At 55.9% G+C, this 68,642-nt stretch overlaps 3 protein-coding genes across 3 annotated transcripts; 1 reads left to right on the plus strand and 2 right to left on the minus strand.

Annotated features, from left to right (window-relative positions):
* Positions 1-1,882: 1,882 nt before the first annotated feature.
* On the minus strand, positions 1,883-2,714 carry LOC102106188 (C-C motif chemokine 13-like). The gene is made up of 3 exons (XM_005525828.3): positions 2,606-2,714; positions 2,263-2,371; positions 1,883-2,133 (listed from the first exon to the last, which is right to left on the minus strand). Exons 1-3 carry the CDS (start codon positions 2,676-2,678, stop codon positions 2,040-2,042), a joined length of 276 nt encoding a protein of 91 aa, XP_005525885.1. The 5' UTR covers positions 2,679-2,714; the 3' UTR covers positions 1,883-2,039.
* Positions 2,715-7,507: 4,793 nt separating this feature from the next.
* LOC106628329 (C-C motif chemokine 4-like) lies at positions 7,508-8,714 on the minus strand. The gene is made up of 3 exons (XM_014254929.2): positions 8,621-8,714; positions 7,988-8,102; positions 7,508-7,857 (listed from the first exon to the last, which is right to left on the minus strand). The coding sequence occupies exons 1-3, from the start codon at positions 8,691-8,693 to the stop codon at positions 7,752-7,754; spliced, it is 294 nt and encodes a 97-aa protein (XP_014110404.1). The 5' UTR covers positions 8,694-8,714; the 3' UTR covers positions 7,508-7,751.
* A 17,068-nt stretch (positions 8,715-25,782) lies between these two features.
* On the plus strand, positions 25,783-48,662 carry TMEM132E (transmembrane protein 132E). The gene is made up of 9 exons (XM_088066368.1): positions 25,783-25,855; positions 36,457-37,354; positions 38,165-38,305; positions 41,284-41,476; positions 42,249-42,392; positions 45,393-45,598; positions 46,610-46,889; positions 46,968-47,159; positions 47,634-48,662. The coding sequence occupies exons 1-9, from the start codon at positions 25,783-25,785 to the stop codon at positions 48,660-48,662; spliced, it is 3,156 nt and encodes a 1,051-aa protein (XP_087922494.1).
* Positions 48,663-68,642: the final 19,980 nt, after the last annotated feature.

Here is a 68,642-nt window from a genome sequence, read left to right on the forward strand (position 1 = left end):
AGCTGAAACAACAAGGGGTCAGCTTAGGGAATGGGGGTGCCTGCACCACCAGAGGTTGCCTCAGCTGTGCTCCTTCAGGGCACAGAAAGAGGGGTGTTAGAGGTGGGAGTGTCCAAAAAGGATATTCTGGAGGAAATTTGGAAGAAGTGCTGTTATTCTGTGGTTCCAGACTGAAGGGTTGAGCTGAGCCAGTTTTAGGGTGAAGCAAAAAACCCAAAACTCCTACCAAAACCCCAAAACCACTGAAACCACCTCCAGGCCTGGAGGGGAGCGGGTGGATCTGGTGCTTTTCCTGGGAAGGAGAGCAGTTTGCTGGTGGTGGGACAGCCTTGGAGAGCGCTGGATTCCACAGCAGCCCCTTTCCAAAGGGACACTTTGGATAACAGGGCTCTGGGAACAGGCTCTTGTCAAGACAATCCAGTTCACCCTGGGAAGGAGCCTCAGCTCCAGTCTGGATGGTTTGTGGGAGGTGCTGGTGGGGCTGGTGTCCATGGGAGCAGTGCTTGGTTTTCATCTTGGGTCAGAAACCTGCATGAGATCCTTACAACGTCCCTGTGCAAAGCTGATTTCCCCTCTGGGCAGCTTCCAGCCTGTCTGGTGCCTTCACATGGATCAGTCCCTCATTTTCCAACCCAACCCTTTTGCATTTAACCCTTTTCATGTTGTTTAACCTCAGATGTGTGCCGTGGGATTTTCCCTGCCCCAGACATTCCCAGCTCCCAAACTGGGCGAGTGGCTGTTCCTGTTATCCCTGTCCCCACCAGCAGGATCCTGCTCTGCGCTGTCTTGGAGCCCTCCTCCATCCCTCAAGGTCGTTCAGATCCTTTTGTGTGATGTCCTGGCCTGCTCTAGATTGATGATCCCATCTGGTTTTGCCTCGTCAGCACATTTCCCCTGCCTTCCCCTGCTTTGTGTGCCAAGGTCATTAATGCAAATGTCAAGCAGGATATTTTTTGAGGCAGGAACTCAAGGAACTGTGTGGGTAAGCCCCTCTGAGTGTGACACAGCCCCTTTCAGCTGAAGCAATTACCATGCCCCTTTCAGGCAGCTCTTGACCAAATTTACTTTTCGTATGCCAGTCACATCTTCTCTGCCTTTGCTCATAATTTACTATCTGGCCTTAATTCAAATGTCTTCCTGAAGCCCGGATGAGTGAAATCTGCTGCATTTCCTTCCCCACAAATACCTCTGAACTTACAGAAGGCAGCTATCAGGTGTGATATTTAAAACATGTCAGGATGATAAGTCCAAACAAAACCAGTTTCAATTATATCAGTGTGCCGGTTAATGAAGAGTTGGGTGGCACAGAAATTTGGGTGCTGTGTCCTGGATGGGTGTCCTGTTTGGGTGACAAACTAGCTGCTGGTGTCACCAGTGGTTTGGGACAGCAGAGCTGGGGGAGCATCTGCAGCTCAATTTTATTTTTATTTTATTTTTTTTTAGATATTTGCTGATGGATTCAACATGAGAATAATGCTGATTTATGGCACACTGGTGTTTTAGTTGTTCCTGAGTGGTGTTTTCCTTCATCAAGGAGCTGCTGTGAGGCAGCAGAGCCAGGACAGGTGATCCAAGCTGACCAAAGGATTTTCCATCCCAGAGAACATCACAGCCCAACTCTCCTGTGGCACCACAGGTACTTCCTGGACATTCCCCAAACAAGAGCCAGCACTGGCAGCCCCAGGTGAGACACTGGTGTCACCTGTGGGGACAAACTGAGTGGCACCAGAGCTGGACCCCAGGAACAGCAAACCCAGGGGTCCCTGCGGTCCCTTCTCCCACCTTGGCACAAGGAGGCATCCCAGCTGACCCTTCATTAACAGACACACAGATATGATTGAAATAATCTTTATTTTAGCATATTATTCTGACATCGTTTAAATAACTTCTGTGCTTAGAAAAAGAATATTTAGTTTAACTTAAATAAGTTAAATAAAATAATTTTCCCCGTTGAGGAAGGCTGGGGGTTAGATCCTCTCAGTTGTGCCCGAGGCTGGAAGCTGTGCAGGGGTGGGATCGTGGCTGTCAGCAGGGAAGGCTCAGTTTTCCAGGCTCTGGAAGTGCTTCAGGAGCTCCTGCACCCATGGTGCCCGTGGATCTGCACACACCTGCTTGTGCTTCTTGGTGACCACACTGCCGGGACAAAGCCTGCCTTCAGCTGCTGGGCTGAGGCACTGGGAGCTGAGTCCCCTGTGTGTCCCCTGTGTGTCCCCTGTGTGTCCCCACGTCCCCCCACACCCCTGGCCAGTGCTGGGTACTCACATCACGCCCTGCTGTGTGCAGGAGCTGCTGGTGATGAAGACGGAGCTGACGCGGCGCCGAGGGATGGGCTGCCTCTGGTAGCTGAAGCAGCAGGTGCTGGGGACACCATCTGTGAGGGCAGGGGACAGACACACGGCCCTGGTGAGACCCCAGCTGCAGCACAGCCTCTGCCCCCTCCAGGGATTTGCCATCTTGTGCCACATCCCCTGGCAGAGCCCCCTCCAGGAACCACCCCCAGCTCCAAACCTGCATCCCCCAGTGTGGCACAGAGCCCCCCAAACATCCCCACAGCCACCAGCGTCCCCCTGATGGGGCTGGGACCCTGCAGCGAGGCTGGACTCACCGAGGTGACCCTCAGATGGGGAGCAGGTGGCCAGGAGGAGCAGAGTGACCAGGGTGGCTGCCAGGACCTTCATGGTGCTGAGTGCTCTGTCAGAGGAGCTGTCAGGGGAGGCTGCAGGACTCTCTCTGCGGCCTCTGGGGCCGTGCTCTCCTTTTATCCCCATCCGAGGGGAGGGTGCAGGGTTTCAAAGAAAGAAAGTGAGGGCATCATACTGGGGAAATTATGTCAGGATCACCCAGTTTCGCTGAGCTGGAAAAGGCGAGGAAACCGCAGAAGGGGAAGCGCCGGCCACGAGGCTGCGGCTTTGGAGATGCTCTTTGGGTGCCTGGTGCTCCCAAACTGTGTCAGGGCTGTGGAGCAGCCCTGGGGATGAAATAACCCAGCTCAGGCGCCCTGGCATGGACACTGCCAGGAGACAGATGCCAGCTTCTCCCTGGGTTTGCCACAAATTCCCCTTCTCACCCTGCTCCACCACGAGGATCCAGAGTGAGGGCCACAACCACTGCACACACACTGATAACACCAGCTCCTGCTTGGACTGGGAAAATCACGAGGGAACGAGGTTGTGTTGAGCTAGAAGTCCCTGTGGGTCTCACATCTGTCCCTTTTTGCTGGTGATTGATCAAAAGAACAATTTCCTTACTGGAAAGGCTGTGGAGACACAGAGTCCCTGCAGGTGCAGGGCCTGGACTCTGGTGCCCTGATCCAGCAGCCTGCCCTGCCACTCTCCCTGTCCCTTGGCTGAATTTACACCTCTCTGAGGGATTCAGTTTTGGCTGCAGCCTGCCCTGCCACCCTCCCTGTCCCCTGGCTGAATTTACACCTCTCTGAGGGATTCAGTTTTGGCTGCAGCCTGCCCTGCCACCCTCCCTGTCCCCTGGCTGAATTTACACCTCTCTGAGGGATTCAGTTTTGGTTGCAGCCTCTCAACGCTCAAGTTGTTGCAATAACTGCTTGCCCACTCCTTCCCAAGCAGCATCATTTAATCTGATTTAATCTCTCCTGATTTAGCCCCAAAAACAAAACCCCCTCTGTCAGGGACAGCATTAAGAGCAGGAGCCAGAGGAAGGAGAGGATCCTGCTGGTACCCACTGGGATCAGCTCCTTGCAGATAGAATCTCCAGAAAACTGGAGAGTGACTGAGAAAGGGCAGCATTTGCAATGCCAGAGGGTAATTCCAAAACCCCCCCTCCTCTGCTGCATGCCCAGACAGAGTGAGCTGCCAAAATCACTCCTTCCTCCATTTATTTTGCTTTTCCCAGCCTTTTCCTGATGCTGCCACAGGCGTTTTGCAGTTACCATGCAAACCCCAGCTTCCCCTGGCCTTGCTGCTGACCCTGCCTCGCCTGTGACTAATTCCTGACTGATTCAAGGGAAAAGTCCAGCAGCCCAAAATGCTGAGCCACGGCAGTGCCTGTGCTCCCAGCCCCACTTCTTGTCCAGCAAAGCTTCCCCAGCCTCGGGGTCATGGGAGAATCTGTGGGACAGAGGTGGGGATGGCTGCAAATCATCTCCTGGGGTTCTTCAGGAGGAGCTGGCCAGTTCTGATCTGCCCTTGGGCTGGTGGAAGAACAGGTCCAGCTGTTCCAGCTCTTTCTCCCAATTTTCAATTATTTCTGTTTCAGCTACTCTGGGAATGGGGTTACAAACGAATAAATAAATAAATCCTTTGGATTTAACAATAACCGGTGTCTCTGGTGCCTTTTTTCCAACCTGGAAATGTAACTCAAGATCATTTTAGTAAGGAGGTAATGTAAAAGTGGATTTTTCTTTGAATGCCTTCAGGAGCTGTTATAAAAAGATGTCTACAAAAGCCCACACCCCAGGGGTGAGCATGTTTTTATTAGTTTTAGGAAATTAGCATAATTGATAAAAACCACTAATTAGGAGGACAAGTGGTGATGCAGTTTCTCTCCAGGTCAAGCCTTTTTTCTGGAGTTCCTCCCTCTGCTCTAGCTGTACTTTATCCATGGAAATGTATCTGGAAGAGTTGTTCTCAGCCTTGGTTCCCTGGAAGAACCGAGAGAGCGCTGGGGCCTTGGAGCTCTGGATCTTGTTTTGTCTTTCTGCCTAGGGAGAGGCCATGGAAAATTCCTGGGATAATCAGCCACTAATGCAGTGGGTGACACAGAGTTACAAGTGTATGTGTGTGAGGAATGCAGAGAACATGTAAAAGAGAAAAAGGCAGAGCCCAAAAGGCACCATCTCCCTCTGTGGCGCTTCAGGAAGGCTTGGAAAGTTCACCTGCTGTAAATGCTCCTGCTTGTCACATGTCCCTGGATGCACAAAGGCAGAAGGAAGGGACTCAAATCCCTAAACTAATGCAGGTCTGCATGAGTTCACTCTGGTTTTCTGCCCTGCTGGCTGCAGAGACACCGAGGGGTTTCTCTAGGGCTCAAAGCACCCTCTGTGAGCACAGGAATCCCAAACTCAGCCAGTGGAAGTTTTTTGTGTTTTCGTGAGCCTCTCTGCCTGTAAACCCCACATGTCCCACAGAGATTTCCCCACAACTCTGCCCTGGACTTGTGGCACCTCTCTGCCCTCATTCAACCACAGGAATGAGATCCTGAGCCACCCAAACCAATCCCTGGGCTGGGATTTTTTATGGAGAGAGCAGCCCTGAGCCAGGGATGGAGCTTGAGCTTCCAAGCCCTGAGCTTGGAAAGAGGGAAAAGGGGCAGGATGGGCCAGAGAGCAGCACTGGGGGACAAAAAGAACCAGGAGCGTGGTGAGGAATATCCCACAGCCAGAAAAAGCTGGAAGCTGAGATCAGGGCAGTGTGGGCACTGCAGTTTCCAGAGGGTGACTCGTCATCCGGCAGGAACCACGGAAAATCTCACCATTAATAGACTATTTCTGATGGAAAAGGCAAAAATATTTCCTCTTTGCTGCAGAAGTGACCGGCCAAACTTTCGGTTCTCCATTCAGCTGAGGGCCGGATGGGACTTCTTACTGGATGCTGATGAAATACTTTCCATTGTGACTGGAATTGAGGATATTACTGTGAATTGCACAAAAGTGCAGCTCAGCAAGAGCAGGGAGTTTGTCTTTAATTCTGTTTAAGGAATTAGATATAAGGAACTGATATAAAGGGAGAGTAAAGAAATGACTCGTGGTTTTATTTCTCCTGCCATGGAACACCTCTGAATGCACATTTCAATGCAGCAGAGGAACACAGATTTGAGGGGCAGGAAACACAGGGAAACTTCAGCTTTACAAATGCAAAATTGAGAAACTAAAGAGAGAAAAAGCCAGTTAGTTAGGGAGGGGAGTAAAGAGCCAAAGGTGCCCCTTCTTTTTGTCTTGTTTGGTTATGGTAGAGTACTCAATACCACCAAAATTTTGTGCACCCAGGAGAGAAAAGGGAAAAGAGAACAAATAAGGAAGGATGAGGCAGTTGAGGCAGGTGCAGCCAAAAACAAAAGGCTCCAAAGATTCCCATAAATTCCTCCTGAGCCAGGCTGTGGCCGCCTCACCCCCAGGACAAACTTACACAGGGTGGGTGAGGTTCAGTGGGGAGCAAACACGGCACTGCTCTGGCATAATCTGATGGTTTTGGCACTGCCTTTGCATGAGTATCCCTAAGAAAAGGAGGGAATTAAGTCTAAAACCCCCTCAGCCCTTGGGGCTGTGCAGAGGCACCGTCCCTGACTGAGGGGGAGCAGCAGGGACAGTGCGGGGCCAGAGCAGACCCCAAATTTGCTCAGTCCCAGGCTGAGGAACCTCTCCCTTAGGGAAAAATAAGGGATAAGAGGAGAATCACAGAATATTCTTGAGCTGGAAGGGATCCACAAGGATAATCAAGTCCAACTGCTGACCCTGAGGCAGAGGGATGCCCTGGGCACCCCTGTCAGGAGAGGGGCAGCACCAAAGGCATCAGAGCAAGCTCTGCCTTCCCCGAGGCAGGAACCCACAGCAGGAAGAAATGAAAGTCACTGCCAGCACCTCGATCCCGTGCCAGTGCAGAGGAAACCACTGGGGTTATGCAACATCCCTCTGGGAAGTGACACTCATTGATTAAAATTATGCAAAGAGCTCCTGTGGCTGGGGGTTGTGAGGAGAGCACAGGGCAGCCTCATGAGCTGTCCCTGACCCTCGTGTGTGTGTGTGTGTGTGTGGTTTTGTGGCACTAATTCTGTAATTCAAAGCAGAGTTCCTACACCAGGCCCTGCTGGTGGATTTGTAATTCAGATTTCCAAATGTTCCTTCCCTCTCCGAGGATCCCCCCAACCCAGGACAGGTTTTCTGTGGTTCTGTATCAGAGTCAGAGAGGCTTTTGCACCAGACTGAGAGGAAGAATGGTGAGGAAAAGAACAGCCTCTCCCAGGCAGGAGGCTGCAGCACACCTGGCATTCCAGAAAATCCCAAGGGGATTAGTGGGGGATTCTGTCCAGGGACAGGGAGGTGATTTGGGACTGCAGCCACCCTCCCCAGCACTACCAGAGCCACAGGGACACTGGGCTGGTGGCTCCCAGCCCCACCCTTGGTGATCTTTCATCCCTGAGTCATTCAGTGCTTCCATCCCCTGGTACTTCTGTGTGGGCTCCAAATCGGGGTCAGCATGCTCGGGGTGAATGTGGCATTTGGAGAGGGATCCCCAAAGATGTGTCACCTGGGGATGCCATTTGGTGCTGGGTTGGACTTGACCTTAAAAGTATTTTTCTTAATTCTTCTATGATTTAGAGAACCTATATATATATATACATATATTATATTATATGATATGTGTTGTCCCTCTGGTTCTTCTGCAAAGCCCTCCTGGATTTGGTTTGGCCCCATTCACCCCTGGACATCCTCACAGAGACCTGGCTGAGGCTCCAGCTCTTCCTGGCTCCTTGCTGATCCCAACACCTGGGCAGGAAAGCCGGCAGCAGGACCTGCCCAGTCCCAAGAGACTCTCACAGACAGATGTTTGCGTGTGGGACTCGCCTTTAATTCTGTTCTACACAAAACAAGCGTGGAGCTGCTCCCCCTTCACTCCCCGGCTGCTGCAGCCTCTCCACGGACCACAGAGGGTCTGGGCTCTCCATCCCACCAGCAAAGGGAGGTGGTGAGGGTCATCGTGATGGGGAGGGTGTCCCTTGTGAGCTGCTCCATCCAAAAGTGTCCCCTCTTGGCGCTGTCCCCGCTGTCCCCAGCCACCCTGCTAGCTGGGGATGGAGAAGGAGCTGACTTGGAAGCTCTGCTGGTACCTCTTGACCCACGCCCTGCTGGCTTGAGTGCAGATCTCCTTCCCATTCCTCACCCTGAAGCTGGGGCACAGGAAAGCTGGGGTCAGTGGGGACAGTTCCTCAGTTCCTGAGGGGCTCAGGGGGTCGGGATTGGACCCACCAAAGCCAGGCAAGGGGTGTGGCAGGATCCAGGGGGGTTTGGGGTACTCACATCACAGCCTGGTGCGGGCACTCGGGGCTGGTGGGGTAACAGGCCACCACGTTGTCCCTCTTGATCCTTCTCGTCTGGAAGTTGAAGCAGCACTTGTCCGGCATGGCTGGAGCTCCTGGGGGACAGCACAAGCCTGGCTTAGCCTGGAGACCCCCAGTCCCTCCTCAGCCCTCCTGCCACGGCAATGGCACCTCTTTGGGGACATCCCCCTGCACCCCGTGCATGAAACAAACCTGAGCCTACAGCCCTGGGATCTGTCCCTGTGACCCAATCCTGGGTCCTGTCCCTGTCCCCCAGCCCTGGGATCTGTCCCTGTGACCCAATCCTGGGTCCTGTCCCTGTCCCCCAGCCCTGGGATCTGTCCCTGTGACCCAATCCTGGGTCCTGTCCCTGTCCCCCAGCCCTGGGATCTGTCCCTGTGACCCAATCCTGGGTCCTGTCCCTGTCCCCCAGCCCTGGGATCTGTCCCTGTGACCCAATCCTGGGTCCTGTCCCTGTCCCCCAGCCCTGGGATCTGTCCCTGTGACCCAATCCTGGGTCCTGTCCCTGTCCCCCAGCCCTGGGATCTGTCCCTGTGACCCAATCCTGGGTCCTGTCCCTGTCCCCCAGCCCTGGGGTCGGGGCAGTGCTCACTCTGAGCCAGGCTGTGCCAGCACAGCGTGGAGAGGATGAGGAGGGCACAGACCACCCTGGTTGCTGTCCCCATGCTGGGCTGTGGCCGTGGCTGAGCCGCCTGTGCTGGGGCCAGGCTGTCCCGGCTGCTTTTATGGGGGAGCTTCCCCCAGGGCCAGGGGGAGGGCCTGGTCCCCTGCCACGTCCCAAAGCACAGAGGGTAAGTGATACTCATCCCCTCATCCCCTCCCCAGCCCTGGGAAAGAAAAAATGCGCTCCCAGGCTGTGCTTCTGGCACCGACGGGCTTGGGATTTTTTTCCTGAGCTCCGGCCTCCAGCGTTAGGGCTGATGGACAGGCTGTTCCCAAAGTTTGGCTCTGCACCCTGGTTCCCTGGGCAGGCTGTGTCCAGGCCTCGTGGAAGGAGCCCCAGGGGAGGTGAGAGGGTTTGGGGGTGTCCTTTGGATGGGTCAAGGGACAGTCACAGCATCCCACAGGGTCTCCCATGGTCGTGTCCTCCCCCTGCCCTGCAGTTTTGTATCCTGGCCAAAAACGCCTTTGCTGCCCCCAAAAACAGCCATAGAGAAAATAAAGCTATCGAGAACAACCCCAGACCACAGAGAAACAGCTTCTGCTTGGTGGCATCAGGCACATAACCTGCTCTGTGCGGGTTTTGGGGCTGTTTGGGGCCCCAGGGGTTGTGGGGAGGACGGGCAGGTGGTTCCACTTCCCTGCTCGGTGCCAAAGCAGCAGTTCGTGTTCCCGGCCCTGCCGGGCTGGGAAAGGCAGAGGCCAGCGAGGGGCTTCCCTCGTGGATTTTGCCTGGCTGCAGCTGTCAAAAAAGCCCCTTCCCCCCCCAAACCCCTGCAAATCCCAGGGCTGTTCCCAGCTGCCGGCAGCTGGCGGATGGTGGGAAGCAGCGGGGAGAGGCAGAGGCTGTGCTGGAGCCGGGTCCCACCGCGGGGCTGGGAATGCCGAGGGCATTTGGGACACAGCCCCGCCTTGGGATGCTGTTTCTGGAAGGGACCTGCCCCGATGGGAATGGAGAGCACCTCCATTTGCCCTTCCTCAAAGGCTTTTCCCAGGAATCAGCCTCAGTTTGTTTGGGCTGGTGACGCCCCAGGGGTGGTGGGTGAGGATGAGGGGGGTTTGTGTTCCTCTGGCAGAGCCGAGCACCTTTCGTCATCACCCAAATTCCCGATTAATCCCTCCTGGGGGAGCAGAGATGTCTCCGGCTCTGCTCTGGCTCAGCCCCTGGCTCGCCTTTCCCGGACTGGATCCATCTTTTTCCTCATCCCTCTTCCTGCCCCCACGCACCGCGGTGCTCCTGGTGCAGCTGGGGCAAACACGGCCCTCTAAGGGTAGAAAATATTCCCTGGGAAGGAAAGGAAAGGAAAACAAAAAAGGGTTTTTCCGTCTGGGAAAACCCCGTTTAAAGACTCCGAGGTAAAATCCTGGGATGCAGCAGGCAGAGAAGGCCAGGAATGACATTCCCAGCTCATCAATCCATCATGTTTGGTGCGGAGAAGGGCACGGAACACGGGCGGAGCCATCCCACAAATTATCTGGGCTGGAAAACACCTTTTTCATCCCTTTCTTCCACGAACCTGGGCACTGCCGGAACCGCTCCGGGGCTGGGAACATTGGCAGGAGCTCCAAACCTCCCGCTAGGATCGGGATATCCTGGCGGGCAGGCATTCCTGACACACCGCAGAGCATTCCTGGGGAAATCCCTGCCGGGAATGATGCGGCTGAACCCCGCTCCGAGATCCCAGCCAGCCCCAGACTGGCCTGGCAGGACAGCCCGGGATAGCCCGGGATACACCGGGATAGCCTGAGATACACCGGGATACACCGGGATACACCGGGATACACCGGGATACACCGGGATAGCCTGAGATACACCGGGATACACCGGGACACACCGGGATACACCGGGATACACCGGGACACACCGGGATACACCGGGATACACCGGGACACACAGCCCGGGACACACCGGGATACACCGGGATAGCCTGAGATACACCGGGATACACCGGGACACACCGGGATACACCGGGACACACCGGGATACACCGGGATACACCGGGACACGCCGGGATACACAGGGACACACCGGGATAGCCTGAGATACACCGGGACACACCGGGACACACCGGGATACACCGGGATACACCGGGATACACAGGGACACAGCGGGATACACAGCCCGGGACACACCGGGATACACCGGGACACACCGGGATACACCGGGATACACCGGGACACACCGGGACACACCGGGACACACCGGAACAGCCTGGGATACACCGAGACAGCCCCGGAATGCCGCTCGCCCCGGGGCAGAGCTGCTTTTCCAGCCGATGCTTTATCGATGCTGCGGCATTTCCCTCTCAGCCGATCAATACCCCCGGGAGCAGCCAAAGCCCGGGAGCGAAGCTGCTCTGCCAGGTCAGGGCTGTTTCTAACGAGGACTTGTTTTATTTCTTCTTCTCCCTTTGTTTGATTTCCTCTCCCTTTGTTTGATTTCTTCTTCTCCCTTTTCAAGCGTGCTCGGCTCAGCTCTTCCATCGCCTCTCCGGGGCTGAGGTAACCACTGAATTCACACCCCGTTTGTGCCGTTCCCTTTTTCCAAGTTTTTCCCGGCCCCAGCCAGCCAGGGCTTCCCCAGCTGCTGCAGAGCTGGTTTCTATCAGGATCACCAAAAAAAGGTCCCCCAAAAAGGTGGCTCACAGTGTCCCCTCTGCCACCCACATCCCTGCAGAGCCCGGCGGCATTCTGCTCCCAAAAAGCAGTGGGGATGTTTTGGGGTTTTTTTTTTTGTTGTCCAAGGCATTGCCTGGCACCCAGCTGCCCTGAGATTCCTTCCTCCTGTGGAATGAAGATGGAATGAGTGCTGCCATCCTTCTCCAGGGGAGATTTCACCAGGAAAATCACGGCTAAATCCAGTTTCAGCCACGTCGATCCTGTGGGAGGAACGCTGAGCATGGCACAGATGGTGCTGGGAGAAGCTGGTCCAGGCTTGGACCTGCCCGTGTCGCCCTCACCTGCCTAACTCAGGCTCAGGAAAAGGCTGGGAATGATATTCCCACCTGTGGGAAGTGGAAATGCCGTGAAAAACACGGCATTGTGTGGCTTTGGTGTAAATCTCTGGGGGTTTGGGCTCCTCTCTTGATTTTGGATGTGTCCTGCTGGCCCAGAGCAGCCCCAAAGGGAAGGGATTTGATCCCAAAGCAGCGGTGGGGAGCTCAGAGAGCTCATCCCAAAGGTGGAAAGCTCTCACTTGGGACAATCCCTGTCCCCATCCCCTGAGGGCAGGGGTTTTGTGGCTGTCCCGTTGTCCCTGGGCATTTCATCCTCTTTCAGCTGTCCTGAGCTGAACTCTCCCCTTTTCTCGGACATCTCCGGGTGTTCACGGACTCATTTCCCGTGTCCTTTGGCCCCGGCATCCTGGCTGCCCCCGCACGGGGACGGCCCCGCCTCAAACGCTGATTTCACACCAAACTCCTCTGCCTGAGATCGCGATCTGCTCGAGTTGAGCGAGCTCTTCCCAACCCTGGCCCTTGAAAACCCCGGGTTTAGAACTTAAATAAACCCAAAACCTTCTCTGGGTTCTAATCCGGACCTCAATTCCTGCAGCTCCCACTTTCCTCATGATTTCCCAGCAACCTGAAAGGCACAAAGCAAGAAAAAGGAGAAATCCCAAAGCAGCAAGGATGGTGCTCATAAAATCCTCTTCACCCAGGTGCTGGGATCAAAAAATCCACACTGGGGCCTTGCTGGGCCCTCTGGATTTTCTCCAGCCTCTGGTCCATGGGATGCATGGATGGGTAACGGGGATCAGCATCACCAGGATTTAGGGAATTCTGTTTCACCCCACCTAAATCCCCCTCCCCGAGCTGGCCCTGGATTCCCATGGTGTTTTCCCAGCTATCAGCAGCTCCGGTCTGCCTTTGTGGCCTGGGTGACATTTTCCACCCGTGTTTTCTGCCTGAGCAGGGAGGAAAGGACTCCCAGGGAACGGAATTCACCTCCTCCAGACCCAGCCCGGGGTGTTTCCCTCGAGAACCCTTCACTCTCCGCTGTGGACTCTCCTTCCCCCACTTTGGAAATTCCCCTAAAATCCTTCCATAAATATTCCCTGGGCTGGCTGCGGGAAAAACCTTCCTGGAGTCCTGAGGAGCTCACGGCAGGCAGAATTCCAAGGGGGAGGCGCTGGAATGGGACACCTGGAAGGGAATGAGGGGAGATGATGATGATGGGGATGAAGATGGGGTTAAGGAAGGGTATGAAGATGAGGATGATGATGGGGATGAAGATGAGGTTGAAGCTGGGGATGATGATGGAGATGATGATGATGGAGATGAAGATGAGGATGAAGATGGGGATCAAGAAGGGGATGATGATGGGGATAAGGAAGGGTATGAAGATGAGGATGATGATGGGGATGAAGATGGGGATGATAATGAGGATGAAGGGGATGAAGATGGGGTGAAGAATGGGTTGATAATGGGGATGATGATGGGGAGGATGGAGATGAAGAAGGGGATGAAGATGGAGATGATGATGGGGATGAAGATGGAGATGATGAAGATGGGGATGAAGATGGGGATGAAGATGGGGATGAAGATGGGGATGATGATGGGGATGAAGAAGGTGATGAAGATGGGGATGAAGATAGGGATGAAGATGGGGATGAGCACCAGCTGTGCAGGGCTGGGTTGAGCCCTGGGTCCCTCTGTCATTTTTGGGACCTCAGGGCTTGCTCGGGGCTCATGGCAGTGGCCAAACCCCGCGCTGGGTGAGGTTCCAGCCCGGGGTGAGCACGGGCAGGGTTTGGGGCGCAGCAGCAGCAGCAATGGAGGAGTTTCTGCATCCCAACAATCCCCGGGTGTTGTTTTCCCTGCGTTTGGCACAAGATGTCAGTGCTGCCCCACGAACGGCTCTCGCTGCTGCTCCACCGCTCGGCCTGGCCGGGCCACGGTGCTCCTTGGGGGTCCCCAAAAGGGGCTGCAGCACCCCGGGGTCCCGACGTGCCCCCCGTACCCGCGGGGACCTACGGGGGCTTCTCCCCGCTGATGGAGACGCAGCGGGAGCAGCGGGTGATGCTCGACCTCCCCTTTGGAGGCACCACAAGGCTCGCAGACACCTCCAGCAGCACGGGAATCATCTGGGGACAGCTCCAGGAGGAAAGAGGCTACAGAGGGAAAAGAAACTGGGGATGAAAGAACCCAAACCCTCTCCCAGCAACACGTGGCAAAGGCAGGGGGGGGAAAAAAAAAACCCTTAAAAGAGTGTTGACAAGTCTGGAGACTTCTGGGACCTCAGGTGACCAGGAAAAGAACACATCAAAGACCCCACGTCCGCCTGAAGACAGATAAAAACTCCCAGCCAAATGCTCTATGAATATTTAACCGCCATCAATATTTAATTAGCAGATAGAGGGAGATTAAGAGCAGAGGGATCCATCCTCCCTGTTTGCTCCAGCCCCGCTCTCGAGGTGCAGAGACCCCGAAGGAAGGGAAGGAGCCCCCCAAAAGGGAAAGTTTTGTTTTCCAAGCCCCACTCTGGGAGAGGGCAGAGAGAACTCTTGCATGACCTGGGTGTTGCAAATCCAAACCAGCCATCCAAGGAAAGGACTGAAAGTCTTTTTGGAGATTCAGGGTGCTCCAAAAAAGCAGCTTTTCCCATTGGCACCATGGGGTCCCCCATGTTTCAGTGAATTGGCTGCTGAGGGCAGCAAATGGAGCTGGAGAACGCAGAGTGGGGGGGTCAGGATCCAACTCCAGCTTTTCCAGGGGGCCAGGAAAGCTTTGTGGGATCGTGGTGCTGCTGGAAGTGCTCACTTTGGGATGCTCTGTAGGGCTGACCTCGGCGGGGGTGAGCTGGAGATGACTTCTCCTCTTGCTCTGGATCCATCCAGGTCCATGAATCCATCCATGCTCTGGATCCATCCAGGTCCATCCTGGGTTCCCCCTGCTCTGGATCCATCCAGCTCCATGTTTGTCCCTTTTTGGGTTCCAAATCCCGCTCCTGCCCCAGTTCCTGGGTACCCCTCCAGCTCTCAGCCACAGCCAGCGGGGCCGGGGGTGCCTGCCTGTCCCCAAGTGTCCCCCAGGTGTCCCCCAGGTGTCCCCCAGGCTCGGGTGCGACCGCGGGGGTGTCTGGCCCGGGTTTGGAGATGAGGATGTGGGGTTGGGATGGTCCTGGGGACCCCCTGTGCTGTCCCCTGCTTCCACCCCGGTGCCGCTCCCTGCAGCCCCTGCCCGCGGTGCCACCTCCTCGTGCAGCTGGGGACATCCCGGTGCCTGTCCCCTCCTGGCCTGGGGACATCCCGGTGCCTGTCCCCTCCTGGCCTGGGGACATCCCGGTGCCTGTCCCCTCCTGGCCTGGGGACATCCCGGTGCCTGTCCCCTCCTGGCCTGGGGACACCCCGGTGCCTGTCCCCTCCTGGCCTGGGGACATCCCGGTGCCTGTCCCCTCCTGGCCTGGGGACATCCCGGTGCCTGTCCCCTCCTGGCCTGGCTCTCCAGCATCTCCCGAGCTGTGGGCACAGCCAAAAAGGGACATTCCACCCCTGCTGCTGGCTGCTGAAACCACTCCCCGGGTGCTTCGCCACCAGCCCAGGCCGGGCTCTTGATTTCGATGGATTTGATTTTGATTTTGACGGAAATAGATTTATTTTAATTTTTTTTCCCCTCCACGGCAGCCAGAGCAGAACCTGGGTGAGCAGTGGGAACGAGCCTGGGGGACCCTTCCCAAGGCATCAAACCGGCCCCAAAACCTCCTTTAACCAGCAAAGGCAGCCCAGCCCCGCAGCGCCCCGGGGGGACGGGGATTTCTGGGGATCACTGGGCTATAAAATCGCTCCTGGTTCGGGGAGGGGGAGCCGGGACCTGCCGAGCCCGGATCTGGGCCATTCACCACCACCCGAGACTTTTAGCGCCCCGAGCAACGGCGTGTTCTGCTGATGAGTTCTTTCTGCTCCAGTAATTACAGTGAGGAATTTGTCAGAACGAGCTTTCGAAAGCCTTCTTGTCTTGTTCTGGTTTTACCTGAAGTGTAAAAAGTCATTAGCACAGTAAAACAGAGCCGGCCGGAGAGCGCGACGCGCTCAATATACACCCCCAAAAAATTAAAAAAAATTTAAATTACTGGTTTTCTCTTTCCCCAGAAGGAATTTTCCTCGATTGGAATTAGCAGGATGAGGAGGAGAGCGTGGCAGGCGGGCTGGGCACGGCGGGATGTGAAGGATGCTTTGTCTTTCCCGGTGTCTGCTGCTCTGTCCCCACCACTGGGGACAATTCGGGTTTCACCCTCTTCCAGCAGCTTCTCCGGCTTTTCGGAGCCTGCGCTGTCCCTGGAGAATAAATCCAGCGGAAAACTCAGCGGGTTGATGTCCTGGATGGCCCGGGGCTGCCAGCGAGCCCAGGGTGGGGAAAAACCCTCCTGATGTCGGCACGGCCTGAAAATAGCAGCGGTGGTGCTTTCCAACCCTTCGGGCTGGGGTTTCAGGGATATTACAGATGTCAGGGAGAGTCTGGGGAGCTCAGGCTTGAAATGAGCCAGGAGAAAAAAAAAAGGGAAATCATATCAATAGCACAAAAAAAAAAATTATATATATATATATATATATTTATAAAATGGAACTGAGGACGGGAGGAGTCATGGAGTGGGTGTCGGCACCCTCCCTATTTTCGGCAGGGAGCTGAAGCCCTCCGGGAAGGTGTTAAAAAACCTTCCTTTGGTTTTTTTTTTTAAGCTTTTCAGCCGAAAAAAATAATCAAAATGTAGCAAAATATAAACGGGGGAAAGAGAATTTCTCATACAGAGCTCTCCTCCTTCTGCCTCCGTGGCACCACATCCATTCCTGATGCTGCTTCATCCCTGTTTTGCCTCAAAACTGATGGGAATTTCCACCCCCACGGCTTTTGGGGCTTTTATTTTTCGTTAATAGGTTTGAAAAAAGGAGAGATTTCTGTCTTGGGCCCTAATCAAAGCATTTTGGGTCGTATTTAATTAAATGATAACTTTGAGGGCTGTGAGGAAGGGATTTGAGGGGGGCTGCTTGGATTTCAGGGTATTTCCAGCATCCCTGAAGGCAACTTGGAAGTGGAGAAGGGATTTCAGGACAAAGCCAATGAAAAACCCAAACTGTCAGATTCCTTCTCTCCTTATTTCATGAGAAACTCGGCCAAGCTGGATCGAGCTTGGAAATGGTTTTGGTGTTCCCAAATCTGGTTTTAGGGCCCAGAAGTCCTGGAGGTTGGGAGAACATTCCCTGGAGACTCCCAGGTGCCAGGCTGATGTTTTGGGTGCTTAGCTGGGTAACTGGGTAATGATTTTAATTTTTAATTAGTGTGATTAATCCACACTCACAATAAACCCCAATTTCTGCTTTTCCATTTCCTTTCTTGAGGAGTTTTGGAGCTCCAGGACCCATTTTTCCCTTTGCTGCAGCCCAGCTCCATACACCTGGAATTGCCCTGCTCTGCAGTTTGCAGCACCCCTGGTAAATATTGATTATTCCCTCTCATAAGTGATGTGATCCCACCGGTAAATATTGATTATTCCCTCTAATTAGCAATGTGATCCCCCATATCTGTGGATCCTGGGAAGGCAAGGCTGCCTCATGCTCTGCTCCCAGGGTAAATGGCAGGTGAATGAGATTAGGAGCTGGGAGTGAGCCCTGCCTAAGAGCCTTAACTGGCAATTCCCAGAAAAAGGCAGGGAAATAATTCAATATCCTCCATGTGATGCCGCCGTGCCGGAGTCAGGCTCGGACCGTGGCTCCCCGTGGGGCAAAGGAGCCTCCAGAGGGGTCCTTGATTCCATCAGCGCCGTGGTGAGGCTGCAAACAGGGAATGAGGAGCATCAGCCGGGAGATTTGGGAGAGCAGCGGGGATGGGAAGGGGCTCTTCGCTTCCCTCCCTTCCCCAGGCTCCCCTTTCACTGCTGCTGGGTGTCCCCAAAATTCACCTGCACCCCCTCCCCTCCAGCCTGGCCATCCCCTGGAGGGCATTTGGGAGATTTGGGGTGCCAGCCGAGCTCCCTGGACCCCGGGCTGGACAGGAGCTCACCCAGCTCCCGGTTTTATTGTGCTGGAAACCCGTCAGGTCGGGGTTGCCAGGAGGGAACCAGACACTGATTCAAGGTCAAGCTCCAGCAGCTTTGGCCAAAAAGTAGGAAAAGAACCTCATTTGGGGCCATTCCGAGCATCCAACCCCGCGGTCCCAGAGGGGGATTTGCTTTCCTGCCTTTGCCCAAAGCCAGAGCCAGAATCCGGCTGCAGCCACGGAGGAGGAGGAGGAGGCTGAGGAAGGACGGGATAACCCAGCAGATGCTCCCCTCACTCCCAGAGGGTCTGAAAAGGCTGAAGACAGCAAATCGCTCCCCAGAGCCAGCCCCACGAGCAGGTCGATGTCAAGGAGCAATCACACCCTCACCACAGGCGCTTCAGCTGAGCCCTGCCCACCTGTCCCAACCCCGCAGTGATTTTTGGCCAGACACCACCAAGGGCTGGGCAGTTTCATTTAAAAAACCTCTGAGTTCTTGGAGAAATCATTGCTAGAAACAGCAGAGTTCACAGAAAAGCCCAATTCTTTCCCCGAGACAGCCCAGCCATTATCCCACTGGAGAATCCTCCTTTTCTCCCGGCCGTTCCCCACCCTTCCCTTGCGTGGACTTTCTGGGTTTATTTTTTATTTTATTTTAAGCAGCTGCTGCCTATTGAGCAGGGAAACGACATTGCAGGAGGCTCTTTTGACCCCGCTGCTATAATTATTCCAGACTCCAGCACTGGCTGTGCTTCAAATGCAATTTTCCCCGACGCCTCCCAGTCCTGCTGGTGGCTCCTTCCCGGCAGATCCGGCCTCGCCTGGGATCCCAGAGGCTCCGAGCAGGGGATGGGGCATCCAGGGGATGGAAAAGCCCTCTGAGTGCATTTCCCGGCAGGTTTTGCCTCCCAGGTGCACCATGAGGGATTTTCCTGCTTGTTTCAGGGATATTTTGGGTGAGACACAAATTCCTGTTGCCATCCCCCTGGTCCCGGAGAGGAAAACGAGGAGCCAAACCCATCCCCTGCTCCTAATTCTGCCTTTTCCACCCCAAATCCCAACAGCCCTGTTGCCACTCGGGATCTGCCCCCTCCATCCCCACCCCAAGGGGTTAATCCTTTTCTCCCAGAGCCAGCTGGGAAGATGTTCGCTGCTAAACGAGCTCCTGAAAAATTCATGTTCCTAAATGCTCCTTCCATGGGGGCCCTGCCCCTCCAGGAGGGACGGGAACAGCCCAAATCCCAGCTGGACTGGCTAATGGCAGGGATTTTAATGGATCCAGCTGGGATCCTGCAGTCCCAGGACTCCCTGGCCATTATGGGATGGCCATTATGGGATGGCCATTATGGGATGGCCATTATGGGATGGCCATTATGGGATGGCCATTAGGCTGACCCAGCTGGTCCAGCAGCTGCTCCCGTGTTTTCCCTCTGGACACGGCAGCCGGGCGGGCGCTGGGATGGAGCTCTGGGATCAAAGCCAGGGTTCCTCTGCCCTCAGTGGAGCTCCAGGGGGAATTTGGGGGGTTTTGATCCCTCCTTGCTCGCTCTGCCAGCCCTGGGGGGAGATTCCGTTGGGAAGTGTCAGTGTTAAAATCCTCTGGGAGGAGGCACAGAGTGAAAATGGGAACCACACCCTGGCTCCTGCTGCTGGTGTTGGGGTTTTGGGGTTTTGGGTGGGGTTTGGGGTGCAGCAGAGTGCCCAGTGTAGGTGACACTCATGGTGGTGGTGGGACCGTGAGCAAACTGATCCCAGTGCACCCCAAAACCCAAATCAGGCTGTGGGATGGAGCAAACCGATCCCAATGCACCCCAAAACCAAAATCAGGCTGGGATGCTCAGCTATCTCTGTCCCAGATGGAAAAGCACTGCTGGGACACGCCCAGGAAGGGGACGAGGAGGCTCTCGGGGATGGGCACAGCCCCAGCCAGGAGGTGCCAGGGGAGAGGGAAAAGGGGCTCTGGAACCCCTGGAAAGGGAATGACAGCTGGAAAGGGGACAGTGGCCATGGGGAGAGAGGGGACAGGAGAGGAGGGGTGGATGGATGGATGATGGATGGATGGATGGATGGATGATGGATGGATGGATGGATGGATGGATGGATGATGGATGGATGATGGATGGATGGATGGATGGATGATGGATGGATGATGGATGGATGATGGATGGATGATGGATGGATGGATGGATGGATGGATGGATGGATGGATGGATGGATGATGGATGGATGGATGGATGATGGATGGATGGATGATGGATGGATGGATGATGGATGGATGGATGATGGATGGAAGATGGATGGATGGATGGATGGATGATGGATGATGGATGATGGATGATGGATGGTGGATGATGGATGGATGGATGGATGGATGGATGATGGATGGATGGATGGATGGATGGATGGATGGATGATGGATGATGGATGATGGATGGTGGATGATGGATGGATGGATGGATGGATGAAGGGATTCTTCAGTTTTTATCTCTTTATATGTTTGGGATCCTGTCCATAAAAAAGCTCAGGGTCCGGAGGTAAAATGGGCTTTGTTTAAAGCAGGACCTGCTGCTTTTGGGTTTTATCAGCATCTGCTGGGCCTTGCTCACTTGAAGAACCTGACTGAGGTGCTGCAAATGCCTTCAGTGCCTCCAAAATGAAAATAAAATGATGGGCTGGTCCTCACCATGCTGAAAATTCCTCCTGCACCCCTCCAAAATGAGGAGAAAACGATGTTCTGGTCCTCACCCCACTGCTCCCAATCCCAGATGTCCACGGCCAGCCCTGGCTTCAGAGGAGCCGCTTTTGAACACATCCAGTGCTTAAATCCAACTCCAAACCTCCACATTTTTAAACTTATTTATTTATTAAAGAAAAAAAAACTCAAAACAAACAGCAAGCCAAGGAAATAAACTCTCTTGTTGGCCTCTCTGCCTGCCAAGATAACCAACCCTCCTAACGAGCTGCTCTAATTAGGTGCTTTGATTCCCTGATGCTGGAGGAAGGGGGTGCTCATCAATTCCCTGGATTTTGAGGATGTTGGGAAGTGTCAAGGAGCTCTGGATGCACACAAACCACAGCCCAGCCCCTGCACACAGCAATTTAAACACTGGGGAACCCATCCTTGGCATTTTTTTTCCTCTCAAAAGTAGAGGTAAAAGCGGAAATGGAGAAATTTCCCCCTGGGATAAAAATTTTTTTGAAGGAAAAGGGAAATAATGTCACTGCTGGTCTATTGAGATGTTCTCCTCTGAGACATCCCCAACCCCCCAGCTTTGATAATATTGACTTATTAAATCAGCTAAAATATTAAATTCCTGCGTTCCACCCTGAAATTAATATTTTAATAGAACGTAAAAGTCGAGGCAGGGACAAATCTGAGCAGTAAAAGCAAAATGAAACATTTTTATCTTGCAGGAAGGAGCGGCTTTGGCGCCACTGCTTCGCTTCTTCCTTCCTCTCCTTTTATGGGGCTACTGAAATATTCATTTTAATATTATAAATATTGCATTCAATACCTAATGTGCCTTTGCACTCTTTGGGGCACCCAAAAGTCAGGCCAATTTTCTGGGATGTGCTCAGGACCTGCAGCAGCTCAGGAGTGAAATATTTCAGCCTTTTTATTTTGCTTTTCCCATCCATTTTCATGGGAGAACCTTGGGATGGCCTCTGGGACCTGTGACAGAGCCATGGATCCACAGAACAAACCATGAATCCAGCTGGACAATTAATAACAATAAAAGGCTTTTTTTTTTATTATTTTTTAATTTTTTTTATTATTCCTTCCCCCATCTCCTTAGAAATAATCACATAAAATGAATTTATGGCAATTACGGGATTTCTCTATTTCTGTCATTATCAGGGCTATAGAAGGAAGGGCTGAGGATACAAATGGGTTTCGGGCAGTGCTCTGGAAGGGAAGGAATTGAGATTTTTCATTGAGTATTGAAGGAATTGAGTATTTTTCATCGTGTTTCAGGATCAGCCACTCAGCTCCCACCCAGGGCTGGCTGTGGGGCTGGGCTGGGATCCTCCAGCCACTACCAAGGAACTTCCCTGCCTGCATTATTGGAAATTATTTCCCATTATATTTATAAATATAAATATAATTTAGTATATTATATATTTATATATATGTCACAGCTCTATTATATATATGATATATTAATATATAAATTTATATGTATAAATATAAATATAATTTAATATGTTATATATATTTATATATCACAGCTCTATTATATATGATATATTAATATATAAATTTATATGTCTAAATATGAATATAATTTAATATTATATATATTTATATATATCACAGCTCTATTATATATATGATATATTAATATATAAATTTATATTTATAAATATAAATATAATTTAATATGTTATATATATTTATATATATCACGGCTCTATTATATATATATGATATATTAATATATATTTTTATACATCATGACTCCATTATATATATTTTATATATATTAATATAAAAATGTAATATAATAAAATATATAATAAAAATATATATTTTAATATAATAAAAATATATTTCCAATATATTTTCCCATTATTGGGAAAACCGGAGGCTTGGAGTGAGGCTTTGATTCTCCTTGCGTTTGGATTAATTTTTTCTGGTTTTTAGGGGATTTATCTTCTTTGGAGGGTCCTGGGGGTGAAAAAGAACAGCTCCAGGTGCAAAGATCTTGGCAAAATTGGCAAAAGCGGGGTTTGGGATGTGTTTTCCTTCCGATGCACCCAGAGGAGGGATTTGCGCTCCAGGAGCTCTCGGTGGATCCATCTCATCATCCCAACAAACCCTTGGAAGCAGCAAAGCTGGAAAAGGGGGTGCGCGTGCCTCAGTTTCCCCGGGCAAAGGGGAAGCGGCTCCTTCCCGGTGCCATTCCCGGGGGTCCCGGGAGCGGCTCCCACAGGGATTAGGGCTGCCTCGGGTGATTAGCGCCGTTATCCCAGCGATTAGTGCTGTCCCGGGATTAGGGCAGGTGAAACGCCGGCCAGGGATTACCGGGAGAGGCCGGCGATGCTCTCTGGCACCGGATCCCTGGCATTGGCTCCCACAGCCGGGAATTCTCCGCCTGGGAAGCGCCTCCAGCCCGCAACACCCAGCTCTGAGCGGTGTTTTTGGGAGTGAAGGCCATGGGGTGAGCGGGATGGAGCTGCTGCTCCCGAGATGCCCGGGGGTGCTTGGGGAAGCCAGACCCGATCCTGCCTTCACATCCCTCAGCGCTTTTTGGGATAACTCCTCGGAAAATCCATCCAGGAGTTGCTCAGGTGGGTCCCCACACCCCACCTGGGGCCTCGTTCTGGGGCTCAATTTTGCCCTTCCCTGCCCCAGCTCCTGCTGAAATAACGGGATTTATCCCCGGCATCTGCCCCTGGCCTTGCTCCTCACTCAGGAATGAGATCCCAGCCCGGCTCCTGCCCTTCCCAGCGCGGGAGTCATAAATAAAATCCAGCTGGGGTAAAAATACTCCTTTCTGGAGCGGCTGAAAAATCTCCCAGCGGTGCTGCCAAGAACCTGCCAGAGGCGCCGCGGGAGCGCAGGAGGGATCGCACCCAAACATCCCTCTCTAAAAGCCCTCATCCATCAGTGGGAAAAGCATCCCAAGGCGGGGAAGGATGGGGCGTGCTCGTGCCATCATCCCCGGCTTCCCAATGCCAGGGGAAACTGAGGCTTTGTCCCACCTGGGCAGGCTGGGGAGGAGGAAATCATGGGTTGGGCACTGCCTCGCTCCATCCTCGGTGCCATCCCTGGGGATTCATCCCTGGGGATTCATCCCTGGGGATGCAGCCCGGGATTCAGCCCTCCCCTCCTGAAGCAATTGGGAGATTGGTTTATAAATCATGGGATTTTTATGGAAACAAGCAGCGAGCGCCTGGGAGGTGGCGGGGCCGCTCCAAAACAATGCTCAGCCATTCCTGCAGAATTCCAGGTGGCGGGGTTCGAGGCACATCCCGTCTCCCTCCTCTTCCTCAGCCTGGTCCTGCCGTTCCTCGGCGCTGTTTCCAAAGCTCAGCCAGCAGCAGCCAGAGGTGCTGGGGACCCTCGGGGAGATCCATCCTCCCCCTCAGCCTCTTCCTGGGGGCATCTCCAGCTCCTGTCACTGCTCAAGGTCAATCCCATTAATTGCCGTGAATTATTTTGGCGTTAATGGAGATGTCTTGTGCACTTCCACTGCGAATGAGGCTGCCAGGAGGAACGTGCTGGCCGAGGTTTCCTGGGAAAGGGAGGTGCGGGAATGGATGGGAGCAGAGCAGGGAGAGGGGAGGCACCCGAGCTTGGTGTGGGCAGGAAAACCCCAGCCAGCCTTGGTGGGAATGTAGGGGATGGCTGGGAATGGGGTCTCAGCCCCCAAATGGGCACTTGAGGGGAGTGTGGCATTCCCAGGAGCGCTGCTGCCCCAAAACCCCAACTCCTGCCCGGCTGCAGCGAGCCGGGATAAGGGAATCCCTCCCCAGCCGTGCTGGGAGCATCTCCAGGCCCTGCAGGACACGATCCCGGGATGTGCCGAGGTGTGGAGGGAGCCAGGGAGGGAAGGGGTGACTGATCCCCCAGCCCAGGGGGTCCCCAATACCCGCCCAGCCCGCCGGGAGGGGGTGACAGCGTGACCCCCACACAGAGGGGGACAGGGGACACAGAGGGGGCGCAGGGACACCCCGCAAGGGTGGCCAGGAGTGGCCAAGCCCGGCTGCTCCTCTCCGCACCCCGCCGTGCCTGGGAGGGGCCCGAACCTCCCAAATTCCACCAGCCGGGGGGTCGGGTTGGGGGGCGGCTGGAACTGCCGGGGGGCTCGGCAAGCGGGAGGTGGGGGCTGCGAGGAGAAGGAGGAGGAGGAAGAAGAGGAGGAGGAGGAGGAGGAGGAGGAGGAGGAGGAGGAAGGCGGCGCCTCCCCCTGCCGCCCTCCCCTCGCTGGCACCCAGCGGAGCCCGATGCGGCTCGGGCCGGGCGAGCGGGCACCGGAGCGCCCAGCCCGGCCCGGCACAGGCGGGGGGGGCCCGCGGCAGAGCCCCCCTCACCCACCCCAACCTCCGGCACCCCCCGGGTCCATCCCTCCGCGGGCGGGAGGGGGGACACCTCCTCTTTAACGCCGAAGAGGCGGGGACCCCCTCCTTGGAGCGCTGCTGGCGGGGTCCCCCCGCTGCCAGCGCTGAGTCTCGGGGTGCCCCCCCCACCCCCCAAACTTTGCCTTCGGATGCGGGGACTCCTCCGCCGAGCTGCTCCTGCCGCCGATTAATCGCATCTGCCTAGGATTAATTATTCACCCGGCTCTGGGTTGTGGTTTTTTTGTTACGTTCTTGTTGTTTTCTTTTTTTTTTTTTTTTTTTTTTTTTTTTGCCTGTTTATCTTTTTCCTCGAGGGGGGGAGCGCGTTAATTCCGCCTTTTTTTATTTTTTTGGTTTTTTGCTCTCTCTCCTCCCTCCCCCCCCCCCCAGTTTTTTCCCCTCTTTTGAAGAACAGCGCTTGGAATTCTGATTTTTCTTCTCGTGCAGAGGTGGGGGGGTGGGCTGGCGACCCGCACCCTGCAGCATCATCATCCTCCATCGGCACATCGGGGCTGCTTTCACCTCCGGGAGGGGGTTCCACGTGCTCTGCTCCCCCCCTCGCGGCTCCTCAGGAGGAAGAGGAGGAGGAGGAAGAGGAGGGGGACCCTCCCCCGCCGGCTGGGCGCTCCCCCGGCCGCCCTGCAGGCTCTGGGGGGGGGGTTGCGGCAGCTTTGGGGTGCGGGCTGGGGAGGGGTGGGGGACCGGAGATGGGGTGCTCTGCTCGTTGAGCTGGGGTGGGGGGCAAAGCCGAGCCCCCCCACACCTGACCCGGTTCCCCCCCCCTCCCCAAATTCCGCCGCTGGCTGCTGCTCCCTGCTCGCACGTGGTTGGGTTTAGGGGGATTTCTGCGGGTGTTTCTATTTTTTTTTTTATTTTTTTTTTTTTGTGCTCGGTTTGGATTCCTTTTCTTATTATTTTTAATTTTTTTTTAAATTAATTTTTTATTTTTAATTTGTTTTTCGCCTCGGGGGTGCCTCGGGCTTTTTTCTCCCCCCCACCCCCCCCCCCCACCTCTCCCCCCACACCTTCCCGTTTTTTCTGGCTGTTCCCCCACCTTGCAATGGCCTCTCCGGAGAAGATGCTGCCCGGACCGGCCGCGCTGCTCTGCTGCCTCTGCTCCCTGCTGCTCCCCGGTAAGTGCAGCCACCGGGGGAGATGGCGGGGCAATATTTAGAAATAAATCTCTATATTACACACCTGCAACACCGGGCTTTGCACCACCTGCCCCCCACCCCGGGGCACCCCCTGCCCCTCTGTGCCCGCCTGGGACCCCCCCCCCCCCCTGCCGTGGCCATCCCCGGCTCCCTCCGTGCCCCCCCCAAGCCAAATGGGTGAAGATTAGAGTTTATTCCCGGCTTAATAAAATGACAGCTTGTGCTTGCGAGCGCTGGCAGCGGGCTGCGCTGAGCCTGGGCTGCCAGCAGGGTGGCAGGGGGACACACGGGGCGAGGGGGTGTCCCCCGGTCCCCCCCCGATTCTTGTCTCCTTAATGCAGAGCTGCTTTAGCGGCAGGATCAGGGCTTTATCCGCTATTATCCACTCGCTGATCCCCCAGACCCGCACCCAGACACTTCCCCGGGCTGTGCCGAGTTGCTGGGCAAGCTCTGCCCGGGGGGCAGCATTTTGGGCTGGGGGTGCAGCCCCTGCCATCGCTGTCCCCCTGCCCTCTGCGGGGTTTGGGGGGGCTGCACCCCCTTGGCCCGGGTCGCGTCCCAGTGGTTGTGACATCCCGGCCTGGCCCTGACCTGCTGCTGGGGGCTGTTCCTGGCCAGCGAGGCCAGAGAGGGGTCACGCACCCCGAGGCCCGCGGGGTTTGGTTTCCATCAATGATTTTTGTGGATGTTTTCCATTTAAAATCGAGCCCCGGCCGAAGCCGTTTTCCCCGGCGCGGCCGAGCAGAAAGCGGGGGCTGTTTGCGGTCTGGGGGGATCAGCTGGCTCTGGCCTCGGGCTCGGGGTGTCCCGGGGACACTGCCCAGCTGAAATGATCCCTCTGGAATCTGGGGGGATCCCTGGCCCGTGCCCGGCTCTGTGCCACACCTCCAGCCCCCGGCCGAGGCGCTCCGGGGGCTCAGGCAGGGCTCTCCCAGCATCTGCAGCACCCGAGGTGCTCGGAGGGGCTCGGGGAGGGGTAAAATGAGGAGGAGAGGGGATTTGGGGAGCATTAAAGGCGGGCTGGAGGGGGTTTTCCACCCTGGAAATTCAGCCCCCTGTAGAGGAGCAGGGATGCTCCGGGCTATGGAGACACAACTTTCCGTAGGGGTGGCAGAGGCACCCCCGCTCCGAGCCCGATTCCTGGGATGCTCCCCGGGCAGGCTTTGCTGGCTCCTTTGGGATCTCAGGGCTCCGGCAGCCTGGAGGGGAGCAGCAGCATCTCCCACCGCCCCATTTCCCTGGATCTGCTCCAGTCTGGGTCGGGTGTGCTGCCGGGGGAAGGAGCATCCCTGTGGGAATGATGATCCATCAGGAGCGGCCTCTGCTGCAGGGGCTCCCCATCCCCTCCCTGGGGGTTTCTGAGCCCTCCCCGTTGCTGCTGGGACCCCCCAAAGCCGCTGGCTCAGGCCTGGGCTTCAGGATCTGTGTCCTGGGCTGGGGGATGCGATGTCCCCGTCACTGCCCGCGGTGCCACCGCGAGGTGGGCGAGGGTGGCCCGTGCAGGGCTCGCCGCTCTGCCGGTGCCCACGGGAAGGAAAACCTCTGCCAGGAGTTCCGAGCCTCCTTTCGGGATGCCCAGCTGCCCTCGCTGGCCTTTGGTGGGCGAATGAAGGTCCCAGGGGGAGCCGGAAAAAGACGCTGGGAGCTCCTGGTTCTCCTCACAAACGGCTCGGGCTGGCGGCGGGGTCAGCCCGTGGTGAAGCAGTGCCCTGCTCTCCTGCTTGGAGCATTTCATTCCCCTTTTTTCCCCTTGTTTTTGATTTAAGAGCAGCCCTCCGTGCCAGCCTCGCCGCTGCTGAGCTCCTCGGGAGCTGCTTGGCCGAGGCCCCAGATCAGCTGCTTCCAGAAATGGGGATTTTGTGTTATTTTTTTTGGCATCTCCGGGGTGGGATGACCCCAGGGTGGCCCCGAGGGCTCGCAGGATGGACAGACGGACAGATGGACGCGGGGGGGATGAAAGTATGCGTGCTCGGCGCTGGGACCTGTTGAGATGCAGCACGGGGGGGATTTATGGGTTTGTGGGATGTTTTTGAGCTGTCTGTAGGGTTAAACCTGCGCTCTGCATCTTCCCTCAGCTCCCTGCAGCGTGCCTCAGTTTCCCTGCTCCCGAAGGAGCCTGGAGGCTCTGCAGTGCTCCAGACCTGCTGGGGTTGTCCTGTCCCAGCATTCGGGGCAGCTTTGGGGTCCTGTGCCGGATCCCCCATCCCAGTGCTGGGCTGCGCCGCTCTCCCCGTGTTTCCCATCCCTGGCTCCCACCACAGCCCAGCCAAATGGGACTGGGGGTGGAGGATGGTGCCCCGGGACTCCATCCCTGCTGGGGGATCCAGCCGGGACACCCCAAACCCAGCGGGGGACACACCCCGAGCCCCATCCCCGTCCCTCTCGGCGTCTCCCGGCTCCGGGGTTTTCAGACCAGCAGGTGGAGATGTGCCATAACTTGCCGGGAACCGGGAACCTGCACCCGGCTGGGCTCCTCCAGCACCGGGAATGCGCCCCGGGAACACGCTCCCGGTGTTTGCTGGGTCAGCAGCCCCCAGCCCGCTCCTTGGGGTGGGCTCGGAGCAGCTGAGCGATCCCAGGAGCAGGGAAGGGCCGATGGGATTTTTGGCAGGCAGGTGAGGGGAGGGGACCCGGCCTCTGGCACAAGTTTCCACGGAAAAGGGGGATGTGCAGGGATATTCCTTTTGGATTCTGGCTCTGGAGTGCCCTTGTGTGACCCCAAGGCCCGCTCCACCTCCCCCAAACCCCAATTCCTTAAATCCCAGCCCGATGATGGAATTTAGCAGTGAGAAGTTGGGCACCCCACTGGGAAATCCTTTTTTTCTACCCCTTTTGCCCTCTTGGTGTTTTTGAGGGAAGGGAGGAAGCTGAGGGAGATTCCCTGAGCGATGATTTTGGGGAGCATCAGCCACAGGGCCTGGTCCTCACCCAGACCTGTCCTTTTGGGGGAAACTGAGGCAGGGGATGGGCTGGCAGCACCCCCTGGCTCAGGAATTTTTGGAAACCCGGCTATTTCCTTGAACATTTTCTTTTTCAGTGCTACTATTTCAACCACCCCAGCTGCCGAGATCCCTCTCCCAGCTCCTCTGCATCCTATAAAAGATGAAAAAAGGAAAAACTGAGGATCCCTGCAGATCCATCCATCGGCACATCCCAGCTCCGGTCCCTGTTGTGGAGGGAGCCAGGGGGATGTGGCATCACGCTGGATGAGGGAAGGGCTGCTTAGACAGCACCACCTGATTTTTTTGGCTCCTGCATTGCCTGGCCAAAATAGCGTTGGGTGTGTGGGAGCTGCTGGGTGTCCCCTCCCACGTGGCGCCTGTCCCTGCCACCGCAGGAGCGCCCCATCCATCTGGAAAAGGTCACTCTTGCTAATCTAATCAGAAGACTTTATTATTAAATGCATGGCTCTGCTAACGAGCAGCCACCCCCCGGGCAGGCAGGGAGGGAGGGAGGTGGCTGCTCCTGGGGTGGGACACGTTGGGATGGGGTTGGGGAGCCCGGTGGTGGCAGTGGGGATCAGATCTCCTCTGGAAGCTGTGGAGAAATGGTTTGGTGGGGTGGAGTGAGGCGAGTCCTGCTGCACATTTCCCAGGGAAAAGGAGGCTGGAGCTCACCTGCCTGGAGGTTGGAGGTGCAGGGTCCTCTGGGCCATGTTTGTGGTGGCCCAGCCATCCCCACCCTGGGGAGGCACCAGCTGGGCTGGGCCGTTTCTGTCACCTGTGCCACCAGCAGCCCAGGGCTGGGGTGCAGAGGTTGTTCCTCAGGATGTGCCTCTCCCTTCCTTTCCCTTGAGCTGTTCCCTGACCTGTTGCTGCTCCTGGCCTGTCCCCCCTCAGCTCTGCTTTGGCCTTGGGGAGGCCACCACCAACCAAGGCCTTCTCAATCTTCTGGTGAAGCCACTGTCACCTTCTGGCGAGCATTTTCCCACCACCTGGATAATATTTGTCACTCTGGATTTTCCCTGAAAGCCCAAGCAGGCGCTGCTGGGGTGGCTTTGCCACCTCACGTGGTGCTGTCACCTCCTGTCCCCTGCAGGAGCTGGGGTTTGCTCTGAGCTCTTCCCCAGGACTGGCAAAACTTGGGAACCGATTCATTTTTCATTTATTTTCCTTTGAGGAAAGGCTGTGTTTTTGCTCTGGAAGATAAATCAGGTTGGAAATGCAATCCCTGCTGCTGCCAGCTCGGTGCGGCTGCGGGATCAGCTCCTCTCCTGGAGCACAGGAAGGGGATGAATCCCAGCCGTGTTTGAGCTGGCACCGCTTCCCAGCCCTGCTTTTGGGGGTCTGGGGCTGATGTTGGACCCCAAACCTGGGATCTGGGGCTGGATTTCCCTTGGGTGCCTCTGGAATGGGATCCGGCTCCACCACGATTCACCCACGGAATCGTTCTGGAAGGTGTTGCTGGGCACAGCCTGGAGGTGTTGGGAGGGCAGCCTGGGGGGAAATTCAGTGTTCAGAGGGTGCTGGGAGGACATTCCTGCTCCTGGCCATGCGGGGAATGGGGCGATCTGAGCCGGACACGTGGCTTTGGGGGTGTCCCTGCATTGTCCCTGCTCTGTCCCCACGCTGGGTGCTGGGGGTTTGTCCCTCAGGAGCTGCTGATTCCCATTTCTGGCTCCCCAGGGTGGTTTTTAGGAGAATCCACCTGTGCCCACCTGGGCTGCTCCCAGCGTGGGGCTCCCCCAGCCCAGCGAGCACCACGGAATGTTCTGGGGTGCCCCATTTATCCCAGGCTACCTCCCCTGCCACTGCTTCTTGGACAACCGTGATCAGGGACAATCAGCCTCTTCCCTGTCCTTTTCTAATCCCCCCTTTTTAATTAATTTCCTCATTTTGCTCCCTCCTCTGGAAAGGCCTTCTCCTCCCTGTCCCCCAGCCTGTCCCTTGCCGTGATTTGTGGAAATTGCTCTAAAGTAGCTGCCGTGTAAAAGCCTTGCTGGCTCCAGGAATTTATGGCAGGCTGTGCCTCTGCACGGCACATCCCATTTAGGCCATATTTATTTATTCCTTTAACTCCCTGGCTGGTTCTTTTAAATTTCCACACACACACCCCCCCCCCTCCCCCCCTGTTTTGTTTATTCTCTTTTATTAATTTCCTGGGGGAAGCACAGGCCCTGCTGGGACGGTTCCGTTTTGCTCGCTGCTGCTTCCCCCCCCACCAAAAAAAAAATATCCCAGGATATGTCCCAGCAGTGTTGCTGGATTTTATTGCTCCTGCTGATGGAAAAACCAGGCTGGACTTTTGGGAGAGGGAGAAATCTCAGGGATCTACAAGAAATGAGCCCACCAGGCACAGCCCTGTGTTAGAGAATCCACTCTTGCTGCTCCCAGGAATCCAATCCCAGCACTCCCATCCAGCTCCCGCTCAATTCCTACCCCAGGCTGATTTTGGGAAGCTCGGATCAGTTTATCCTCTGGTGCTGTGGGAATTCCCAGCTCATCCCTGCCGTGGCCATGGACAGATCCAGGAGCATCCCTGCTCTTCCCACGCTCTGCCCGCCGCACGCCAGGGGAAGGTGATTCCACATTTGTAACAATTATTCACTTAATTGAGTTCCAATTAGCTGGGACTGGAGATGGAGGCTCTGGATGCATCAGAGGGAAGGGGGAGCTTGTTGTCATTTATGACACCAAAACCAATTTCCAAGGCTCTGCCTGCAGGGAAGGTTTTGGAGGTTTCCATGAGGAGTCTCCCTGTATTTTCTGCTTTTGGCTTCTATCGAATTCCTGGTTTTTGGTTGTTTGTTTTTTTTTACCCTGGGAGTGTGGAGTGGAGAGGGGGGGCTGGCTGAGTTTTGGGTGGAGGCCTGGAGGATTCTTTTCTGCCTTTTTGTTGGTTTTTAGGGTGTTTGGAGGTGCTGACCCCACTGGGGTGGGAGTGTAGGGTGGCAGTGGTCGGTGCTTGAGGATGAGGAAGGGATTCCCAGGAGAAGCAGGGAAATGTCTGAGCCTGACCCTTCCCTGGGAGCTGGGACCACCTCCAGCTGTGGGAACATCCAGCTGTGGGAGCTCCAGCTGTGGGGCACCTCCAGGAGCTCCAGATGTGGCACATCCCAGGTATTTGCCACCCCGGTTTCCCCTTTGTGCTTGGTCCCGATGGATGGGGTGGCAAAGGCTGAAGCAGCAGATTTTGGGGATGGGATCCACAGGATGCTCAGGGGAACGGGGTGGAAGCAAAGAGGAGAGATCCGTGCTCCAGTGGAGAATAGCCAGGCTGGAATTCCTCTTTGGGGGATTCTGGTTCTCGGGGTTTTGGGGGGATCCATCACCCCGCTGACTCCTCTGGGCCTGTCCTGCCATCATCACCCTGCTCAGGGCTCCAATCATCACCTGGAATGACGCTGGATCTGGGGATAAGGGAGTGCCGCTGGTCCTGGGGACTGCTGGGCACCAAAATCCCTCCACAGGAGCCCCAGGCTGGGCTGGGAGCCCTCAGAGAGGGCCAGTGACACCCCCTCCATCCCCCCCGGGCATTTGGGGTGTGTTTATCACTGTGGCAGCTCAAGCCGCTGCTTTAGGGACAACTCTCCTGCCTTATTCCCAGCTGGGACCTCCTGGAAGCCTGGTGGGAGCTGGGGCTGGTGTCCCACATTCCCCGGAGCTGCGTTCAATCCATCGATCCACCGAGCCCCCAGCAGCACCCATTAACATCCAGAGAGGTTTCAACCCTCCCGAGCCGACCTCAGACTTCCCCCCCCTCCTCTCCAGGGCTTTCCCTGTGTGCTTTTCCCCCCATAAGTGGGGATATAGCCTCGGGAGCCCCTGCTGTGTCCCACGGGATAAGCCAGGATAAAGATCCCGCCTGGAGCAGTGATCCCCACGGCCGACAGCTGGGGCTGGGCTAAGCCGAGCTCAGCTCTGCTCTCGGTTCTGGAGCAGGGGAACAGGAGGAGGAGGCTCTCCAGCCCCGGGACAGCAGCTGGGAGCGGGGATGGTGGAAGCAGGATGGAGAGGCTCTGCCTGGGCCTCGTTTCCTCGGGATTCGGGGCAAGAGGGGAAGTGATTGAGCTGGAGGCTCAATGCAGTGTGTCCATCAACCTCTTCTCCCGCGTGTCCGCCGGGCTGGCCGAGCCCAGCATCCCCTGCATCAGGACTGGGGATGATGATGGTGATGATGACGATGACGATGATGATGGTGATGACCTAAACCCGATGTCGGGGGATGTTTCAGGTACTTTTGCTGCTGTTTTTTTCCAGCAGCGAGATCCCCTGGCCCAGGTGTGGGATTTGGGGCAGGGCTGGAGGGCGCTGCCACTGTCCCCACGTGCCCTCCTGGGTGGCCAGAGCAGCTCGGCCCATCTGGCCCCGCGTCTGGGCACATCTGGCGGGGCAGATGTGGGGCTGCACAAAGGGGTCACCACTCGTGTGTTCACACCTCCCTCCCCCGCCCAGGCTGCGGGACACCCCGAGGGGACACACGGGAGTCCCGCTGTGGGGCTGGGGGTGGCTCCTCAGCCCCGGGAGCTCGGGAAGCCCCCAGGCCAGCGGGGATCTGGCCAGGCACGGGGAGCTGTGTTTTGGCTGGCGGTGCTGAGCTGCCAGGGTGGAAGGGCCATATGGGCCCCTCCGTGCCGGCCTAATAAAGCCGGAATGCAGGTCAGGTGCTGCAAATCCCGCTTGCCACAGCGGCAGCAGGGCTGCGGAGCAGAGCCAGCCGCCAGGGCTTAACCCTTGTGTCCCCCCAGACCCAGCCAGGGGGGACGTGAGGCCACCCGGGGGTGACAGGGAAGCGGAGACAGTGGTGTGGGGACTGCAGTCTCCTGGTCTGTGTTGTCCTTCCTTCCTTCCTCCCTCCCTCCCTCTCATCCATCCCTCTCATCCATCCCTCCTTCCCTCTCATCCCTCCCCTCATCCCGGAGCTCTTCTCCTGCTCTCCAGCCGTTTTTGACCTCATTCCCTCCATCCTTTATTCTCCTTCCTATTTTATTGATCCTTATGCCCCTTTTCCACATCCACAGCTCCGTGCACCTCCTGCCCCCTTCTCCATCCCTCCTGTCCCTGTGACTGTGATTCCAGGCTGGATCTGGCTGGGTTAGACCCTCTCCTGGCTGGATTACTTTGCTCCAGTCCCCTCCTGGCCATAGATTAGAGATTCATTTAAATGCGTTTTGTCTGGAAAGGAAATCGCTTCCCTGGGCCATCCCATTGATGTCCAGCCCAGCCTCGCCCGGTCCCCGCCCCAGCTGGCACGGTGGCTGGGTGACAGGGCCAAGCTGCTGTCCCCAAAACGAGTTTGGGATGGGCTTTCCTCGTCCTGCAACCCCCAACCCTCATTATCCATCAGAGAATCCCCACGGGATCCCCAGGGGACAAACTGCACCCAAACCCTGCTGCTCCCCTTCGGGTGGGTGACAGTGGGTGCCCCACAGGCACAGAGCCGCTCCTGTCCCCACTCAAGGGCGACACCAGAAATTTTGCAGCACCTCAAGGGTGGATTTTGCTTGGGGCTGTGCTGGGCATTGAGCTGGGTGGGTTTTGGGTGGGGTTTGGGTGGGTTTTCCCTGTGAAATGTCCTGGTCCTGCTCCGAAGCCCGGAGATTTTGGAGGGATCAAGTCTGATGCTGTTTCAGCGAGTGGGTTGAGCAAAGCCCCTGTACCTCGGCCAGGCGGGTCCAGCTCATGTTGCTCCAGCTGCTGGATCCTTTTCCTCAAATAATCTCATGCCTTGGAAAAAAAATCCCTTTTTCCACTCGCTGGGGATGGCAGGAGGATGCAAACCTTCACCTTTCACAGCAGAAAACAACTTCCATGACTCACAGGAGCAGAAAGTCCCTCGGTGCTGAGCAGAGGGGCACCCATGGGTGCTGGCCAGGGTTTAGCAGCTCCAGGACCTCTGGGAGATGGGAAATCAGGCAGAGCAAGAGGGATGGGGTGGCAGGGGCTGGAGCTGGCCACGGTGGCAGCATTCCCACAGCCCCGGGGAATTCTCTGCCTGGCTCCGGGACAGTTTCCATCCCGGGATGCGGACTCTGCCTGTCCCGTATCCAGCGCTAATCCTTTTAGGAGCCCTCTAAACTGCTTAACTCCCCTGTACCCCCCAGCAGAGACCTCGACGGCTGGGCCGGGGGGTCCTGCATCCCTTGAGCCCCGGGGAAAGTGGCTGGGGCCACTTCCAGGGCTGGAAAAAGCCTCCTGGTCCTGGCACGCTCCGAAGCCCCAAAGGGAAGGGGGCTGAGTCATTCCTGGGAGCGGAGCCGTCACATCCACACCTTTCCCCGCTGTTTGACACCGGTAATTTGGGCTCCGCTGCTCGGGAGCCGCTTGGGAGCGGCTGCAATCAGCGCCGGGAGCGGGGATGCGGGGAGCCGAGGGGAGCGGGGGGGATCCAGCCCTCCTGGGAATTCCTGGAGAAGGCAAAGACCTTGAGATGCCTTCCAGGCTCCCGCAGCTGCCAGCACAACGCGTGCCGGGTGCCAGTTCTGCACCGGCCGCCTTTCCCAGGAAGATTTCCATGGGTTTTCCCTCTGCTCACCACCGGATCCTTCCGAGGGGCTCGGGCAGCTCTGCCCCGCGGCTGGCAGGGGCTCCCTGCTCTGCCAGTCCTGGAGTTATTTTTTAAAGGCAACAAAATGATCAAAATGAAGGACAAAAAGGGATTTCTGAGGGACCCTGGGCCTTGCTGGGGTTTGCACAAGGTGGCACCAACATCACCTTTCCTCCAGGTCTGGAAAAATTTGGTCTGGGCCAGCTTTATCACGTGGGGACAGCACAGTGTGGGTGACAGCCGTGGGTGACAGGTGACAGGTGACAGAGCGGCTGTGACACCACCCTTAAGGCAGGTGTGGGGACAGAGCAGGTCTGGGGGCTGATTTAGCCACCTGCCCTGGGTGATCTGGGAGCTGGAAGAAGAAGGAAAGCCTTGATGATAATAAATAATAAACAATAAACAATAAACAATAAACAATAAACAATAAACAATAAACAATAAACAATAAACAATAAACAATAAACAATAAACAATAAACAATAAACAATAAATAATAAATAATAAATAATAAATACGTGGTGGGATCTGCCAGCCAAAGATTAACCTGGATGTAACTTTTGGTCATGAGCCTCTGGAGAAACTCAGCACCCATGCCTTGGGAAGCTGGGATGAAGGTGGAATGAAGCTGGGATGAAGATGGGATGAAGTTGGGATGAAAGTGGGATGAAGCTGGGATGAAGTTGGGATGAAGCTGGGTTGAAACTGGGATGAAAGTGGGATGAAGCTGGGATGAAGCCCCAGGTTTGTGCTGGTTCAGGCAGTGCTGGGGTGGGTGACCAGCGCTTTGGGCTCCCCAGGGACAACACGAGGCTGGATGTGGTTTCAGCACGCCCTGGACACCCCATCCCATTCTGAGGGTGGCTTTGGTGAGGCTGCTGCCGCACAATCCTGCTCGAGGTCCTGGGATCTTCTGCATTTTTGGTTTGTGGAACAGAAACCCAGCCAGGCTCTTGCTGCTTTTCTCAGAGGTTTGGGGGCTGAAACTCCAGCTCCTCCTTTGTTCCACTCTTGCCTGGATCAGTGTTCCCTGCTCAGGAGCTGTTCCAGAGGGGGATGCCCCACGCTAACTGCGCTCTCCATCCCCTCTGCAGCCCACGCCAAGGGCCCGGCCCCCAGCCCCGAGCCCACCGAGCCCGCTGGTGCCATCCTGCTGCCCGTGAGCTACCGCCTGTCCAACACCCGCCTGGCCTTCTTCCTCAAGGAGCTGGGAGCCAGCCCGGCGGGCAACGGCAGCGCCCCTCTGCAGCGCTCCGAGCCCTTCGTCGTCTTCCAGACCAAGGAGCTGCCCGTCCTCAACGTCACCCTGGGGCCCTTCAGCACTGGGCTGGTGCTGCCCAAGGAGCACCTGCAGCCCTCCAGCACCCTGGAGGTGCCCGACCGCCTCACCGTCAACTGGAAGGTGCGCGCCTTCATCGTCCAGCCCCGGCTGGTGGCCAGCCAGCCCGTGGTCCAAGTGCTCTTCTACGTGGCCGGCCGGGACTGGGACGACTTCGACGTGACGGACCGGCTGCCCTGCGTGCGGCTTCACGCCTTCCGCGACGCCCGCGAGCTCAAGAGCTCGTGCCGGCTGCGGGGCAGCCTGGCCATGTGCCTGGTGCAGGCCGAGCTGCCCCACGCCTGGTTCGGCCCCTCGGCCGTGCCGCTGGGCAGGAGGAAGAGCCCCGAGAGCCTGGAGGTGGTGCCGGGGGAGAGCCAGCAGGCCGAGCTGTACTACACCCTGCACGCGCCCGACGGCGCCGGACAGTGCCTTGGGGACGCGGGCGCTCGCCGCGGGGCCGGCGCTCGCACCGAGGGTCCCACGCAGCACCCGCTGCTGCGCATCGGCAGCGTCAGCCTCCTGCAGCCCCCGCCCGGGCCCGCCCTGCAGGAGCATCACCTGGACGGCAACGTCTTCATCCGCCTGCCTGACAAGCCCCTGAAGCCAGGAGAGGTGCTGAGCATCCTCCTCTACCTGATGTCCAACTCCACGGTGGAGCACTTCACCCTCAGGTGAGGCCCTGGGGGCTGTTCCCGCTCCCTTTTCCAAGGGGTGGTTGTGGAAAAGCGGCTGTGGGCGGGAGGGTTGGGAGGATTGGTGTTTGGAGGGTCTGGAGCAGGTCTGGAAGCGGGGTTGGAGCAATATCTGGAATGTGGTTTTGCAGTGGGAGCTCCCTGCAGAGAAGGGCAGGGCTGTGCACCTGGGGCACCTCTGCACTGGCACTGGGCACTGCTGCCTTCGCTCTCCCGGTGTTCCCATTTGGATTCTGCCAGCAGCTGTGGGTTTATTCCCAGCCACCTTGGGCACAAGGTGTGGTGTGGCCTTGGGGCTGCTCTGGAGTGACAGGGGTCCCCATATCCCTCCAGAACCGGTGGGAGCAGAATGGGGTGGTGGGCAGGAGGTGCTGAGAACCCCAGTGCGGGCAGGTCCCCATCGCTGCGTGTCCCTAAGGGTGGGGACACAAGCCCTGGCCACAGCTCTCCAAAGAGCACTTGCAAGTGTCCCCACGGCCTCTGGACCAGCAGGGAGCCCCTGGAATGGGGGATGTGGTGCTCCAGGCTCTCCTGTCCTCCACCCCAGGGATGCCCAGTGCCACAGGGGTGTTACTGCCCTGGGGTCAGCACTGGGGCTGGAGCAGTGACTGGGGGGACAAAATGCCATGAGAGAGGAGCTGGAACGGGCTGCTGCTGCCAGCCTGGATGCTGATTCCCACAGCCTGAAGGGATCAGGGGTAAAACTCCTCCTGTGCCGTGGCAGGGCATCCTCGGGGATCCTGCAGCTCCTGAGGGTGAGGATCCATCCCTGACTGTCGCTCTCTGCAGGGTGAAGGCCAAGAAAGGTGTGAACCTGCTCAGCACCAAGTCCAGGAGCGGGCAGTGGCTGGTGAGCTCGGAGCTGCTGACGGGTGGCAAACACTCCACTGCTACCGTCGATGTGTCCAGGGTGGATGGGGCCGGGCCCAGGTAAGGGTTGCAGCTCTGGGAATGCCAGGGAAGCGCTGGGCTTGGCCTGGAGCAGCTCTCCCTCTGCCCCTTGCCCATGGGTCTGGGTGGCTGCAGTGCCACGGGGGTGCTGGCAGGGGAAACTGAGGATTTTAGGGCTCGGTTGTGAAGCTGTGGAGGATTCCTTAGTCTGGGGTGGGAGGATTTTAATTTTTTATTAAGTTTTAATGCTGTGAGAAGCAGCAGCTCTCTGCTGTCTATCCTGGTGTCCCCTCTGGGAAGGAAGGGGTCCCATCTGAACCCTAAAGTGAAGGATGAGTGTTGGATGGGGACCAGGATCCAAGCCAGGCAGTTCTACCCTCCTCACACATCCCTGGGACTCTGGGAAAGGCTCAGATCAGTTGAGGAGAGCCCTGGAAATGGAATTGAGAATGATCTGAAGGAGAAAGGACCCACAATGCCAAGCTGGGAGCCCGGAGGGTTCTCAGCCTGAAGAAGGGGAGATGTGAGACTGGCAGGTGAGGGCAGGGGATGGGCACGGGGTCAAAAACAGCAGCAGGAAAGATTCTGAAGTGCTGGAGAACAACAGTGACATCTCTGTGCTGTGGGAAAAGGGACACAAGTGTCTCCAGGAGCTGGGTTAAAGCAGCTTGATGTGCTCAAGGCATTCCTGTCCTCTGCCGTGGAAATCTCCCCACATCTCCGTCCCCCACCCCAAAACCGAGCAAAGCTGGGGCCAGACTCTTGGAAAAAAAGATCTCCTCAGCTCTGCATGCTCTGGTGTGAGCTCCAAAGCTCTGCAGAACCCCTTTCTTGCCAGGAGGGCAGATTTTCCTTCACCCCATCCCGCTGCTTCCGAAATGCACCCACAGCATCCAAACCCACGGCTGATCCAGGAGTGTCCCCAGGGCCTCCAGCCCCTGTCCCCTGCACGCCCACCCCAGAGCACACGGAGAGCAGAGCTGCCAGCAGCAGGATCCTCTTCCCCTTCCCCCTCTCCCGCTGCCAGCACCGTTTCCAATCAGCCTGCAAAGGTTAGAGACGGGGGAGGAATTTAAAGTGATTACAATCACCTTTTAGACAAACAACTCCATCAAATATTAACGGAATGGAGAGGATGAATGACTCCAAGCCGTGTTGCCCTCCAGGCTGTGCAAACAGAGGAGTTGCTGTGCTGGGGCTCTGGGGGCTTTTGGCAGCGCTGGCTCTGCAGGGAGGGGCCGCCAGCCCTGAGCTTTGGGGTCAGAATGGCCAATTTGGGGTGTTTTGCACTCCAGCAGCTGTATCCCAAATTGTTGCCCCGGTGTGGGCACCTGGCTCTTGTCTCAGCTCAGAGCAGATGATGCTGGGGGAGGGCAGAGGATGGTGGCTGGGCCTGGCAGTGCTCCTGGGACACCTCGGGGCACCCCATGGCGAGGAGTCCCATTGCCCCAACACCTCTGGCTCTGCTTTGCCTCTGGACCTGCCTCTTCCCAGCTGGCTTTGAGCCTCCTGGCATTGGAAGAGCAGCCAAATCCGCTTTCCAGACCCTGTGGCCTTTGGTGACTCCCCTTGAACCCCGGAGCTGCCTTGGGGCAGAGCAAGGGACTCCATCAGCCCCAGTGGATCAGCTCCACTTGAAAGCTCATCATGGATGCTGTGGGATCAGGGATCAGGGCTTGCCATGGCCTGGAGCAGCTCCAGCTTCTTGCTCTGGTCTCTCCCTGCTCCCTGTCACTCATTAGATATTGATTAGAGAGAAACCTGGCTGTGCCCTGCGTCCCCAGATCGATGGGACCTTCTCAATTGCTGCTGTGCTGAGATGAAACTGGAGCCAGTCCTGGCTTCCCTTCCACTGGAATTTCACTTTTCCTCCCCTCCTCATTGGCTCTGAGGGGCTTTTACCAGTGCTGTGGTTTGTGGGGGCGCTGGGGTTTCCTCCAGGGGTGTTCAGTTTTTGGGGAGCTGTGAAGTTTGACATGGGGCAGGGTTGAAGCCTGAGTGACTCCAGGGATTTGCAGGGCAGAGGCAGAGCTGGGAGGGCAGGATCAGGTCTGGGGAGGTTTGGTTGTAGGGATTGGGCTGTAGGAATAATTTATGCTGCTGCTGTGAGGTTGTGTCCAAGCCATGGTGCAGATGGGCACCAACCTGTCCCCTTAGTCTGGCAGCCTGTGCTGGGCTTGGCATCCTCTCCACTGTCTCCTGCCTTGGGGACACTCCAGAGGTCACTCCCTGTCCTTTAGCTCCCTGTCCTGCTGCCCTCAGCCCTGGCATCAATTTGTGTTTGCTGAGCTGATGGTCCCAGGGCTGTTCTCCCCTGCTGGTTCTGTCCACCTCCCGTCCCCTGCCCGTCCTCCCTCGCAGGCTGGGGGACAGCCCTGTCCCATGTCCCACATCAGTGCTGTCCCACTGCTGTCTGGGCTTGAAACTCGTTTTCTCGTGACTCAGTTTCTCCGTGGAATCTCCTTGGAAGGGCCTCTGAAATCAGCAGCTTGGGCTGAGCTCATGTGTTGACACTTGTTTGTCACTCCTGAGTGCTCTGGGTGTGGGACATTCGGGATCTGACCTGTGGGACACTCGGGATCTGACCTGTGGGACACGAGTGTCCTGGCAGGAGCAGTAAATCCATCCCCACTGCTGGGAAGATGGAGTCAGGGAGACAAGGCCAGCACCTGCAGCCACCCACTGTCCCCAGAGGCCATGAGCACACGCCCACCCTGTGATGTCACCCAGCAGCCCTGGCAGAGCTGATGAGTTTTCTTGTCCTGCTGGGAAGGGTGCTGAAAAACATTTCTCTCTCCCACTGGGGAGATTCCCATGGGAATCTGCAGGATCCCATTGGAGGAGTCCCTGCAGAGGTGAGGGTTGCTGGGTTTGGGTGGCACCTGCTGCACGGTCCCCCTTGGCAGCCCGGGGACACCAAGGAGACCTGCGAGGGACCCTGATGGCTTATCCTGGGGTGTCTGTGGGAGCTGGGACAGCCACCTCACTGTGTCCCCTCCTCCTGTCCCCCTGCCCAGGGATGGGGACTCCTCCTCTGAGATCATGCAGCTGGATTTCGAGATGGAGAACTTCACGAGCCAGTCGGTGACACGCCGCATCATGTGGCACATCGACTACCGGGGCCGCAACCCCCCGCCCGACCTGGAGAAGGTGGTGACAGAGCTGACGGTCATCCAGAGGGACATCAGGGCCATCGTGCCCCTGGCCATGGTGAGCAGGCTCCTGCCCTCAGTTGTTACCTGCTTTGAGGGGTGGGGACCCCCTGAGAGATTGACCACCTGCCCTATAGCTCCTCTCCATCCATCCATCATCCATCCATCCATCCATCCATCCATCCATCCATCCATCCATCCATCCATCATCCATCCATCATCCATCCATCCATCATCCATCCATCATCCATCCATCATCCATCCATCCATCATCCATCATCCATCCATCCATCATCCATCCATCCATCATCCATCATCCATCCATCCATCATCCATCCATCCATCATCCATCCATCCATCCATCCATCATCCATCCATCATCCATCCATCCATCATCCATCCATCATCCATCCATCATCCATCCATCATCCATCCATCCATCATCCATCATCCATCCATCCATCATCCATCATCCATCCATCCATCATCCATCCATCATCCATCCATCCATCATCCATCCATCCATCCATCATCCATCCATCCATCATCCATCCATCCATCCATCATCCATCCATCCATCCATCATCCATCCATCATCCATCCATCATCCATCCATCATCCATCCATCCATCATCCATCCATCCATCATCCATCATCCATCCATCATCCATCCATCCATCCATCCATCATCCATCCATCCATCCATCATCCATCCATCCATCCATCCATCCATCCATCCATCCATCCATCCCCCCCACACCCTGGTTCTTTGCCCCAGATGGGACAAACTGCCCTCTAACATGATGGTGCCCTTTCCCTGCCACCCCCAGGACACAGAGATCATCAACACAGCCATCCTGACAGGGCGCACGGTGGCCATTCCCGTGAAGGTCATTGCCATCGAGCTGAGCGGCGTCATCATGGACGTCTCGGCCATGGTGGAGTGCAAGTCCAACAACGAGGACATCATCAAGGTGGGTGTGGGGGGTCTTGTGGCCTGAGGAAGAGCTGAGGGGAAGATCCAGGTGGGAGAGGTGCTGATGGGGCCAGTGCCAAAGGCTCCCTGCCCCAGCCACCGAGGCAGCCCCTGATCCTCAAACCTTCCCTTTTTCCATCACCAGCCCCGTTCATCCATATACATTTTTCCATCCCTGAATAAATCCATCTGCCCACCTGCCCATGTCACTCTGCCACCATTTCCATCCATCCATCCACCCCCAGACATCATTCCCTTCTCCTGAACACCTCCCACCCCTCTCCCTGCATGCACCCAGCCAGCTCTCCCTTTCCATGTTCCTGTTGGTTGGGCAGAGGCAGGGAAGGGGTCTGGATTCTCCAGGGGGCTGTAGCCCCTTCTCCCCTTTGCCACAGGGGTGATGGCAGATCCCTGTCCCTGCTGGGATTTGCTGTCCATGGGGCCGTGTCACCCACCATGGGGGACATCCAGTGCCACAAAGTGCTCACCCAAGTTCTTGACTAAAACTCAGATCCATGGAATTTACAGGACCGGCTCTAATTTATGGAGCCCAGTCCTCCCCAGTGTGATAAAACACTGGAGCAATAATACACTTCAGGATGGACTCCAAGACACTTAAACTGTTTAATGTGCTGCCTTTCTGCTCATAAATCTATTGACACTCTGTCCCCAGACCTGGGGGGAGCAGGCACATGCCCAGGAGCCGGGATGAATAATGCAGGGAGCAGCCCTCCGGCCCCGGCTCTCATCCTGCTCGGAGCCCTGCGCAATTTCTTGCTGAGTTATTTGGTGTTTGTGTTGGAGCTCCATTTCCGAGGGAGCTCTCAGTTACCTGCTGAGATCGGGGAGTATGATTGCTGTGTCAGGGCTCTAAACCTGCTCCATAAATCACAGCTTACGGAGTGGGATGTGCTATCTGTTACTGTAAATAATTTAACGTGAGGGCGGGCTGGGGAACTGCCTCTCCCCACTCCGGTGTGGCTCCCTGGTGGTTGCTCTCTTGTGTAACGTGGGATTTGTCCTGGGTTTGGTGTGGACGTGGCTCTGAAGGATGTGGTGGGAGAGCATGGGTGGGAGTTGTCATGCTCATCCCCTTCTGTGGTGACACAGGGTGACAAAGGTGTACAGGAGGACATCACCACCCAGGGGAGTGTGGAAATCATCCCGTTTTGAAAATGGGTGGTGACCCTGGGGGCTGTGGACGGACACACAGGGGGTGAGAGATGCTCAGCCTCACCTGTGTGTGACCCTTCTGAGAGCCCCACATTCCACATCCCCTGCAGAACCCCCCCCAGGAGCTCAACGGGACTGATCCTCACACACAGGCAGGACCCTGGTGGCTCTCCCCACTCCTGGGGGCCTTGGAGAACATGTGTCCCCTTGATCCCACACCTGTCACTGTGCCAAGCCGGGAACTCCTGGCCACAGCAGCGGAGGCAGCTGCGCCTTGGCTGGGAGCCCAGGCAGCCCTCAGCCTCTCAGTTCCTGACACCTCGCCGTAAATCCGGGAAGTTTCCCCTAACAAGCTTCATTTCCGAGCTAATCTGCAGTCACTCCATCTTCGGGACAGGCCTGGTGTGCAGGGATTTTTTGTTGTCATAGTTTCAACCCCCTCCCGGCTGCAAAGCGAGCGGCGCCCAGAAGGAGGTGCCGGGGGGTTTATTAGCCAGGGTAATGCAAGCAGAGCCCATCGTGTTTATTGTGATAAATGGCACAATATCCAGAGATCCTCTGCTGCAGGATTCACCTGGGAGCTCATCTTTATTCAGGCACTGCCTCCTCGCCACAGATGAGATTGTCTTGTCAGACTTGCTGAGCTGGTACCTCTGATAGGGAGACAAGGAACAAACCCTCCTGCATCATCCTTCCCTCCTGCGCTCAGGGATGTCCCCAGGAATCCAGAGCTCTGCCTCCTCCCCCAGCCCCAGGGGACCCTGGAAACCGTGCACCGGGCTCCTGGAGCTGTTGTAGAAGTCAAACCCTGCTGTGGGCTCAGAAATGCAAAATTCCTGCATCTGGTTGCCCACAGGTGCTCAAGGAATAGGCTGGGGGAGAGACAGGGATGCTGTCACTTCTGCTGTCAGCCACCTGCAGCCTGGCCTCAGCCCTTCATCAGCCATCAGAGAATCCAGGGATTCTCGATTGCTGGAAATCAACTTTTCTGTGCTGTTGAGGTGCTCAGTGCTGCTGGCTGAGCAAACGAGTTCTGTTCTTCTCCAGCATCCAACAAATCGGGTGCAATCCCTGACAAGGGATCAGGTTGGGCCATGGGGCCACTGCAGATGAGAGGTTGGAGTCCCCTCCTGGTTGTCTTCTCCTACTCTGGCTGGGAAGGAGCTTTTGACTGGTGGCCTGAGCTCAAACCCCAGGAGATGCTGCCCTGGTGTCCCCTGGGCTCCAGAATTGGCTCAGGTGGGCAGTCACGAGTGACCCCCAGCAGGATGGATTTGTTTTATAGCGAATTTCATTAAAGGTGTTTGCAGAAGTGGGACTTAAAAGAGGAGGAGCGAGAAGAGGAACAGGAGGATTCATTCAGACCGCAGGAATCTTGCTCTGGGGTGAGCAGGAGGGACGGGGACAAGACACAGGTGGGGACAGGCATGAGGTGGGGTCTGTGTTCGCTGCCTCCTCTGGAGGAGATTTTGGGTCAGATTTCCAAGTTGAGAAATTTGCAACCTCTGTGAAGCACCCATGGGTGCCTCTAGCTCAGGGACAATTCAGTGTGGAGGCCAAAGGGAAACTGAGGCACCAAGTGGAGGTTCTTGGTGAGGTGGGAGAGAGTGAGGGCTGGCTGGAGGACCTGGGTCAGGGGACACCTTGTGTGGTGGAAACAGGGTGTGGATCTCCCTCTGAGCAGGATCTCCAGGAGGAGGGAGCATCCCTGCTCCAGGGGCCAGCACAAACTGGATTCATGCCAGGTGACACTCTGCTCTTCCAGCCTTCTGCCAGGATCTCTGCTGTGCCTGCAGGACCATCCCCATCCTCTCCTGTCCCACAGGTTTCCAGCAGCTGCGACTACGTCTTCGTCAGTGGGAAGGAGTCGCGGGGCTCCATGAGCGCCCGGGTCACCTTCACCTACGAGCACCTGTCGGCCCCGCTGGAGATGACGGTGTGGGTGCCCAAACTGCCCCTGCACATCGAGCTCTCGGATGCCCGGCTGAGCCAAGTCAAGGGCTGGAGGGTGCCCATCCTGCCGGACAGGAGGTGGGTGCTGAGGAGCTGCACTGGCCAGCCTGGAGAAGGCGAGGTGGAGGTGGTGGTCATGGGCGAATTGCCTTGCTCAGCTACTTCATGAGGAGGTTGTAAAGGTGGGGGAGACAGAGGCATCTCAGGGGTGGAAAGGTGGAAAGGGAGAGCTCACGGACACAGGTTATGGGGAAGGAAAAAATTTCACAGTGAGGTTGGTGGAGAACATTCCTCCTTGGCAGTGGTCAAAAGTTCCCTGGATGAAACTGGGAACAGCCAAGCTCCAAAGTTGCTTGTTTGAGGTCTCAAGACTTCCAGGTGTCCATCCCAAGCTGAGATACCTTGTCCTCTCATTTGTTTAGTGCGCAGAGATGCTGGTGACCCTGCTGTTACCACGTCCTGCCATATCCCTTGAATCCCTCATGGACAACTGGCATCTTTTGCCCAGGAGCCACCATTTATTGGTGACATTGTGCTTTTCCCTGATTGGCCACCTTTCCTGGGGGGCTGGGGAGCCATGGTGTGGGGAGTTTGGCAGCACTGCCCATCCATCATCCATCCATCTATCCATCCATCCATCCATCCATCCATCCATCATCCATCCATCCATCCATCCATCCATCCATCATCCATCCATCCATCCATCCATCCATCATCCATCCATCCATCCATCCATCCATCCATCCATCCATCATCCATCCATCCATCCATCCATCCATCCATCCATCCATCCATCCATCCATCCATCCATCCATCCATCCATCCATCATCCATCCATCCATCCATCCATCCATCCATCATCCATCCGTCATCCATCCATCTGTCCATCATCCATCCATCCATCCATCCATCCATCCATCCATCCATCCATCATCCATCCATCCCTCTCCATCCATCCATCCATCCATTCATCCATCCATCCATCCATCCATCCATCCATCCATCATCCATCTATCATCCATCCATCATCCATCCATCCATCCATCCCTCTCCATCCATCATCCACCCACCCATCCATCCATCCCGCAGGTCGGTGCGGGACAGCGAGCACGAGGAGGACGAGGACGAGCGGAAGCAGAGCCGGGGCTGTGCCCTGCAGTACCAGCACTCCACGCTGCAGGTCTTCACCCAGTTCCACACCACGGCTGCCGAGGGCACGGGCCAGGTGGTCACCATGCTGGGGCCGGACTGGCTGGTGGAGGTCACCGACTTGGTCAGCGACTTCATGCGCGTGGACGACCCACGGGTGGCCCACATGGTGGACAGCTCCACGCTGGCCGGGCGGGAGCCGGGCACCACCCTCTTCAAGGTACCCCTGGCCACCTTTCCCCCCCATGCCAGCCTGGCTGGAGGTGGCAGGCGGTGACAGGACCCTCGTCCCCTGCAGGTGGTGTCCCCGCTGGTGGAGGCGGTGCTGGGTGAGACGCTGGTGACGGTGGCGGAGGAGAAGGTCAGCATCACGGACCTGAAGGCCCAGGTGGTCTCCAGCCTCTCTTTGTCCCTCCACCCCAGCCCTGGCAACAGCCACACCATCATCGCCCGCACGTCTGTGCAGCAAACCCTGAGCTTCTTCAAGCAGGTGAGGCTGGTGGGCATCCAGGCCTGGGGGAGAACTTGGGGTGTGACCTCCTCCTCCCAAATCCTGCCCACACTCCAGCCCTCACAGCGCCCACTGTCCTCATGACATCCTGGTGACCCCAAAACACTCCAGAAACCTTCACAGAGACCTGTGGATCCAAGCCTGGGGACAGGACACAACCGCGGGGACACAACCATGGGGACACAGGGGGAGGGATGGAATCCTATGGATCTCCTGGCCCAGCTCTGGCAGCCACATCTGGCACCGCTGGGATTTGGGTTGAGCCTGGGCAAGCGTGGGGAATGCGGAGAGAAGAATAAGCTGAGGAGAAAAAGCAGGGAATGGTTGGAACAAAACGGATTTTGGAGGACTAAAGGGTGAATTGGATGGGGAGGTGGATGGGGGGATGGACAAAGCGGGTGCAGGTGGGACTGGCCTCCTGCTGGGCAACCGGTGCCTGTGTTGGTCCCGCAGGAAGCGCTGCTGAGCCTGTGGATTTCCTACAGCGACGGCACCACGGCCCCCCTGTCCCTCTACGACCCCAAGGACTACAACCTGGTGGTGAGCAGCCTGGATGAGAAGGTGGTGTCGGTGACCCAGGACCGGGCGTTCCCCTTGGTGGTGGCGGAGAGCGAGGGCGCGGGGGAGCTGCTGCGGGTGGAGCTGGTCATCTGCGAGAGCTGCCAGAAGACCAAGCGCAAGAGCGTCCTCTTCACAGCCTTGGCCACCGTGCGCGTCCACTTCGGGTCCGAGGAGGACCCCACCTACGACTACGACCACGTGTCCAGCAGGCCGGGGCTGGGGGAGGCCGGGGCGAGCACCACCCTGCGGGCAGAGGTGGACAGGAAAGCGGACCCGAGCGAGGACGGCCGGATGTCCAGCGCGTCCCACCCCACCGAGGACTTCCCCACCATCCCCACCGGCTTTGTGCAGGTGACGCGGGGGCTGACGGACCTGGAGATCGGGATGTACGCCCTGCTGGGCGTCTTCTGCCTGGCCATCTTGGTCTTCCTCATCAACTGCATCGTCTTTGTGCTGAAGTACCGGCACAAGCGCATCCCGCCGGAAGGCCAGACCAACATGGACCATTCCCACCACTGGGTCTTCCTGGGCAACGGGCAGCCCTTGCGGGCTCACAATGACCTCTCCCCGCAGCCCGAGAGCCCGGGGAACCCGCTGGAAAACGTGCAGACCTGCTGCCACGGGGACCACCACAGCAGCGGGAGCTCGCAGACCAGCGTGCAGAGCCAGGTGCACGGGCGTGGGGACGGCTCCTCGGGGGGCTCCACCCGGGACCAGAGCGAGGACCCACTCAACTCGCCCACCTCCAAACGGAAGCGGGTGAAGTTCACCACCTTCGCCACCATGCCCTCGGACGAGCTGGCCTACAACTCCATCCCCATCGCCGATGAGGAGGACTTGGAGTGGGTGTGCCAGGACATGGGGCTGCAGGACCCCGAGGAGCTCCACAACTACATCCGCAGGATCAAGGAGATCGCTTAACGCAGGGGCAGTGGGGACGGGGCGGGAGGGAGGGACAGCCACGCCGCGCCACACCGCGCCACGCCGCGCCACCACGCGCCACCACGCTTCCCCGGGGCCGGACACCCGCGTTCGGCTCCTTCTTCCGCACATCTCACGTCCTCACCCCATCCAAAGGCACCCCCGGGGGGGCCTTTTTTCAGTTCTCGCCCTTTCCCCAGCGGTTATCCCAGGGGAGGCAGCCGCACGCGCGTGGCCCCCCAGCCGCCGGCGCGCAGTGGGGCTGGGGGCACAGCTCAGGGCGTGCGTGTGGCCCTGGCAGGAGGGGGCTGGGGGTCCTGCCGGGAAGGGCTGGGAGAAGGGAGACATCCCGTTTCCCCCCGGAGCCCAGCAGGGAGGTGGTGGCTGAGGGCTTCCCAAGGGCCTCCCCCAGCCTTTACCGCTCTCAGTTGCACAATTTTGGGGGCGAGTGCTGGGTCACCGTGTGGGTTTTGGGGTGTTGGCCCTCCCTGGGTGATGCTGGGGGAGGCAGGAGTGGGGGGCACAATGGCCGTGGGCCCGGGGCACCGATGTCCCCATCACCTGCTGTGTCCCTGCCCCAAATCCCCGGCGTGCCCCACTCCCAGGCTGCCCGGGGCAGTTTGGGGGTGACCAGTTGGGACATTTGCTGCTCACCCTGCCTGTCCCAGCCGTGGGGCCAGTGCTGGGCCCCCTTGCCCCACAGCCCTGCTGGAGCCTCCAGGACCAGCCACCGGTTTGTGCCCTCTCCCAGCGCTGGAATGTGGCTCTGGGATGGGAATGTGCTGCTGGGGATGGCCTCAAGGGGACCTGGCCTGGGTGTCCCAGTGCCAGCCCAGCTCCCCCAGTGCCAGCCCAGCAGGGATGCCCGGGGCCAGGCTCAGCCTGTGTGGTGCCTTCTGACTGCCATAACCCGATGCCTCCCGGTCCCCCCGTGCTGCTGGCACCTCCCAGCCCCTCTGGCTCACCCAGAGGGGCACCCCCAGCCCACCCTGTCCCAGCCCAGCCTGGGGGGGATGCCCGGCTACCAGGGCTGGCAGGCTGGGGACCCTGGGCTGTGCACTTGTCCCCATCGAGCATGTGGGGACAGGGACCCCCCCCAGCATCACCTGGTGGAGGCTGGCAGCGGATTATTTCTGGATCGAAAGTTACCCACCACTGTGTCTCTTTTTTTTTTTTTTCTTTATTTTTTTCTTTTTTTTTTTTTCTTAAATAAAAGACCAGAAAAGGAAAAAAATGAAAGGGAAAGCAAGTGGCAGCACTGTCATGGGCCCTGTCTCTGCCTTGGTGCCCGGGGTGGGGGGTCCCAGTTGGGTTTGGGGGTGAGCCCTGGTGGATGTGGGGTCTGCTGGGGGATGACTCCATTTTGACCGAACATTTTGGGGTCAAAGCTGTGGTTTTGAGGGTTCTCCCTCCAAAATCCTCCCCTCTTGGGCGGCCTGGGTGAGCAGAGAGCAGCCCCACCTGTGCCTCAGTTTCCCTGGCGGGTGAGCCATGGTCTGGGGTGCTGTGTGGTGTTTCAAAAGCCTCTTCAAGGAGTTTATCAATTTTGGGTCTGTGAAAGTTTCTCCCCTGGGTGGCCTTAAAATTTACCTGAGAGCTCTATGCTGGTTTTATATAAATAAATATAAATATAAATATAAATATAAATATAAATATAAATATAAATATAAATATAAATATAAATATAAATATAAATATAAATATAAATATAAATATAAATATAAATATAAATATAAATGGGTTGAGATGTGCTCAGAGGGCAGGCAGGACATGCAGGGAGTTGGTTTTACTCTGCCCCCTTATCTGAACCAGCTACGGAGCTGATTGTGGCTCTGAACAGGAAAATTAACACAGCTGCCTGGAACCTCTGAATCTCCTCGCTTAATTAACATAAATGAATATTTGGGGAGGGGGGAAAAGAATTTTAAAAGGTAAGAAAAAAGAGGGGGGAAAGGTCAGAAAAGGCTGGGATAAAATTTTATGGTTGTGATAAGGGCTGGCAGCGCCTGACTCCGGTCCCTGAGTGCGCCCTGGGGCTGTGGAGGTGGGAGATGGAGCCAGCAGGGACAGATCCATGGGAATCAGGGAGCTTGGCACCGCCTGTCCCCACTGCCAGGTTTTCCCACTTCTCCTGGCTGCTCTCCCAAGCCCAAGGTCTGACACCAAGCATCGGCAGCAGTTTTCCAGCCCGTCACTTCCCATTCCGGCTGATGGATCCGGCTCAGCAGCCTTGGGAAGGCAGCACCCACCGCCCCACGGTGTTTGTAGGATGCTCTCAGGGCCCTGCGCCCCCAGTTTGTGTCCTGCAGCATCCCTGCACCCCCTGGCAGCTCCTCCAGGCAATTCCAATCCCTGATTCCTGTCATTCCTGGGTGAGGGAGCAGAGCCCTGCACGGGGTGAAGAGAGCAAACCCTTCTCCATCCATTTATGTGTGGCTCCATCCATTTATTGGTACCTTTAGATGCAGATATTTATACTTCATACATATGGATGTATTTCGACTTTATACATATATATGCATCTCTAATGTGAATGTGCATATATATTTATTTCTATATATTTATTTCTGTATATTTATAGATGTATATCAATTTATCTATATGTTTTTATATATATATATAAAGGCTTTGCTCAGGGGCTGGGGTGCACTTACAGACACCCCTAAATACACTCCCCTGAGTCTCACCCACCATCCCAGTCCCTCTGGGAATTCAGAATACCAGGAAAGCAGCTCCACATCAATTTTTCCAGGGTCCTGATGCCCTGGAAGTCCATCAGGAAATGCACAACACCCAGGGACAAACCCCAGGAAAATGGGAGCTCTCTGAAGGCTCTGATGGTGTCTGGTCCTCTTCACTCCTTCCACTTCCAGTTTATGTTTTTCCCATAGGAATGATCCAGTTGGGACATAATAATAATAATTTTTTAAATAGTCCCAGAGTGCTGTTGGAGATGGGGAGATGGAGGCTGCAGCTGGGGGCTGGTGGCACCCATGGGGGCAAGCCCCAAACTCCCTTGTGCCACCCCAAACCCCATTGTGCCACCCCAAACCCAGCACCTTCCCCCTTGACTGCCTCAGATCCCGTTAAATAACCCCCAACCAAACCTCCGGGTGTCACAGAAAGGGAAAAAAAAAGGGTAAAATAATGAAAAATCAGCTCTCTCCCAGCTCCCCCAGCACTCCCTGTGTTTATTCCTGCTGCCTTTTCCCTCTTTAGTGGCTCACTATCTGTTCCCAGCAGGCAGGGACATATTTGCATTTTAATTTGGCCTTGTGAGGCTGCAGGAGCCACCTGTGAGGAGCAGGCAGAGCTCCAGGGGACCCTGATGTCCCCCAGCTCCCCAGGGGATGCTCGGTGTCCCCAGCTGTGCCTTACAAATCCCTTAAACTCTTAGAGAACCCCACGAACCTCACAGAACATCAATGCCTCCATGCTCAGAGAGAGGAGCCATCAAAGGAGAGTGAAAAACAGGGATTATCCCGTTCTGAGGTCAGCTCCTTCCCCTTCCCTCCATCATTTCCTCACTCCTTGCGTTTTCTCTCATCCTTTAACCTCTCTCAGGGCTCTTTTCCCAAAATCCCACCCCTTGTGCTCCCCTTGGGGTCCTCCAGCCACTTTCAGCCGTGTCCCCAGGGCGGGACCTGTCCAGGGACCCCAAATCCCGTGGGGCACGCGGTGCTGCATCCAGAGCATCCCAGGGGATGGAGCGAGGCGAGGCTCCTCTCCCGGGATGAGAAGAGCCAGCTCTGACTGTCCGGGGGAAGTTTAATCAAAGCAGAGCCCGGCTCTGTTGACATTAGCGGGGCAGGATTTGCGCGGCAGCCGCGCTTTAATTACTTTGGTAATTGCGCCATTATTTCTGGGGGCTCGCGGCTGTTTTTCCTGCCTGGCTCAGCGAAGATCCCTCCCTAGGGAGAGAGGAGGGATGCTCCTGTCTCGGCACCAGCTGGAGCTCAGCACCGGCTTCTGAGAGGCTCCGGGGAACAGGAATAGGAAAACCCATCAGATACCAAATTTTGGGGCTCCTCCTCTGCAGGAGGAAGTTGTTCCCCTTCCTCCCAGCTGAGGATCCCTCTGTGCTGCCTGAACAGGATATTCCCAAATCGCCCAGGAGCACCACGGAGCCTCCCCAAGGATCCCGCTCTGAATTCCTCCCTTTTTTCTAGGAACCCCCCAGATCTTGTAGAAACTCCCCATTTTCTAGGAGTTCTAAGGACGGCGGGACTGGAACCCCTCTGAAATGTTTTCCAGGGCTTGTCGGGAACTTTTGCTGCTCTCCAGGACTCCCTTCGGGCTTGCCAGGAATTTTGGAGCCTTTCTGGATTTCTTTGGTGTGGGGCAAGGTGTCTCTACTCGTGTCACTGGAATTAGACGAGCTTTAAGGTCCTTTCCAACCCGAATCATCCAGGAATTCCCTGATTTGGGATAGAGGCTGCTCCTCCCAACCTCTGGCCGTCCATTCCAGCGCTTCAGCACCAGGATGGCTTTGGGAGAGGCAGCTCCTTTAACCACGGCTGCATTTTCCAGGAGCTCCCCCGGCTTCCCATAAAGGAGCGGACTCGTTTCCATTCTCCCGACTCAGCAGGGCAGGGAATGATTTCCCGGAGCTCGCTCCTGCCGGGATCGTGCTGGCACTGCCGGGAGCTGACCCAGCTGTCCCCGGGGGTGCCACGCCAGGATTCCCTGTCCCCTCTCGCACACGGAGGGATGGTTGGGATAAATCCAGCTCTTCCTGGCTCCGTGGCACAGCCAGAGCAGGCAGCAGATGCTGTCCCAGAGGCCTGGCTGCAGAAAAGCCCCAATTTTGTGAGTTCCTGGATTTAAAGGTCAGGGAAGAGCAGCTTGTGTGACCCGCCATGACACCGCTCCCAATTATCCGTCTGCTCTGCGCTCCCTCCCGGGAAAGGGCTCCTCTGGGACATGATGGAAAACCAGGCTGTGAGGGCTGGCCAGGGCTGGAGCTTTTCCTTCCTCCCATGGGAGCAAACGCCTCCCCAAATATCTGATTTTTGAGGCGCAGTTGAGCTTCCCGGGGTCTCCTCACGCTTGAAGCCAAAATTGAGTGTTATTTTTTGGTTTTTTTGCCAGCCCGGGTAAAGCAAAGCCTTTTGGCCAGGAAAAAAATATCATGGCTTTTCATTCCCTGCAAATGAGAAGCCATGGGATACAGCTGGTTTTGGCTGTGGCTCTCTGTCTTCACTGGAAATCTAAAGAGCTGCTCCGTGGGATGGGGAGAAACCAGATTGAGGAAAAAGTGGCTAAAGCTGAGATACATCTGGAAAAACCAAAGTGGGGATGGAAACAGCATCTTTGTCATGGTCCAGCATGACAGGGACAAGGAGCAGAGCCCCTCGAAGCCCTCCTGGGTGGCTGTGACAAAGCTGCACCCACCCGTGCCTCAGTTTACCTCGCCACTGGTACTCCCTCAGTCCGCGGCAGGCTCAGGGCTGCGGTTTGGGATGTGACAGGAATTCACTGCTCAGGAATGAATCCTGGATTTGCAGGGTCTGATTCTGTCCTTTGCAAGGTGCCAGTTAAAAATAAAACCCTCAGCTCCAGCTCTGTCCCTGCCTTTACCTGCGAGTAAGATCTCAAAGTTTGATGTCCCAAAGTTTGATGTCCCAACACCCCAGGATGCTTTTGCCCACCCGACCTTGCAGGTTCAGGCCTTTTTGGCTCCCTATCCCTGCTGAAATCCCAGCCAGGCCCGTGCCCAGAATACTTGGAGGAGGCATAGATCACCCTAACGACGGCAAATCCAATTAGCCGAGGGTTGAGCACTCCGCTGATGAAAATCCAGGGGTTCAAAGTGCTGAGCCAGCAGCAGCTCCGCCCCGATCAATGCCATGGAAATGATCCTGCTGCTCCCTGGGAGCCCAGCCCTTTGTGTCCTGGCAGTGAAACAAGTTTTATCTGGCAGGACCCCACTGAGCAGATTAATAAACACCGGCCTGGTTTGGGGCTGGGAGCGGGGGGACACTAAAAAAAAAAAATGAGGAAAAAATTGCAGCTGAGATGGCTCTGGGATTAGTTAGGGAAAAGGGAGGGTTCTCTGAGTTGTATCTGAAGTGGAGGTAGGAAAAATGCAGTTTTGGGGTTGGTGTAACCCAGTCAGGGATTTATGGAGCTGAAGAGAGGGGACATGAGCTGGGAGAAGCGCTGGGAGAGGTCTGGGAGCACCTCTGAGCCCCACCTTCAATCTCTGGTGGCTACAGAGGGCTGTGCCCACCCATCCATCCCCATCCTGGTGACTCTGAGCCCTCTGGATCCATCCCAATCCCTCTGGATCGAGAGCTCCATGGGAAATCCCTGCATCCTCCCAAGCTCCAGATTCCCACAGGGACCTGCTGGATCATAGAATGGTTTAGGTTGGAAGAGACCTTAAAAATCATCTCCTTCCACCCCTCCTGGACACCTTCAACCCCTCCCACTGTCCCAGGTTGCTCCAAGCCCCTTGGATTTATCCCTGCTGCACCCTATGGTTTGTGGCTGAAAACTCCTGGAAAGAAAAGGACAGAAAAAAACCACATCCAAAAATAAAAATATTTCCTCTTGACATGTTTCTTTGGCTGGCAATGAGCCGCCTCAATCTTTTGATCTGTAGTTTCTTCCCCCCTGACATGTCCTTTGATTGCATTTATTTATTTTTTACCTTAAAAAGCTGGAAATCAACCCAAGCCCTTTTGATTTTGACTGGAATGGAGACAGAGCACAGATGATGTCTCTGGAAAGTGATTTCTGTTATTTTTTCCTCAGCTACTCCAGAACCAGGAAAAAGAAAAAGCCCAAATAAATCTGTTGTTGGCACAGCTGGGAAGGAGATACTGAGTTTGTGGAATGGCCTTGGCTCTGCTCTGCCAACAGCTGGAGAGGCCAAAATGCCTCTGGAAAAAAGCTCTGGGGTGCACAGGCACGGAATCCAGAACATCCAGAACCTGGAGGAGCCCTCCAGCATGGAAATGATCCCTTTTGGGGGCACTTTGAAGGATTTGGTGTCAGAAGGAGGCAGCTGAGGGTCCTGCCCTGTGGGAGAGCCTCCTGCTCCAACTCAGCACGGAAAAATCTCCCCTACAGAAAAACTGGGAATCTGGGGGTCTTTACAACTTGGAAGTTTTTGGGGTTTTGGGGTGTTTTTTGCTGAGGTGTTTCCCTGGGTGGTTTTTGCTCTCTGAAGTGGCTGGGGTCACCCCGGGGGCTGTGTGTGGTCCCCACACAAACCCTGGTGAGGATGAGGACACATGAGAAGCCCTGAGGGTGATCTGCATTCCAGCAGAAAGCATTGGAGGGGGGACAAACACAAACCAGGCATTCCTGGGAGCAGCAGCAACAAATTCAGTGCCATTTCACCAAAAAACATCATCTCTGAGGTGCTCCCCTGCCAGCAAAGAGCATCACTTCGCCTCTGAGCACTGGGAATGCAAGCAGGGTCCAGGAACCCCCTGCACATCCCAAAAAGCAGCTCCCAAACCCTCTGGAAAGCAGCTGGATCTCTCCATGAGGGTGTTTGAAGAGCTGTCCTCACCACAGCTCTCAGGCAGCTGCTTTATCGCTGATTTATTTCCTCTCCTCTCTAAGAACAGTTTGTTTTCAGTCACTGCTCACATTTTACCAGATCCTCTCACTCTCTCCACGAGCAGAGTTTGGATTTGGGGTTTTTCCTGGAGGTTATGGCCAGGAGAGAGTTCTCCATCCAGCAGCAAGGAGGCAAAGCCTCTCTGGGACAGCCTGCCAGGGCTCTCAGGATTTCATTCTCAGCTGATGATTGAAAAGACACAGATTCCCCCCAAAACCCACCTCAATTGTGCTTTTTGAGGCGCTCTGAAGACCTGAACTCTTTTCCAGGTGGGCTGTGAAGGTGCTGGAAATGTATTGCTTAAAATAACAGTGCAGGAATGTTTTATCCTTCCCCCGGATCCTGGAATCCCTTTTTGCCTGCTGGAGCTGGGGGAGGTTTTGTTTCTGAGCCTGCTGACGCAGAGATTTCCCTCTAATCAGGTTGGGATTTCATTTCCTTTCCCCCTGTCCCCCCAAAAAGGGGTTTTGCAGAAGACACAAAGCCGGCCTGGAGGGGAGGTGACATCCAGGGCCTCAAAGCTGAGCAGAGAGAGGAGAAACTTTTGAAGCCGAGCTGAAGAAGAGCTCCCAGCACTGCTGTGTTACACTTCCCACAGGTGCCCATGGCTGTCCTCGTGTCCCATCAGTGGTGGAAAAATCCAGTTTATTCCCAAATTCTGACCCTCAGGGCCCTCCTTGGATCTTCCCTGTCCTCCAGGCCCCTTGTGCTGGCAAATCCAGGATAAATCCCGATAAAGGGAGCCAAGACCATCTCCCTGCTCCTGGGCCACAGCACTCCAACACCGTCCCAGCCTTCCAGGGATGTGGGATGGGGTGAGGGATGGATCCAGGCTGGCTGTGGGGAGCTCCAGCTACTTCTTCTCCTTCTTTTCCCTCCCCTTTCCTCCTTTTCTCCCCCTCATTGCCAGCAGCACGTGATGTACAGCAGGATAACAGCTCCAATTGCTCCAAATTGCTTATCGAGGCCTCGGCGCTGAATCGATGATTTTAAATGGGATCACACAACAGCAATCCCAACAACAGCGGGATAAAGAAAATAAATGGAGCTGCCTGGCAGCCGGGAGAGGGCTGGGCTGATTGCAGCCAGCTCTGCTGCTGCTGGGGGCTCCAGAGCCCCGGGATCCTCCCAATCCATTCGGGAATTCACCTGGATAAAGAGAGATGAGATTGTAAAGGGTGGAGCCGGCTCTGCTTGAGCCTTCGTCACCAGCAGTAAAACTGGGATCAATTTTAAACTTTTACATTTTAAACCTTACATTTTAAGCTTTACATTTTAAACTTTTTAATTTTAAACTTTTCAATTTTAAAGTTTACCTTCAGTGTCACACCTGACACAGGATCCACCGTCCTGGACATCCAGGTCCCTACAGACCTGAGCTGCCTTACACAGAACGGGGAAACTGAGGCACGGCTTCCCTTAGGCTCAAACTGGGCTGAAACCCCCCCAGGGGATGCTCGTGGATGTGGGAAGGTGGAATTCCCAGCCATCGCCTCCAAATTCCTGCGTGGAATTCCCCCCATTCCTCCCAGAAGAAGGAGGAGTTGGAGGAACTCCAATCCCAGGAGTTCCCGGGTCCTTAAATCGCTGATTTCTCGCTTTGAGGAGCTCAGGCTCTCCCCTGAGTTAGCGAGAGCAGAATCGCTGTCACTTAGAAACCTCCCCAGTCTGGAGGATGCGAAAGGAGGTGCCGAGGGGGATTTTGGGCTCCCTCCCGCTGGAATTTCCAACTCAGTCCTGGAATTTCTGCGTCCGTGAGATGCAGCCCACCCCTCCTGCCCGAGCACCGGCACACGAGATGTGACCTCCACCGCCACCGGAGGTGCCACCCGAGCTCCTGCAGCCACCAGAGCCATGGAGAGGAGCGATGATGATGCTCCAGCCAGGAGCAGGGACAGCAGGGATCTCCTGGATCCAGGGAAGCCGAAATGATGCGGAAATCTCCCCGTTTTCAGGGTGCAGGACAAGCAGGGAGAGCTGCAGGTCACGGTGAGGGTTCCCATCATTTCCCCTCTCCCTGCTCTGGTCCCCTGTGCGTTTTGGGCTGCGGGTCCCACTCGGATTTACCCCAGCAATGCCCCAAGGTTTGATATCAACCCCAGGCTTCTCTAATAAATCCCTTTTTCATATCCAGCGGGTAAAATCCCCCCGTGCCGTGCAAATCCAGCTGGAAGCTCGGCTGCTGTGGATCGTGCATCTGCAGCAGAACCTTCCCAGGAATTAATGGGCGCAGATTTTGGAGGCGAGGGCTCGCCCGTGGCACACAATGAGCAATTAGCTCCATTTCAAACTCTCGCTACAGGGATGGATTGGGCGAATTTGGCTCGTTTAAACTCGTGCTGAACTTTGAGCAGCGATTTTTTGGCAGAGTTGGGATTAAGCTCACACCCAGCCCTCGCTCTGTGCTCTGGTTTAAAACCCAGCTCGGTTCCAGGCTGAACCACCTCTTGGTTGCATCACCTCTTGTTTTGCAGCTTTCCTCATCTCCAGGGAAGCTTTTCCTCCTGAAAACACGGAGAGAAAGCGCTGGCAAAACTCAGGGAGCACCCTCGCAAATCCGGGAGGAACTGCAGCCACAGCAAACGCAGCTCCCAGGAGGAAAAACCTGGGATGGGAGGATTTAAGGACCAGCCCAGGCTGGGGGTTTTGCTGAAAGACTCTCTTTGCCCGTGTCAGAGCAGGATGAATCCTTGGAATAAAAACCCCCCGTGCCAAGCCTGGAGCAGGGACAAACTGAGCCAAGTCTCTCCTCAGTTTGCTGTAAATACTCAGAGATAGCAGCCGTAAAAGCACCTCGGAGAGAAGGCAGCAGTAAAATTACATCAAGCCTAGGGGCTTAAACTGATTGAAAGATACGTTTTCCAAGCTGATCCAGCTAATGCAGCAGCGAAGTCTCCTGCACTGAGCAGCCGCTGGAATCTGATTTTATTTTTGCCTTTCTAAATGGCCAGACAGCTGGGAAACACCTCCCCACCCCGAATATTTTGGGAATGCTTTCAGAAGAAGTGCAGAAATGGGGGGGCTGTGTTAGCCAGAGCCCCCGTGGCTGGAGGTCCCAGGACCATCCCAAAGCAAATCCCTCCTTTTTGGCTGCCTTTCAGCAGCGACAATGACAGCAGGGCAGCTTCCCACTGCAGGATGGGGCAATCCCAGGCTCCAGCTGAGATCCCACCTCTGCTCAGGACTGCTCTGCCACCATCCCCACTTCCAGGGGGTGACAGATGGACTGGGGGCCTTGGGGTGTGTCTGGAGGAGGGCAGGAAGCACAAACAGGGGTGGATTGTGGTGCTGCTCCTCGGCACCCACGGAATTGTGGGGTCATTTAGGCTGGAAAATCCCTCCAAGGTCATGGAGTTCAGTGTTAGCGCTGCCAAGTGTCCCCAATGTCCCCAAGTGCCACATCCACGCTGCTTTGAAACCCCCGCAGGGACAGTGACTCCACCACTGCTCTGGGCAGCACTGCCAGGGCTTGGCAACCCTTTTATGAAGATATTTTCCCTAATATCCAACCTGATCCTCCCCTGGAGCCGCTTGAGGCCATTTCCTCTTGTTACCTGGGAGAAAAGACTGATCCCCACCTGTCCCATGTCCTCATCAAAGACCAGGGCTGAGCCTCAGCTGAAAACAAGAAGGGCATCCCTGGCTTTTTGGGGTGATGAATTGAGCACAGCCTGAGCTGTCACAGCTCCAGGCTGAGCTGGAGGGAGGAAGAGCCCAAAGCCACTTCCCTGCATCTGTCACAAGGCAGGACCTGGCTGCTGGGCAGTTGTCACCCAGCACTTTGTCCCCTCACATCTGTCCCTGCACAGAGCTGAGGTGGTGACCCCACACCACATTTCCACTTTGCTCAAGTCTCATCCCAGAGAAAATAAAAAAGAAGCAGTAAAAACCTTCCCAAACCTCACCAGCCTGTTCAGAAAGGATGGGCTTTGACTGAGAGCGAGTTCCTTTAGAAAACTCCTGCTGCTGAAGGAGAAACACAAATAAAACCCCTTTTTCTTTGAGGAAAAAAAAAAATAAGAAAGAAAAAAGAAACAAGCCAGGGAGCCCGGATCAGAAGGGAAAGCTGGAATGGGAGCAGACACCGTCCCCTCCACGACTGAAGCGACCACTGACAAATCCTTTCAGGTCAGCGCAGAACAACACAGGCTCTTCTGAGAGCTGCAGTGCACTGGTTAATTGGGGTGTTCCTAATTAGGGCAGCACAGCCGGGCTCAGCGCAGTGGGGCTGAGCTTGGGGACAGCAGTGTGACCCCAGCCCTGGCTGCACGCGTGCCCCACGAGCTCGGGGCACACGGGGCCCTTGGCCACTGCTGCTTTGGGGTCCAGGGAGTGGAGAAACAGCTCAGGTTTCTGTTTTGGGGCTGGAGGATGCTCCAGATGGCGAGTGAGGAGGTGTTTTTATCCTCTGGAGCAGCACCCACGGCCAGGAGGGGTGGCCAGAGGCAATTTCCCCCTTTGCACACCCAGGGGTGATGGAGTTTCCAACAGCTCTGCAGGGAGAGCAGGACACAGCAGCCGAGGTGGCATCCCAAGGGACAGGAGAGGGGGATTCCCTGCCCAGCTGTGTGCAGAGGAGGGTGAGGAAGGCCTGAAGACCCCACAGGACCCCTCACCACCTCCTCTTGCTGGGTTCCAGCCATCTCAGGGCGGTTCAGGCCGTGCGAGGAGAGGGAAAAAGAGGGTGTCAGCAGCCGGAGATGCTGGGCTGGTGGCCAAGCTTTGGCTGCCCATCTCCTCCTGCAGCTGGGCACGGACACTCTGGAAAAGCAGGAGGCTTTTCCCTTCAGGATAACCCTGCTGTGACACTGTCCCCGAGCAGGGCCTGCAAACCCCAGCAGGACCCAGGGGCTGAGGGTGCTGTGCTCCCAAATTCCCCCAGCTCCCACTGACCCCTTGGGATTTTAGCTTTTATATTTTCCATCCATTTGTAATTCTGCAGTTGTTTAGTGCACAGCTCTGAGCTCCACACACGCTGTCAGCTGCTGCTCCCCACTTTGGGCAGACACAGCAATTCCTCTCGGGCCTGGTAATCAAGGACACCTCACTGCCTCAGGCCCCAGAGATGGAAACAAAAGGGAGTTGTGGCAGCAAACTGGGGATAAATGACTTCATTACCTGCAGCTGGAATTGTAGGATTAACCCCAATGTGCAAATGGAACAAACTTATAAAAGTGTGAAAACTGTGATCCATTTTGGGTGTAGGCCCTGGAGGGCTTCACCTGCCTGAAGTGTCCCTGAAGGCCCTTCAATAAATACAAATAAACTGCTTTTTATCCCCTTAATTCTGTCTGGCCTGTTTTTAGGTAGCCCAAAAAGTCATCACCATCCCACGGGGGATTCCCTTGAGCTCACTGAAAGCCACTGCAGGGCACTTTTGGGGAGCAGGAGAGGCCGGGAATGTCCATCCAGGTGAGCTGGAAAGCCGGCTCTGGCTGGAATCTCACCCAGAAGAGCTGCAGCCGGAGGCAGAGAGCTCCAGAATCCATCAGGAAGGCTCTGCAGAGAGGCTTTACCAGACCCATCTTCCCCACAATAATGTGTTTTATTTTTCCAGTGCCCATTCATTATTCACACGTGTGTTTCCCCCTGGATTATGGGAGCTGCCGGCTCCTGTCTCCTCACCACACCTCTGGTACTGATCTATTTTCATGGCTTTGTCACCTGTAAAGGGGTTTCTGTTTCATCCCAGCCCAATAACAGGGCTTGGTGCAGATGTCAGGGGCAGGATGCTCATCCCCTTCCAAAATCCCTCGGAAAAAGACCAGATGGAGCATCCTGCACGGCATGATTTGGGATCTCTCCATCCATCTCATGCTTGGGATGATTTGGGATCTCTCCATCCCACATGGGATGATTTGGGATCTTTCCATTCATCTCCTGCTTGGCAAGATTTGGGATCTCTCCACCCACCTCCTGCTTGGGATGATTTAGGGATTCTCCATCCTGCATGGAATGGTTTAGGATCTCTCCATCCCATATGGGATGATTTGGGGTCTCTCCATCCTGCATGAGATGATTTGGGGATTCTCCATCCCACATGGGATGATTTAGGGATTCTCCATCCTGGATGGGATGATTTGGGGTCTCTCCATCCTGCATGAGATGATTTGGTATCTCTCCATCCCACATGGGGTGATTTGGAAACTCATCCCACCTCCAGCAGGACGGGTGAATCCTGTGGCTGCTGCACCTGTGGAGTTTGCCGGAGGAAAGTGAGGGATGTGTGGTGCATCTTGTTCTTCATTCCAGCTTTAGGAAGGAGCTGAAAACCCTCCCCAGATCCACCTCCCCGTCAGCCACTGGACCAGAACTTCCCAAACACTTTGGCTGTGCTGAGCTGCAGCGTCCATGGATATTTTTAAACACCCCAGACCTGGGATGACCCCTGGAAGGAGGGGAAGGAGCACGGAGTAGCTGCTCATTAGCCAGGGACATCTGGGGAGCAGCACAGAGCTGGTGCTGGGAGGAGCAACATCTGCTCGGAGCTCTGAGAGGGGTTTCTGCACCTTGGCACTCACACTTCCAGCATTTCATTTCCAGCATTCCCAGCATTCCCAGCTTTTCCAGCTGCTGGGGATGCTAAAGGGAAGAGAGGCAAAGCCAGCACTCAGCAGTGTTACCACATGAGCCCCCACGCCATGAGTGGGTTCCTGATACCGAACCCCCAAATGCTCTGGGGGTGTTTTTGAGCTGGATCCAGGCTGATTTTGGCATTCTGGTGCCTTGTGGAGGAGGATGATTTCATTTCCTTCCTTCCCTTCCCTGGTTCCTTCTCACCAGAGGAATCCAGGGCTCCTTTTTGCCTTCCTGTCTCGGGGGAAGCAGCACCAACAACTTCTGCTAGCTGTGAAGTGCTGGGAAAGGGAGAGATTCTCCCGGTTCCTCCTTCTGGAGTTCTGGGAAATGCAGGCTGTGCTCAGGGCTGGATCCTCAGGCAGCAGAGGGGAGCTCAGCACCTTCATCCCAAGCAGATCCCTCTCCAGTGGCTCCAATCCCAGCTTGCAGCCCAGCCAGGGAACACGGGCTGAGGGAACAAAACCCCTGAGCGCTCGGGGAGAGCTTTCCTTGTCTCAGGGGCAGAGCAGAAATTCTCCTCCCAGCCAGGAAAGGTCAATCCTGATCCTTCACCTTCCCACGGGGGTACCTGCAGGACACCCCAGCCCAAATCCTTGTCCCCAGCACAGCCTGGCTTGGGTGACACCGGCTCTGTCCTCATCCACTGCTGCATCCCTGTTTTCCCACCTTTTATAATCCAGCTTTGCTCCGAGCCCGGGTGTCCCCACCCAGCACAGCTCCCTGTGTCACCACCCCTGGCTTTTCCCACCTGGAATTCCTTTCCCCCACCTTTAGCCAGAGCTTTGTTCTGCCCACATCCCTGCGCTCTCCCTGCCTCCCGAGACAGTCCTAAAAAAGGCATCAGGCACACTAAAAAGGGAGAGAAAACATTTAATTTCTGTTCTGAGACAGATCCAGATCTCAGGATCCCTCCTCCAGCCCCAGCTGGCTCCTGCTTTCCCTGGCACTCACGCACGTGGAAGGGTGACAAAGGATGGACACTGCTCCACCTTGTAGAGACATTTTAATTTCATTTTTGTCCTGCAGACAGCAAGTGCCAGCCTGTCCATGAGCAGGGACATTGGTGCATCCTGGGGAAGGGATTGACTGGTTTTTAACCTCAAAATAGAGCTGCTCCCGATCCCTGAAAGCACCAAGTTCCGCACCCCACAGAGGGGAGGAAAAAAGGGAATTATCCTATGGCTAAATTCCATGTAAAATCCCGAGGCAGAGGGATTTCTCCCACCGTGGTGCTCACCAGGGCTGGCTTTGCTCCGAGAGCTTTTCCTGCGACTCCAGGACGGGACATTCCTTGTGGGCTGTGGTGGGACAGCTTTTCAGGAGAGCTCCAGGATTCCTGGAGGGGTCCCTGGATTCTGCTGAGGGCTGGAGACCAGTGCCAGGATGGATGTGCTGAGCTCCAGAGAAACAAAGAGTATTTTGGTTTCTGCAAGCCTGTTTTCCTGAGGAAAAGAGGTTTATGAGGTCTCCCTCCCTGTGCCTGAGACAGCTGGAGTGTCTGCTCTCCTGATTTTCCACTTTAGGAAGCAATTGGAACCAGATTTGACAGCAATAATGGGAATCTGAGGAGAATTATGTTCTGACAGCCTTGGTGAGGATCCCCAGCCTGCCAGAGGAGTGAAGGACATAATTAATGGCCCTGCTGAGGAAAGGGCCGTGCTGGGAATGTCTGTCCTTTTTTCACCAGACATCAGGGGAGTCTCCAGGCAATTAGGAGCAGCCCCTGGGGAAAATTCCTGCAGCATTATCCAGCACCAGCAAGAAAAGCACAGCTGCCTGTGGGTGCTTTGGGGTGGTTTGTGGGACCATCCTGGCTCAGGGAGGTGTTTTCTATTTGAGAACCCCAGTCCTCAATGCCCAAATCCCGTGGGGATTCTCTGGTGTCTGCTCCATGCATTTGGAAAGGTTTTGTTTGCCTCCAAGACGAGAAGTTCCCTTTCCCTTCTCTTGGCAGCTGCCTCACCCTTCCTGTCCCCTCCTGGGGCACGAGAGGAGCTGCAGGCAGACCCATGGAATTCATGGATCCTCCCTGGATCCTTCCCTCCATCCTCACCCTCCTGGGGCACGAGAGGAAGCAGGAGCTGCAGTCAGATTCCAGGAATTCATGGATCTTTCCTGGATCCTTCCCTCCATCCTCACTCTCCCTGTCCCCTCCTGTCCCATGGGAAGAAGCAGGAGCTCCACCATGCCCAGGAGCCCATGGACACCCCAATCCTCACAGTCTGGATCCTTCCCTCCACCCTCACCCTCCACCAAGACACTCAGGATGTGCTGCCCTAGTTTTCCAGGCACGGACACCATCTCCGTGTGCTCATCCTGCCATTCCCACTCAGCTCTGGGCAGCCACAGGGATGTGCTGAACATCCCTTTCATCTTAAAACGTCACTTGTTCCCCCCAGAACCCCACAGAATGTCACCGTGGGGAGCCGAGGAAACACCGGGTTGGATCCTCGGGAGGTTCCACAGAAAGGTTTCTTCCAGACCTAGACTTGAGTTTTCTTGACATCTTTTGTTTCCCTCCTGAGAGAAAAATGTCTTAAACAGCAAAAAACTCCTGACTGTGTCGAGCTCAGAGCAAAGTGAGTCCTGCACAAACCATCCAGGGTGGGATTCAGGATCCTCTCCCTGAGGGATTCTTTTCTCCCCTGCCTTAGCTGGAGGGAAAGGCTTTGTTTGCCCCCAGGATTCCCTTTTCCTTCACATCCCTTATCCCGATATTTGGGAACAACACCCTTTTGCAGCCAGGTTTTGTCTCCTCTCCATTTCCTTCCCCCCTGAGAGGAAATAATTTGCTCAAGTGGTCCCCAAGCAGCTCCAAAAACTCCATTTAGGGACCAAATTCCCTCTTTACTGGAGTCAGGAACCAAGGGCTGGTTGGGATTTTCCTCCAACGACTGGAAGCACCAGAGAAGCAGTGAAATGTGAATTTTTTGAACCAAGAAAAGGCTGGAAAATTCAAAAACCTCAATAACCTGCTTCTGTTTGGCCGCTGAGATGGCAACCAGCCCCCAGCACATCACCGTGGGTGGGTGGAACCCAGCACCAGCACTTTTCCTCCTTGGATAAATACACTGAACCCTCCCCAAAACCCAAAATGTTTGTGAGGAGAAGGGAATAAAGTAAATAAACCCGAGTCTCAGCACTGGGAGAGTCCATGGAGGCCGGCCCAGCGGAGGAATGGGTGGGAATAAAATACTGAAATAAAGGCAGGAGGAATTAGCGTAAGAGGAATTATTTAAGAGGTAGAAAAAGCTGTTAAAATAAAAAGGGGAGGGGGGGAATCAGCCCTCTCTTGGGGGGGAATAAAAACGCTCCAGCAGAAGTAGGGCATTTGCTAAACAATAAAAGGGATGAGACAGATGATGAGGCTAAAATGGCTGAGATGCCGAACTGCTTTTAGAAATCTGCCTTTATCAAGAGAAATGTGGAAAAGTGGTTTGGACAATTAGGAAGTAACAAAAGGCCTCGTAAAAAAAATAGCTGCGGGGAGGGGGAAGAGAAACACTGGGGAGCGTGGAGAGGGAGCATTAAGGGATTAACTGGTGGAGAGGCTGGGAGCAACTGGGAGGGACTGGGACAGAGCTCCTAAAGGTGCTGCCAGCACGGGCTCGGGGATTTGGGAAGCACGGGATGAGAGGAAAACAAAGATCCCATCAAATTGTTTTCTTCTTTTCCTCCTCCTTTTGACAGCGGAGCCAAATTAAAGACAAGCAAAGCGAATTCTCGCCGGATTATCAGGACGTGCTGTCGCTCCCCCCGGGGGTGGAAGGGAGGAATGGTGGAATTAAATTAAGGAAGAGGGAGTTTAAATGGAATATCTGGGAGGAAACGCTGCTCCTCGCGGTTCGGTGGCCCCGAGGGGGATTGCAGAGAAAGTCCGGGAGCAGCAGGATCCCGGCATCCAGGAGGAATTCCTGCTCGGAGGGGTGGGAATGGGGGCTGCCCCTGTCCAAGGAGGGCTCGGGAATGGGAACACCAGAGAGGGGAAAAAAAAAGAGAGCAAAACACCAGGCAGAGTGGATTTTCCTGGGTTTTCTTGGAATTACAGCACTTGGACTCTCTCCTTTCAGGCTGGGAGCGGGAGATAATTTGGGATCCTGGGAGAATTGATGGACACGGGGCAGTGCCTGCTGAATCCAGCCCCGCGGGGATGATGTGGAGAAAAAGCCACCACAATCCTGCTTCTCTTTCCTGTTGCTCTGGAGAGGCTGGAAAAGCAAAAGTACCTTCCCAGGCCAGCCCCAAATCCAGCCTTTCCCCAAAATCCGACCGGATAAAAAGGATAAATGGAGCATGGGAGCATCCTGGTGCTCTGCCCAGCTGCCAGGACCTGGATCTTAGGGGTGATTTGGATCTTCCCTGGTGGGCAGCTCCAGGCTGGAGAGCGGGATGGCTCCTGTGCCACAGGGAGGAGGTGGGGAGTGGGAGAGCCGCAATATTTCCCTGCTGGACCAAGAACAGCCTGGGGCTGGTGTAAATCTGGCCGTTCCCATGGGGCACATTGGCAGCTCTGACTCAGCTGGGCTCAGCTCATCCCTGGCCCTGCCATCCTCCTCCTCCTCCTCATGACCCATCCCAACCCCTGGAACAGCACAGGGAGCACCCGGGAGGCTCCTTTGCACAGGGAAAAGCGACTTGGGAAAAATAACAACGAAAAACCCCACCAAACCCATGGAAAAACCTCGGGATGAGGCGATTGGGAATGCCGGCATCCTCGAGTTTTCCGAAGTATTTTTAGCAGCGAGTTTTGAGCTGGAGGAAACAGCTGTATGAACTCTGGCAGAGGCAGGAGGTGGGAGCCAGCAGCCCCGCTGTTTTCATCCCGCTTTTCCTTAAAGCACCCTGAGTCATGCGATTGGCAGCTCCCCCTCGCTGGGAATTGGAGCCAAGCAGCACCCGCAGCCCCTAAAAAAGCCTGAGCCCTCCCAGCGCCAGAAGGATGACAGAAATAGGTCCCTGCTGCTCTGCCAAATGGAGCTGCGGCCACCCGGCAGCCAAAATTCTTCCCCCAAAATCCCGAAGAGCTCCGATCCTGCCCCAGCCCATCCCCGGGGAGGGCGCGGGTGAGGCTCGGGCCAGCCCCGTGTTTAAAGGATCAGTTTTTCTCCTGAATTCAGCGATTTGAACAGAAGGTTTTGTGTTTTGCTGGAAATGATGGTATATTCCTGGGTTTAGACCGGGCTTGGGAGAGGAGAAACCCTCCTTTGTTTGGGGGAAATGAATCCCTGCTCAGAGAGGAGCCGGCGCTCTCCAGCTCCAGGCTTGGATTTCCTCCCCGAGGAGTGGGGACAGGAGCTGGCACCAGGGCAATCAATCAGGGAAAGGGTTCCCTTTCCAAGCCACTGGGATGAGACAGGAATATCCCCAGCTCCACAGCAGCTGCTCCAGCTCCACCCACCTGCACAGCCCCGAAAAGCCTGAGGAGATCAGGGGATCTCTGACCAATCCCAGAATGTTCCAGCCTGGGTTTTAGGGAAAGAAAAGGGAGAAAAAGCTCCTGAGTGCACTCTGGGACCTTCATCCACCCTCTCCCCTGCTGTGGGCTTGTTCCCTTGCCCCAGGCTCCTTCAAGAGGCTGCTCCAAGCTGGAGCATCCCATTCCTGCCAGGCCCATTCCAAGGTGGGAAAAGCAAAGTCACTCCCCAAGGATGGGCACGGGAGGGAAGCAGAGGAGGACTCTGAGTTCAGCCTCCAGCTGAGACCCCAGGCTGCTGCTGGGCAGGCCTGAAAATCCATCAGGAAGGCAAATCTGGGCTCATTCCCGCAAAGATTTATGAGATTGGTGGGATTTTGGCCAGGAGAGTGCTGATCTCCCACCGGATCCC

This window comes from Pseudopodoces humilis, chromosome 23 (genome assembly GCF_049639895.1).
Source record: "Pseudopodoces humilis isolate 2021_Gansu_Grassland_sample_001 chromosome 23, ASM4963989v1, whole genome shotgun sequence".
Taxonomy (NCBI): Eukaryota; Metazoa; Chordata; class Aves; order Passeriformes; family Paridae; genus Pseudopodoces; species Pseudopodoces humilis.

What these genes read in the sequence shown, in the direction of transcription:
- LOC102106188 (XM_005525828.3), bottom strand. Translation starts at nt 2,678, where the DNA reads ATGAAGGTCCTGGCAGCCACCCTGGTCACTCTGCTCCTCCTGGCCACC. An exon ending in CCCATCTGAGGGTCACCTCG is followed by an intron (nt 2,372 to 2,605) that starts GTGAGTCCAGCC and finishes CTGCCCTCACAG; the next exon opens with ATGGTGTCCCCAGCACCTGC. An exon ending in TGCACACAGCAGGGCGTGAT is followed by an intron (nt 2,134 to 2,262) that starts GTGAGTACCCAG and finishes TTGTCCCGGCAG; the next exon opens with TGTGGTCACCAAGAAGCACA.
- LOC106628329 (XM_014254929.2), bottom strand. Translation starts at nt 8,693, where the DNA reads ATGGGGACAGCAACCAGGGTGGTCTGTGCCCTCCTCATCCTCTCCACG. An exon ending in CTGGCACAGCCTGGCTCAGA is followed by an intron (nt 8,103 to 8,620) that starts GTGAGCACTGCC and finishes GCTGTCCCCCAG; the next exon opens with GAGCTCCAGCCATGCCGGAC. An exon ending in TGCCCGCACCAGGCTGTGAT is followed by an intron (nt 7,858 to 7,987) that starts GTGAGTACCCCA and finishes CCTGTGCCCCAG; the next exon opens with CTTCAGGGTGAGGAATGGGA.
- TMEM132E (XM_088066368.1), top strand. Translation starts at nt 25,783, where the DNA reads ATGGCCTCTCCGGAGAAGATGCTGCCCGGACCGGCCGCGCTGCTCTGC. An exon ending in CCATCGTGCCCCTGGCCATG is followed by an intron (nt 41,477 to 42,248) that starts GTGAGCAGGCTC and finishes TGCCACCCCCAG; the next exon opens with GACACAGAGATCATCAACAC. An exon ending in ACAACGAGGACATCATCAAG is followed by an intron (nt 42,393 to 45,392) that starts GTGGGTGTGGGG and finishes CCTGTCCCACAG; the next exon opens with GTTTCCAGCAGCTGCGACTA.